Below are 72,089 nucleotides of genomic sequence, written 5' to 3'. Positions count from 1 at the left end.
GCAGTAGAGATACAGAATATAATGTTGGACCCCACACGTTGACTGTACTCCAATCTAATTGTCGAGCTACAGTAGGTATGTGTGTTCACACGAATACTATTTGCGTGACGCACTCCACTGAGTAGAAATACTACCAAGCGGTTATTTACTCTTAGTTAAGTTAAAGATGTACCAATGGAGAATTTGGGAGTCTATGGTTTCTACAATTTTATTCATTTCTTCAGCTAGGTATATACTCCAGTATCCAAATGATGGTGTGTGGCGGAGGGTATTTTGTGTACCACTGCCATTACCCCACCACCCCTTCCCCCCTATCTTTTTCCAATAGTGAATGCTGCATGGCAGAAAAATTGCTATGAAGTCTCCATGTGAGCTCCATTGTGTCTAATTTTAGCTTCGTGGTCTTTTCGCAAGATGTGCGTGGGAGGGAAGCAGTATATTTCATGACGCTACCAGGAACATCAGCTCCTGAGATTTTGAAATCAAACTACATTGCAGTGCACAACACCTCTAATGCAGCGTCTGCTGATGGAGTTGGATGAGCAACTCTGTGACGATTTCGCGTTTATTGAATGTGCAATGAAATGCGGTGTTATCTGTTTTCTAATTTTCTTATCAGTCTCATTTTTTAAGGATTCCACACTGAGGAGCATGACGAGCAATAATCACGTAACGCTTGAAGGAGGCGATATGGTAAGCTAACGCCTTCGTAGATACACTACATTTCCTGTGGATTCATGCACTGAATCCGTTTGGCATGTTCCTTTCGTACAGTTAGTTTCATGTGATTGTTCCACTTTACATCGTACGCAAATTCCTAGACATTTAATGGATGTGACTACTTCTAGACTTTGTTCGGCAATCGCGTAATCATACAATAACAGGTTTCTCCACTTACTTGTGCGTAGTGTGTTACATTTGTTTACATTGTCGGTCAGCAGCAAATCCGTACATCAAATGTCTATCCTCTGTTGGTCTTTCTGAATTTCGCTACAATTTACTAGCACTGTGGTTTCTTCGTGTAGAATAGCATCATCCGCGAACAGCATTATGGAGCTTCCGACGTTAGTAACTACGTCTTTTATACGTATTGTACGAACGGTCTACCCGACGGGAGGCCCTAGTCACACGACATTTGTTTTAACACTAATGGTTTTACAAAACTCACTTTGTGACCACTGAATTACTTTTACGTCTGACGATTTATCTCCGTAAAGAATAGCACGTCCCCATTCTGCTAGGAACTCTTCTATCCATTTATGAAGCTCGTCTGACATTCCGTACACTCGTACTTTATTCATTAGACGTCAGTGCGGGACAGTACTATATATCTCCTGAAAGTCTAAAAATACGGCATCAATCAAGGCATCGACATCTGCTGCCTTCTGAGTCTCGCGGACGAAAAGGGCGTGCTGTGTTCCTCATGATCAATGGTCGTGGAATTTATGGTGATTCCTACGTACGACATTTTCTGTCTCCGCAAAAGCCACAACACACCAACACGTAATACGTTCAGCAATTTTCAACTTACGTCCGCGGTATAGCTTTGTGCGTCTCTTGGACAGTTCTTCTTGAAAACGGGAATGACCAGTGAATTTTCCCAATCAATGACTGCAGACTGCTGAATTAGGGTTAGCGAGTTCTTCCTCATCCTCTAGTCAGAAGCCCATTACGTCCATCGCCTTTCCTCTTGTTCAGCAAGTTTTTATTCATTTGCTATCCTCTCATTTATTTCGGTGTGTGTTATCTGTCGTTTGTGTGGCGATTGAAAGGATGAGCCGCAGTACAATCTTCGTACTTGAAATAATTCCAGAAAAAAGAATTTAGTATTTGGCATTGCATCATCCTCCGATTCTGCGCTATTATTATAACAGTCTGGACGGGTACCTTTTATCCGTTTACTGATTTAACACAAGACCATACACTCATAGGACTTTCTTTCCGATCGGTAACTAGAACTTTAGCTTTGAATTCGTTGAACGTCCCCCACATGGATTTCCTTGCGCTGATTTTGGTATCGTTCAGTTTTTGTTTGTATCTGAGGCTTTCGGTACCTTTAAATTTCCGATGAAGCGCTCCTTGCTTTCTGAGCGGCCTTTTAAATACGGCTGTCGAACCACGACTTATCTCTCTCACTGATCACTACTCTGCACACTACGTGTCTGCCTAAGGTGTTTCGTCTAACAACAGTGGACTTTCTGATTGTATACTCAACGTTTTAAGTCCCATCAATTATAGAGTGATGATGACAACTTAGATAATTTGAAATCTGTTGCTCGACGCACTTACCGGACGGAACTAAATTCCTACGCTTCGTTACACCCATAGTCAAGTCATTCTGTGATGGCCTTATGATACCCGTGCAGCCTTAATCCTGTTGTTCTGTTCGGGTCTATATGACCCGAAATGGGTATAAATTTCATTTCTCATTAATTAAATAGCAAGATTACTTTCTAAAAGTTGGTGAATAGTCTGAAAATGCTTAATCAAATCGTGTGTCAAAATATTTTACGTATTTCGGTCATCAGTCGTATTAGTTGTGGGTTATAATGACCCGACTCAAATATTACTTCTACAATTTTAAATATTTTTTAGTTTTCTGTTACACTGTTCAGTAATTATGAGGCTCATCGTTCCAGCTTACTCTGAACAAACAACAACGCTTTTCCATTTACAACAGTGTGCTAATTTCTTGCTTTTACCTAGACATTGTTTAGCATTTTTCTGCTATTTGAATTTTTATTGTTCCTCATCGGTCTGAATGTGACACCATGGCAATTTGTCCACTGACTGATGTTTATTTCGAAGAATTAGAAAAATTCTCAACGAAAAAAGGAATACTTTCGAAGTCTGACGATCACAGAAGAGGCAATGCATCTGGAAACAAGTGTTCTGATGACAATGATGACAGTCCACATATTGTAGAAAATAATGTGCAGTACTTTCTTTCTACAAATGGAAATATAGGATGGCAGTTGTACTCACCAGTTCAACACCGCTGCCTATCAACTTCGAATATCATCAAGAGTACCTCAGCAAATACCAGGTATGCAACAATCAGCATAAGCGACGAGAAAAGTTCATTTGAAGTAGTATTTTGTACAGTATTCCAAAATGAACTAATAGAGCATGTCAGATATTGAGAGGCACAGAAGCTTAGAAAGTACTGGCAGCAGAAAACATTGCATGATGCAGGCATTTTCCAAAACGAGAGAATTTACTGAGAACGGCCAGGTGCATTAAAAATTCTGAACGGGCAGCTACTGAAAATATACTAGACATGCACGCTGTAAGCTGTATCCAGATAGCAATGACAACAAAACGAACATATTGTCTGAAAAATATAATAAACATTTTTGCAAAAAAACGTTTCACCGACTTGGTCCAAACTGCAGCGAGTGAGAATAAACATTAGAAACTAAATGATAATGTTTTCTAGGATAATCGCGTGCTCTGAAACCCGATGTTCCATATTTGTGGTTTTCTCGACATCTCTGTGGTAATGTGACTGCAATCAGTGAAGTAACAAATATGCCTGAAAAGAAAAATAATGTAATTCTTCCTGTCTGTTGATAGAAGTTTATCCAATGTGAGTATTAAACCAAGAAATTATCTTACATTAAATTCAGTACATTATTATGTAATAAAGTTCTGATGAATCCTATCATCATTATTAGTATTATTTTCAATAACATATTGTTCTATTGTAATGTGCAAAAAATGTATGTCATTAGGAGTTTTTTGCAATATTTTTTATGTCAACTGACATAAACCCGAATAATACCTTTGTATAGAAAGGTAAACAGAACTGCAAAGCTAACTGAGTCGTGAAGTTCGGGCCTATTAACTGGGAGATCTAAACTGTTACCCTCACGAGTCGGTTCTCTGATTAACAGCTGATTAACGGCCTGATATTTTCCACCACTACAGTTCCTCAACGGTGGTCAATAAAGGCAGTCCATTACCGTGTTTTGCAACGCTACACTCTACAGTGGTAGCAAACTATTATCGCTACATGCGAATTAGTGTAATTTGAGATTAACAACGCTTTGAGGCTAACAACGATATTAATGGGAAGGCGAACGAGAATAAAAAAAAGCGGTAATGGTACCCTAGTATTTTACCAATTGCCCATAATTTTTTCTGGTCGTCATGGGAGTGAATTCAAAAGTTAGTATTTTTCGACAATATGGCTCTCTCTGTTGTAATTGAGCCTTTTACTAAGTTCGAACGGTCCTTCTCGCTTGAATACACGAGAGAGACGCCAAACGGTTCTGGCAATTAGAAGTCAGTGTTTGGTAACCTAGCTCAAGTAAGCCCCCAAAACTGCGCGAATGAGCACAGTTAGGTCGGCTACGAAAAATGGAGCCCTCGGTACAGCCGGCCGTTCTTTTCTCAAACTCGAGATGTTAAACAGCCCCCACACCAAGAGCCCTGTCTCACTCGGACCCTACTTCTTCTGCTGTCAAGACGTGTTTCCATCGCTGATACAGTCTTCAGACCACATGGTCGTACCGTTTAGGCGTCATGTCCCCTGCAGGGACAAAGTGGACTGATAAACCATTGCGCAACACAAAGGATCACTTTCTTGAAACACCATTATTGTCTTCTTTTCCGACGAATAAGTTTAAATTTGGTTCAATGGTGCTGACATTCATCCTCCGTAATGGTACAAAAGCGTTGCGTACTGTGACCTCACATTCTGCCTCCCTGACGCTTCAATACAGCAAGGAGTCGACACATGCGAATGAGTTCATGTGATGTGTGAGATGGGTTTATGGTGTCAGTTTGGCATCAAGATTCACCATAATTCTACCCAGAGCCACCGTGGACGTGTCACACGATGGGAAGGTCGTCACATGCCCTCTTACATTTAAATCCTTCTTTTGACCCCTATGCGATGGAGGTGAGAATCCCCACGCCCAGCCTCGAAATCTCGCGGTTTTCTTGTGCGTGTCCGACGAGAGCACTTCACACACACCACCTGAGAACCCACACGAAAGAGCCTCAGGCGGTGGCTTAAACGGCGTCAACGACACCATCCCTTTCCTTGGGAAGTTGATTCACTCACATTTCGCAGCTGACAACGAAGTGCGCGACCGCTACGGTCGCAGGTTCGAATCCTGTCTCGGGCATGGATGTGTGTGCTGTCCTTAGGTTAGTTAGGTTTAAGTAGTTCTATGTTCTATGGGACTGATGACCTCAGATGTTAAGTCCCATAGTGCTCAGAGCCATTTGAACCCTCTTATTTTTATTTATTTATTTATTTTTATTTATTTGTTATTTTTTTTTAATTTTTTTAAATTTTATTTATTTCTTTATTTTTTTGACAACGATGATTTGCAGTGTGATGAGCTACGGAATGGCTCTCTAGACACCTTTTGACACTACTGACACTCTGCTGACGATTCAGCCCTTTTCTACGGGCGTCTTGGGCTAGTATAACCCGACTGAACGTAGTCACACCTTTTTGGAGCACAGTGTAGCCGCCGTTTTTACTCTGGTTTACACGGTGGAACCTCTGAGGACCATACAAAACCATTCGACAAAATCTAAACGTGATAAAAAGCAGCAAGGAGTGCCATGCTTTTTCAGCTCTCCTGCTTAGCACTTCTTGTGGAGCGATCACGGAGGTGTGCGACATTGACCCTCTGAGTCACCCGCTCGGCTTTGTTGAGCGCAACTTTACCAGTATAGACACATAATGCGACGAGGGTCCTGGACGCTATTGCTGTTGCGGTTGCTAATAGGGATTTCAAGGGGCTGCCTCTCTGCAAAGACCTAGGATTTTATTTTAGTTCTACGTAACGATGCTTTGCTGAGTGTTTTTATATGTTTTGACGATGCCATTACGGCTTTAGCACATTAGATCATGGTGTACAACACGTACGCTTTACCTTATTTTACCTGTACATTCCCTAGTTTATATGAGAGTGTAGCGTGATATGAAATGATGTATTGTTTTGAAAGATAGACTGTCGACTATGTGTTTACATTATTTGTTATAATGCAGATTTGAAGATGGTCATTACTAACTGAAACCGTCCATGCCCGAGGCCGGATTCGAACCTGCGACCGTAGCAGCAGTGCGGGTCTGGACTGAAGCGCCTACAACCGCTCGGCCACAGCGGCCGGCTGTTCAACAAAGTCAGGCGGGTGGCACCGATAGTGTTGCCGATTTGAGGGTCTTGCAGAGATCATATGCCGTTTTGTTTACGTACGCCTCCATGATCACGCCAAAGGAGGGTACAAAGCAAGAGGGCTGGAAAAGTCTAAGCACTCTTTGCTGCTTCGGCTCGCGTTCAGTTCCATCAAATGGTTCCACCCCGTACACCATAGCAGGAAACTGTGATCCCACTGCACTGAAAATGGGGGGATCACATGTAGACTGGTGATTAATCAAAGAGAATTCGCCATTCGCACTTAGGTGAACGTGAACCGGCCAGGTCGAGCGTACCGGAAACCACTGCGACGTCACTGATCCGAGGCTTCGCACCGCGTGCCTCAGCGCCAACGCATCGCTAGCAAGCAGCATTAAGCCTGTGGACTCTGGTCAACGCAGCTCCAAGTGTTTCTGGACACCACTGCACTCGCAGGAACGACGATCAGAGTTTAACATCCTTTCGACAGCGTTATGCACAAGCTTGGATTACGAAAGGATTGAGAAGGAAACCGGCGATACCCTTCTCAAAGTAACCACTCCTGGATCGACTGGTGGAATTCACGACAAATATAGACCTCGATACCGGGCGGTGATTTCAACTGTCGTCTTCCAGAATGCGAGTCTACTGTGCTTACCACTGCGCCGCCTCTCTCGATTTCAGCACCCGTACTAAACAGGCAAAATCAGTTTTAACCTGCATTGGTCTATTACTATAATAAATATAAGCTGACGCAGTGTAAGCGCTGCTGCTAAGCCGCTTCTGGCTTCAAAGCTATGTTTAAAAGTTATCTCGGGAGTTATTAATGTAATAAAAATACACCACCATTTAGTACACTACTCGCTTGTTCACTGAAGCACGTAAAAAACTGACTAAAGTGTACTGTGTGCACACAGCGAGTAAGTAGGCTCTTTAGGTTTTTATGTTGGAAACGCCACGTAGTGCTCTGTATGAAAATCGCTGAATGCGCTGTTTGCAGTCTGTGGCTGGTTGGACTCATTGTTGGAATATTCGCTAGTGTAGCATTGGCCAGTTGGATTTGAACAGCGCGTAGCGTTGGACGGTTGGAGGTGAGCTGCCGCCAGTGGTGGATGTGGAGAGAGAGATGGCAGAGTTTTGAGAGGTTGCTATAAGCGGATGATATGGACTTGTGTCCGCCAGAAAAAGGAAATTTGTAAAGATGGATGTCATGAAATATATATATATATATATATATATATATATATATATATATATATAAAATGACTTTTGAACACTATTAAGGTAAATTCACTGTTTGTTAAATGTTTTTTTATTCCAGTCTTAGATCACAATATGAATTCTTTAGACTAGACGATGACCGATTTCAGTCCGAAATGACCATCATCAGATCTATAATATACAAATATATACACCTAGTAAGCAGTGTGTCTTTCAGCATAAAACAGCAAATACGTATCACAATATACTATCATACAACGAGACATTGTAAGACATTTCCAGGGGCAGATGTGGACTCTGACCACAATCTATTGGTTATGAACTGCAGATTAAAATTGAAGAAACTGCAAAAAGGTGGGAATTTAAGGAAATGGGACCTGGATGAACTGACTAAACCAGAGGTTGTACGGCGTTTCAGGGAGAGCATAAGGGAACAATTGACAGCTGTGGGGGAAAGACGTACAGTAGAAGAAGAATGGGTAGCTCTGAGGGATGAAGTAGTGAAGGCAGCAGAGGATAAAGTAGGTAAAAAGACGAGGGCTAGTGGAAATCCTTGGGTAACAGAAGAAATATTGAATTTAATTAATGAAAGGAGAAATTATAAAAATGCAGTAAATGAAGCAGGCAAAAAGGAGCACAAACGTCTCAAAAATGAGACCGACAGGAAGTGCAAAATGGCTAAGCAGGCATGGCTAGAGGACAAATGTAAGGATGTAGAGGTTTATCTCACTAGGGGTAAGATAGATACAGTCTACAGGAATATTAAAGAGACCTTTGGAGAAAAGAGAACCACTTGTATGAATATCAAGAGCTCAAATGTAAATCTAGTTCTAACCAAAACAGGGAAAGCAGAAAGATGGAAGGAGTATATAGAGGGTCTATACAAGGGCGATGTACTTGAGGACAATATTATACAAATGGAAGAGAATGTAGATGAAGATGAAATGGGACATACAATACTGCGTGAAGAGTTTGACAGAGCACTGAAAGACCTGAGCCGAAACAAGGCCCCGGGAGTAGACAACATTCCATTAGAACTACTGACAGCCTTGGGAGAGCCAGTCCTGACAAAACTCTACCACCTGGTGAGGAAAATGTATGAGACAGGGGAAGTACCCTCAGACTTCAAAAAGAATATAATAATTCCAATTCCAAAGAAAGCAGGTATTGACAGATGTGAAAATTGCCGAACTATCAGTTTAATAAGTCACAGCTGCAAAATACTAACGCGAATTCTTTACAGACGAATGGAAAAACCGGTAGAAGCCGACATCGGGGAAGATCAGTTTGGATTCCGTAGAAATATCGGAACACGTGAGGCAATACTGACCTTACGACTTATCTTAGAAGAAAGATTAAGCAAAGGCAAACCTACGTTTCTAACATTTGTAGACTTAGAGAAAGCTTTTGACAATGTTGACTGGAATACTCTCTTCCAAATTCTGAAGGTGGCAGGGGTAAAATACAGGGAGCGAAGGGCTATTTACAATTTGTACAGAAACCAGATGGCAGTTATAAGAGTCGAGGGGTATGAAGGGGAAGCAGTGGTTGGGAAGGGAGTGAGACAGGGCTGTAGCCTCTCCCCAATGTTATTCAATCTGTATATTGGGCAAGCAGTAAAGGAAACAAAAGAAAAATTCGGAGTAGGTATTAAAATCCATGGAGAAGAAATAAAAACTTTGAGATTCGCCGATGACATTGTAATTCTGTCAGAGACAGCAAAGGACTTGGAAGAGCAGTTGAACGGAATGGACATTGTCTTGAAAGGAGGATATAAGATTAACATCAACAAAAGCAAAACGAGGATAATGGAATATAGTCGAATTAAGTCGGGTGATGCTGAGGGAATTAGATTAGGAAATGAGACACTTAAAGTAGTAAAGGAGTTTTGCTATTTAGTGACCAAAATAACTGATGATGGTCGAAGTAGAGAGGATATAAAATGTAGACTGGCAATGGCAAGGAAAGCGTTTCTGAAGAAGAGAAGCTTTCGAAATGTGGTGCTACAGACGAATGCTGAAGATTAGATGGGTAGATCACATAACTAATGAGGAGGTGTTGAATAGAATTGGGGAGAAGAGGAGTTTGTGGCACAACTTGATGAGAAGAAGGGACCGGTTGGTGGGACATTTTCTGAGGCATGAAGGGATAACAAATTTAGCATTGGATGGCAGCGTGGAAGGTAAAAATAGTAGAGGGAGACCAAGAGATGAATACACTAAGCAGATTCAGAAGGATGTAGGTTGAAGTAGGTACTGGGAGATGAAGAAACTTGCACAGGGTAGGGTAGCATCGAGAGCTGCATCAAACCAGTCTCAGGACTGGGGACCACAACAACAACAACCATGAAATGTACAGAAAATACGGTAAAACGTACCTTTTCTACACCATGTCCTCAAGTGATAAGGCCATAATTGCATCGTCAAAACATATAAATGTAATCAGCTTAGCATCGTCATATAGATCTAAAATAGGTGTACAATAGGCCGAATCGTCCACACAGTCATTATTGCAACTGGCTATTGAAGTACAGTAGCTACCAGAAATCTGTTTGCCTACATCCTCTCTGGATGTCGCTACTGTCGGCTTAGATGGTGTCATCATTTACGCAAAAAACATAATATGATAAAACACATTATGTAAAATACATGTAGCAGACTTTTAAAATTGATACCTATAATAGAAACTAAATTGTGATACATTAAAAGACGTATACAGTTTCCCATATAAAATTATGAAAACGAAATATATGAATTGAATAGGACCGATCCTTTTTATGGTGAATTTACGGTCAACAATTAATATGTATTACGTTGCCTGTAGCAACCTGTAAATTGCCTATGAAAAATAAAATGTCTATATGATAGCTGAAAAAAGGGTCGGCAGCCATGATGTTATGGTTCAAATGACTCTGAGCACTATGGGACTTAACATCTGTGGTCATCAGTCCCCTAGAACTTAGAACTACTCAAACCGAACTAAGGACATCACACACATCCATACCCGAGGCAGGATTCGAACCTGCGACCGTAGCGGTCACGCGGTTCTAGACTGAAGCGCCTAGAACCGCACGGCACCAGGATGTTATTTAGGCGTGCATCGATCTTAAGAACTTAACCACTAGGGGGCTTTACATAGAACGTGGTATATCTCCCACAGGGAACTTTTAAACAACAGCCGGCCGAAGTGTCCGTGCTGTTAAAGGCGCTGCAGTCTCGAACCGCAAGACCACAGGTTCGCATCCTGCCTCGGGCATGGATGTTTGTGTTGTCCTTAGGTTAGTTAGGTTTAACTAGTTCTAAGTTCTAGGGGACTAATGACCTCAGCAGTTGAGTCCCATAGTGCTCAGAGCCATTTGAACCATTTTTAAACAACATATTAACAGTCAATAAGTAAAATTATATAGTCTGGTTATACATTCAATGAGTAGGTAGGACATAATCAGTTACAGGACCGTTGTATGATAGTATATTGTGATACGTATTGTTGTATTGCGTTGAAAGACACACTGTTAACTAGGTGTATATATTTTTTATATTATAGATCTGAGGATGGTCATTACGGACTGAAACCGGTCATCGTCTAAAGAATTCATATTGTGATCAGTGACTGGAATAAAAAAACATTTGACACTATTGGATCACAGTTTGTATACGACCATGTCGCAGTTGGTACCCTCAGTAGTTAGAATCTTTTATTTAGCTGGCAGTATTGGCGCTCGCTGTATTGCAGTAGTTCGAGTAACGAAGATTTTTGTGAAGTAAGTGATTCATGAAAGGTATAGGTTATTGTTAGTTAGGGCCATTCTTTTATAGGGATTATTGAAAGTCAGATTGCGTTGCGCTAAAAAAATATTGTGTGTCAGTTTAGTGATGATCAGGATAAGTAAAGAGAGAACTGTCTGAGTACGTTCAGTATTACTCAGCTGTTTCTGTATCAAATAACGTAAGAGTTTTTCCATCACTGTCATTCCCAATTTTTCTAAGGGGACAAGCGGTACTGCTGTTGCTGCTTATGGCGGTTGCTCTAGTGACTATTGCAGACTACAGGTATAAAGACTTGGCGAACTTCATTCCGTGTACTTAGTTGGGCAGAACGGTCCCTCGCAGACAGGCGCCACAATATACTCAGATTTCACCATTTGAGAGATTACGTATAGCTGGGCTCAAAGGACCCCATTGGAATAGTCGGGCGGATCGATCGACATTTGAGTAGGAGCGAAGCCACTGTTTGACGATGCAGGAATGAGTGAACCATGAGCGAACACCGCGTCAGGAAAGGAGAGACAATAGAACATTAGGACCGAGCAACCATCAGAGAGGCACACAGATCTCCAGGTTCATCATTATCATCGATCCGACGTGCAAGTGGGGCTTTGATGATAACAAGGACCATTAATAGGTGGCTCACAGAAAGGGGACTGGGCTCTCGAGGCCCCTTGCAGTGCCTGCTACTGACCTCTGCACACCAACAAGCTGGATCGCAGTGGTGTCACGCACATTCGACCTGGAACCCCGCTGACTAGAGTGCTATTGTCTTCAGTGAAGAGTTTCGCTTCGAACTGGCCTCAATGTACAGGGTGTAAATTTTAAATTGACAAACCAGAATAACTCGAAAAATAAGCTTCACACGAAAAAATGTGTAGAATCCTAAGTTGATTATTTTCGAGAGGGACATCTGCTGGTGCTATAATTAGCCCGCCACCCCAGCCCCCTGGGTGTGGGGCGGGAGGTAACTTTAAAATTTCAAATGGGAACCCCCATCTTTATTGCAGAATCAGATTACACATAAAAAACTACCTACATTTTGTCTTAAACTTTTGTTTTTATTCTTGGTAGCTGGAGCTCTAATTCAAGAATATCAATGTCCTCATTTTTGGATGGAAAATGGCTATGGATAAACAAGAAATACTTATTTACTAGCGGTTCTTGGCACTACAGTCTGGAACTGCGCGACCGCTACGGTCGCAGGTTCGAATCCTGCCTCGGGCATGGATGTGTGTGATGTCCTTAGGTTAGTTAGACCAGTACGTAGTTTTTTATGTAGAATCTGATTCTGCAATAAAGATGGGGGTTCCCATTTGAAATTTTAAAGTTACCTCCCGCCCCACACCCAGGGGGCTAACTTTAGCACCAGAAGATGTCCCCCTCGAAAATAACCAACTTTGGATTCTACACATTTTTTCGTGTGAAGCTTATTTTTCGAGTTATTGTGGTTTGTCAACTTAAAATTTGCACCCTGTATAGCGAAGTGGTATCTGGAGACGCCCCAGACAGTGGTGGGATATCAACATAACTGTCGCCCGCTATCCGGACAGTCAACCAAGACTGATTATCTGGCGCGCCATTTCTTCTCATAGGAGGGCCCTTTTGGTTGTCACCTGCGGCATACATACAGCATAGCGGTATGTCCACGATATTCTACACCCCGTTATCTTGCCCATTGGGATATGCTACTCTGGGCTTACATTTCAGCAAGATAATGCCCGCCAACACACGGCGAGAGTTTCTACTGATTGTCTTCGTGCATGCCCTTAGCCAGCAAGGTCACCTATCTGTCCTAAGCTGAAAATATTTGAAGAATTACATGCACGGTCCTTCAACCTAATCGGGGTTTTGAATGTCTGGAACTTCTGCAAGGCTACTGGCACAAAGTCACCGTTCTTGTAAAAGAGCTTTGCCAGCAGCGCGCGATCCTTCATCTACATCTATATTTATATTCCGCAAGCCACCCAACGGTTTGTGGCGGAGAGCACTTTACGTGTCACTGTCATTACCTCCCTTTCCTGCTCCAGTCGAGTATGGTTCGCGGGAAGAACGACTGCCGGAAAGCCTCCGTGCGCACTCGGATCTCTCTAATTTTACATTCGTGATATCCTCGGGAGGTATAAGTAGGGGGAAGCAATATATTCGATACCTCATCCAGAAGCGCACCCTCTCGAAACCTGGACAGCAAGCTACACCGCGATGCAGAGCGCCTCTCTTGCAGAGTCTGCCACTTGAGTTTGCTAAACATCTCCGTAACGCCATCACGGTTACCAATTAACCCTGTGACGAAACGCGCCGCTCTTCTTTGGATCTTCTCTATCTCCTCCGTCAACCCGATCTGGTACGGATCCCACATCGATGAGCAATACTAAAGTATAGGTCGAACGAGTGTTTTGTAAGCCACCTCCTTTGTTGATGGACTAAATTTTCTAAGGACTCTCCCAATGAATCTCAACCTGGCATCCACCTTACCAACAATTAATTTTATATGATCATTCCACTTCAAATCATTCCGTACGCATACTCCCAGAAGTAACTGTTACCAGTGTTTGTTCTGCTATCATATAATCATACAATAAAGGATATTTCTTTCTATTTATTCGCAATACATTACATTTGTCTATGTTAAGGGTCAGTTGCCACTCCCTGCACCAAGTGCCTATCCGCTGCAGATCTTCCTGCACTTTGCTGCAATTTTCTAATGCTTCAACTTCTCTGTATACTACAGCATGATCCGCAAAAAGCCACATGGAACTTCCGACACTATCTATTAGGTCATTTATATATCTTGTGAAAAGCAATGGTCCCATAACAATCCCCTGTGGCATGCCAGAAGTTACTTTAACATCTGTAGACGTCTCTCCATTGAGAACAACATTCTGTGTTCTATTTGCTGAAAACTCTTCAATCCAGCCACATAGCTGGTCTGATATTCCGTAGGCTCTTACTTTGTTTATCAGGCGACAGTGCGGAACTGTATCGAATGCCTTCTGGAAGTCAAGGAAAAAGGCATCTACGTGGGAAACAGTATCTAATATTTTCTGGGTCTCATGAACAAATAAAGCGAGTTGGGTCTCACACGATCGCTATTTCTGGAATCCATGTTGATTCCTACAGAGTAGACTCTGGGTTTCCAGAAATGACATTATACGTTAGCAAAAAACATGTTCTAAATTTTTGCAACAGATCGACGTCAGAGATATAGGTCTATAGTTTTGCGCATCTGCTCGACGACCCTTCTTGAACACTGGGACTACCTGTGCTCTTTTCCAATCATTTGGAACCTTCGTGGAGACAGTGATGGTTGGGCGTCTCGTACGCAAACTAAGGAGCAGCCGTGCGCATAGTCGGATGCTTACAGCTCCATCTATTGATCAGATTTTCGTTAAACTTTTCTTCTAATTCTTTGTTCCATGTTGTATCCACCTGCGTCACTAATAAGCTGTCATTCTGACCAGTGCTTCTCTTCTCTTTCTGCTGCATTTTGAAACTGGAACTTTATGTATACCCTGAATTGCTGTCAATTTATAAGAGCACCTTTCCTAAAAATTGAGGCGTCTGTTGGACATCTGGTATTCTTGGAACCGTTCACGTCCGTTGTAACGATACCTCTGCTGACGTGATGACCTAAGATTAGCAGCGTTTTTCCATCCGGTAGACAACGTCTCGGTGTACTCTGAAACGTCACAGTTGGCTGACAGGATGAGTGACAGCCTCAATATTTCACGAGATGCCGAATCGAAGTCCGCCAGTTACAGGCGGACATGTCTCTCGCCGCCGGCTGGTCATCACCGGATGGACTGCGGTTCCCAGCGCCTGCATCTTGCATGACGTTTGGTGGTGACCCAAGCACCAGGCCACAGCGCTCCGCCTCCAACAGCCGGAGAGGCAGCCTCTTGTATCCTACGCAAATGACAAGGATTGCGTTTCATAGCAGTGCACGTCTAATAACGTTACAACTATGATTTCCTCACATTCGGAATCCTACTTCCTTCGTTGCTTATTTAACCAATGACGAATGAATTTTCTTCTACTTGTTAGGAATAAATTTTATTATGAAACAACAACTACATTATGTGACAAAAAAGAAGTGTGTCAGTTTTTGTGAAAGATTTATTGCGAAATCGGGATAGACATAGAGGTCTTAAAACACTATTAAACGAGAATCCTGAAAATCAGCCAAACTGAAAGCCCCGTCAAAATACGGTTGGAAAGAAACAACTCGGAACGATTAAGATCTCTGGCATACTCTGACATTTTGGTGGCAAACACTGGAAGATATGAAATAATATTGGAAAAATATCTGTAGGTAGCACAGTTTTAGAAAAAGTGACGGATTTGTTGACGGCTATGAGAATTCTAAAAGAACTAAGAAACAGATCCATGAAGTATTTGACCTGGAATAAAGTATTATATGGCAATGAATCACGAAATTCTAAAAGAACTAAGAAACAGATCCATGAAGTATTTGACCTGGAATATAGTATTATATGGCAATGAATCACGGACAGTAAAGACGAAGGAGGGAAAATGCTTGGATAGTTTGGAAATGTGGTTATGGAAAAGTGCTGAAAGTGAAACAACTGCTAAAAGTGAGAGTAAGAAAGGGATGAAAACTATTGGAAGTTGGATAATATGAGTGAGGGAGAGATCTTGGCTAGTTCACACTCTGCGAAGAAATTACCTAGTACGAAGGGTCATCGCAAGGAATACTGCAAGGAGCACAGAAGAAGAAGGCCTGAAATGTAGGATGACATCATAAATGTCCGATCCTGGTAACTTTAAGGAAGAGGTACAGGACAGACGAAAGTGGAGACCGTGCAGTGAGTATCTGTGGTAAGACATATATCCCAAAGAAGAAGGTTATGTAAACTGTTGGTTATACTTCCGAGAGCTATATTTCAATGTACTGGGTGTCCCAGAATTCCCTGATTACAAACATTCATAAAGCACAAAACCATGACACATAGACAAATACATTTTATCTTGAACTGCATGGAACATGTTCAACTTCTGGTGTATATACTTCTAGCTTACTGTTAAAAATTTGTTTGTTACAGGGCCCAGTGACTTAACACCAGCGATAACCGACACCATTTGCAAACAACATGTACTCAGAAGAGGATAAAGTCCAATGTGACCTCCGCTATCACGAGACAAAGTCACCAAAAACAGCCCAGTGAAAATTCCAGCCGGCATGCTATAGACAACCACCAGATCTTAAAAGCATCAAGATGTGACATGCGAAGCTTGAGGAAACATGGATCGTCTGTGATCTCCCTAGAACAGGCAGGCCTGGACGTAGTGAGCAGATAGTTAGTGAGTAGTCGCAAGAAGTCAGTCCGCAGAGTCTCTCGTGAGTTGCAGATTTCGAAGACATCAGTGGACTTTATCCCACATAAACAACTTCTTCATACGCACAAATTAACTTCTACGTAAACAACTTCTTCATACGCACAAATTAACTTCTACGTAAACAACTTCTTCATACGCACAAATTAACTTCTACGTAAACAACTTCTTTTCCGTACGTAAAACGTCCAGATCGTGCAGGCCCTCCAACCAACGGATTACAGTTATCGTCATGACTTTGCTGTTGCCATGCTGGCTGAGACTAAGGAAGCTGATGAATATCTGAAACGCGTGCTTTTGTCACATGAGACCACATTTTATTTGAATGGTGTTGTCAACAGACACTGTGCTAGGTTCTGGGGGTCCGAGAATCCCCACAGTGTGTTTGAGACCGCCAGAGACAGCGTTAAGTTGACCGTATGGTACGATCTCGTGCACAATATAATCTTGGGACATTTCTTCTTCAGCGAAACAACAATCCCAGCCAATAACTATGTGATATTTTGCAGTTACTTGTTGTGCCACAGGCTGAGGACATTCTAGACATAATTTTCCAACAAGGTTTTGTGCCACCTCATTGGGGTTAGATGTTCGTGCCTATTTAGATAAAACATTTTCGGGCGTGGTAGTCTCATCAACTGGCCTCCACGATCACCAGATGTAACACCATTGGATTTTTGCCTTTGGGGTAATGACAAGCACCAGGTTTAGCGAACACCAGTGGACGACATCGCATGGTGCAGAATTACTGACGTCAAAACAACCGTCCCTCACGAAACGTTGGTCAGCATATGGATGGAATTCGAATATCGCCTGGGCATCCTTGTGGAACACATTGTACAACAGCATTAATACGACAAGCCCATACAATTACAAATAAAATACTAAGGTAGAGTTCATTTTGGGCAGTAACATAAATTATAATTGCACTGCCTGGCAAAAAGAGTGAAGCACTCAGATGGGGAGTGTAAAACGAAATGAAACTTATTGGTTTGATAAGGTCTGTGCTGTTGTTGTAGTGATTCCAAACGCAAGTCAAATTTACAAGGAACTTGGCAGAGTGAGCCTAGTAGACAGTATGATGGTGAACCTCGTGGGACTTGGATGCATACACTGACCCGGTTCTGAAGCGCTTCTCTTGAGAGAAGCTGGGCCATGATCCTGGATATCCTAGATAATGCCAGAGGGACAAAGTTGGCGCCGGATCTGATCTGATAAATGTTCTATTGGGGACAGATCCGGGGATCTTGCTGGCCGCAGTGAAAGTGGCTAATTAGTATTTATTGCATGGTAATGTATAGTTATATTTACCGGTATTTTCTTTGTGTGGTAGTGTGAAGTTGAACTCTTGATTAAAGAAACAGATAAGTTCGTATTTAAGTTCGTAATTAATCTCGTAATTGTTGAAAAGTTATCAGCAATGTAGAAGTTTATCAGAAATGCAACATTAAGCTGTGTGCTGCAACGCTCACGAGGAGAGTATGGTTTGTTTTGTTAAATTTAAGAAAACTGTCCTGTTAGTAATATTGCAAGCAATCCGACCGCGAAAAAAATATGAAATATAAACAGGTACCAACAACGTCCTGTCCGAAAAGTATGTTACTTTAATGAATAAATGCTGTGCTGCTACTACGCTAGGTAAAAGTTCAAGCTACTAGCAACACTATGTGCAATGCGTGCTTTAAACTATAAGACATCCACAAGACTTCTGTGCAATAAATCTCTTTACTGGAATGATCATTGTCCGTTAAGATTTTGTTACTGAGAAACTCGGGAAAGCAAAATTATATATGTGAAACATGAAACAAAGCGACGAATGTTGATTGACGGAAAAAAAGCAAAGCAACATTATTAACAAAGGTTTACACCACTAAGACAAAATATTTTAAAATACTAAAAATTCAATTTACGTTAATAGTGGAGAAACATGAACAAATTCGCTCAACTTTCTTGCAAACAAATATGCTATCCATCTTGAAGAAAAATCAGTAGATCACACACTGTTACAGTAGCATAACAATCTGCAATTGTAAATCCCTGACCAAATTAATTACTACACTTGGATACCTCGCAAATGCGCTATTATAGTACATTTTGAAGTCTTCACAATGAATTTGCAAAATCTCTCTCCATAAATGAGAAATAATGTAAGAAAATTATTGCTGGGACACAGCACCGCCTAAACACATCTCACTCCATCACATGATGCATTTCGGCACTTCCTCTCTCTCTCTCTCTCTCTCTCTCTCTCTCTCTCTCTCTGTTTCCCTCTCCCCACCAAGACTGCGATACACTCAGAAGCAAAGGTTCTACTAGCAGTGTCTCGCAGCCAGTCATCTCTGTATGTTGAACTTCAGCTACCTGATCGTGATAGCCATGATGCTCGTATTTCTCATATTGCCAAACTGCAACATGGCTGCTAGGAAATTTAAGTAGAACACGAAAAGAATATACTCGTACTATTCGATTCTGCTCCCATGTTACGTCACATGCTCCCCTATTACGTCACATGTTGACATGAAGTTCAAACCAAGAAATCAGTCTGCAGAACTTTATCACTTACAAACTGATGGAAATTTGTTTGCCAAAATACAACATGGTGGACGATGCAAAGCACATGAATCTGCAGACACGATGCAGTTCTGTACTCAAAGACAACACTCCTAAATCCACGTTGTGCAGAGATCACTGCTCACAGTGCACCTCTTTCGCAGAGATGTTGCCCGCTGTTACTCAGATGCTATTGAAGCTTTAATTCTCCGGGTGACATCCAAAATATTACCAAGATTACAGCTCTCTGTTTAAAACAAAACCCTTAGAACGAGTGTACTTGAACATCATGGTGACAGCAGAGACACGTACAATGTGTGGACAAGCAGTGTCCTTGGAAACTGGTACCACTATACTGTCGCACGATACGCAACACACGACGATGCAGCACGGCCGAGACGTACAGTCCTCCTGTCACATTCCCCTCAATCACCATCAGTCTATCAGCCTTGACCTCAACTCGTACCCTATGGCTCCCAGACCATGACACCAGGAATAACACCACTGTGTCTCTCCAAAACACTGGAAGAGTGTGACCTCGCACCAGGTCGCCGCCATACCCGACGACGCTGGACAACTGGGGTGATGCTGAACTGCGATTCATTGCTGAACAAAATGCAAAGATATTCATCAGTAGTCCATGTTTCTCGATCACCGTGCCACACCACAAACATTCAATTGTCTTGTAGCGCTAACGACCGCGTAGGAATGAACGATAATTCCACACTTCTGGTGCTCTTTGTTTCCGACCAATGGGGCAGGATAACATAGTGCTGTTTTCAGATAGCAGACACAGATGAGAAGGGGTGGCTATGTGCTTGGTGCACAATAAGGCGATTCTTCCCTGTGGTGGCCAAATATGGCCAACCGGAACCTAGCCGACGAATATGTCTGCCCTCTTGCAGTCATGCGTAACACGGAGCCACTGTCACATCCGGGTGACCAATAAATCTGGATATTGCACGAGTCGACCGGGCAGTCAAATGGAGACCCACAATGAGGTCCCTTTCAAACTCTACCTGGTGCTGCTTGTAACGTAGTCCCGCAGAAGAATGCGTTTTATTCGTGTCCTTCACAATCACCACTCAACATCTGACGCTCTTCGCACCCCTTATATACACTACAGTCTTGGAAACAGCACTAGCACGCACTGCTGGCGTAAGGTTGCCTGGAGTAGAAGGACCAGGCAAAATAAGGACTGAAATACTTTTGAATTAAGATTTTAATTAACACTCCTCAGCCACAATAACTTTACAGATTAGGTCACTAGCGCCATGACATATGAAGACAAAACTATGTAATTGGACAAAACTATTTAAGAACAATTACTGATAAGTAATCCAAATAGGTTATCAAATATTTCAGGGAGGTCAATTACAAGAGGTTTCAGTGTCAACTCAAGTGCTTGCTCTCAATTCAAGGTCATTCATGGGAACATGAAGTGTGAAAATTTAAATTTAAAATAAACGTCATTCTGTTTTTAAAGTATACAAACTTTGTGGGTACTGCTTACAATTATTCAAATATTTACAGCCAATTTCAATCAAAGAAGCAAGATAATATTTCATCAATTGAAGTTACATAACAATTTCTTCCAAGTTTCTAAGAAAATAGTCTTTAATATGAGCAGGCTGAAACAACTATAGAATGTGTTTGACTAAAACACAACAAATGATTCAGGTTTTCCGAAAAAGGAGTTCAGTAAAACAAAATAAAAAAGAATTAAAGGTCTTTGATATGAAACCACCACACATTGGCAATGTGATCCGGAAAAAGGGACACAAAATTGCTTAAGGCAGGCCCGATATATTGCTCACCCTAAGCCACCAGTGGGAACACGTCTCAAGGCGCAAACATGCAATTATAGCCCAATGAAGAGAGAAGTAATCTTTAAATAAAACGTATGTCATCAGATTACACGCTGGCAGAGTAGATACAACATTTGTGAAAAGTAGCTAAAACATAAAATAACTGGCAAAGGCAACTGCCCCCAATTATACCTGATTGTAACTTAGTTCAACGGCCAAAAGACATTCAGCTTCAAATCACGCCACGAGGCGGTAAATACTTAACCGACGTGTAGTACAGAAAACATAGATGGAGGTCAGACGCGAATGGTTGGCTAATGCACCTCACCTTAGCAAAACAAGTTTCGCTTGGAAGTATACAAGCAACGAGATTTTCTCTGGTAAGTCGCATAAGCTTGCTGGCTCCAAATAACTAAATAAAGCGACATGTCGATTTAATGCACAACAAACCAGGCAAAAGAGAGAAAATGCCTAGAACGTCCTGAATAATGACACATTACACGTTAAAGCAATTTATAAAACCACAATAATGTAAAACACACCGTCATAGCAAAATTATGACGGTTACCAAATTGTAGCTATTATGATTTGATACGAGTGACATGCTCCTAAAATCGCCTGACCAGACACACGAACAGAGAACAATAACAGAAGGCTGAACCGGATCCGAGATAGAAGCAGCAGGGCACAAACACCCATAGCAAGAGAACCAGCCCTACCAGCCCTAACTATCACGCCCACAGAGGAGAGTGGGATCAGTCTTTACAAATGCCGCATAGTATCGGCACCGAACTGAAAGTAGCTCATCGAGCATACAAAGCCGCTGTGCGATGCCAAACAGTGGAAAAACTGGGAGCCGCCGGAAGATTTAGATAGCGGCGACCCAGTGCTTACCTACAGACCTCGTGGGCCAAAGGAAATATTATGTCCACTCCAGTTTCTAGCTCTGGCAAACTAACTTGGAAGTCACACGGGCGGGAGAATGAACAGCCGGCCCATTACCCCTCAGACTGCGCCGTCCGTGCTGCTTCACACACTCCCACCCCGGAAACAATGGTCTCAGCGGCTCTCACCGCAAACGTGCCATCCCTCCATCACGCCGGAGATCGTGTTCAAGGAGCCCTGGCGCGAGCTATCGATCGTCTAACGGTTCAAACACTAAACATTAATACCGCTATTGCACTCTGAGGAACAGTTAGACCTCGGAATTCAGCCTGTCACAGAAATTGCACCTCCAGTGATTTACGTACCCCCTTATTGTGTGTTGGCAACGGCCTTGCCGCAGTGGATACACCGGTTGCCATCAGATCACCGAAGTTAAGCGCTTTCGAGTGTGGCCAGAACTTGGTGAGCATCCAGGCCGCCATGCGCTGTTGCCGTTTTTGGGGGTGCACTCAGCCTCGTGATGCCAACTGAGGAGCTACTCGACCGAATAGTAGCGGCTCCGGTCAAAGAAAACCATAATCAACACCGGGAGAGCGGTATGCTGACCACACGCCCCTCCTATCCGCATCCTCAGCTGAGGGTGACATGGCGGCCGGATGGTCCCGATGGGCAACTTGTGGCCTGAAGACGGAGGGCTTTTATATTGTGTGTCACGCAGACGTCCGACGACATCTTCTGGTAGTTTCACTTTGTTTCTCATGGAGTGTGCTGCGTAATAAAAATGAAGCAAAGCATTAATGTGAACTATGACAAATACTGCTGTTGATTCTGAACTATAATTTTGATCGTCTTTCTGAACTTAAAGAACGCACGTTCTTATGGTGTTATGAATAAAATCTTCTCAAGCTTTCATCCGCGTCTAGAGGGTACCATGTAGCCAGTGTGGTTAGCGACATGTGAATACCTCATTTACTGGGGTCGTTCCATTTCTGTTGAGTCTGTGAAGCTAAGACCTGTGTGATGGATGCCTGCAACCACTCGATGAACGGCCAGACTGAATCTGCATTAGCACATTGAACCTGTTATTTACGTTTCTAAATCAGTGCATGTTTCAGACGGAAAAGCTGGGCTGAAATGATTTTCATGAAGTTTTTTATCACTCAGAATCTTACGATTGAAAATCAAATACCAAGTACTTAACAATGCTCAATGGATTCGCCAGTAAAAATTGCTGCAGCTAATATTCCACGTTTCGTGAACAGGTTTCATACCAGAAGATTCGCCGGGTGATACGCCATTAGTACGCTAAATTTGCACGTGGTTTGGTGGTATATAATTAAATGCAGTGTAGTATCAGTAATCACGTCAAAATTCTTTGATATAGATGTCTATTTACGAGCAACGCAGTTCTCTCACCATCTGATTCTTAAGGAGAGTGTCCACTAGAAAGTATCTTCTGCAAGTAACGTCTCCAAACATTTCCTGCGGTGTATACATTACAACAAAAGCTTGAGCTAGTTTACTTACGCAATTCGCTTGGGAAAGTTACGTTCAGGAACGTACTAGAAATACTTCCAGAAGTATTTCCATATGAGTAGTGTCGTGAGATACGCAAGAGCCAGAGGGAAAAATTTTTGTAGAGGCGCTCTCGTTCACAAATACTGTGTGAATAAAGTCTGGGAATTCACGTGTCATTGACTCTGCTTCTTTTTCACCCCCCCCCCCTCCTACTCCTTTCATAGGCAGGTGGTTTTTACCCCCCACAGGGAGTGCCACCTGACGTTAAGCCATATGTTTTGTAGAAATCGGTCCAGTGGCTTTGGAGGAGATGTAGAACACACACATACGCATAATATTTATGGATTACTATTCTTCATCTTTTACGTTTGGGCATTGTATAAAATATAAGTCAACTTTTTATTAACAAATACGCTAAGTTTACACACTTTACACAATCATTTTCGATTTATATTCTGTTACTGTATTACTCCGACTGCTAACACTTCACTCTTTGTTTTTATTCACTCGCTTCACTACTTTTTCGGTTCCTCCCTTCATCACTGATAAGAAACTAACGTTCGAACCCACTACGGCTCCTGCTTTATATACCCCTACCAATGAGTAGCCCATCCAGTGGCCGTGGTCTCGCGGTTCTAGGCGTGCAGTCCGGAACCGCGCGACTGCTACGGTCGCAGGTTCGACTCCTGCCTCGGGCATGGATGTGAGTGATGTCCTTAGGTTAGTCAGGTTTAAGTAGATCTGAGTTCTAGGGGACTGATGACCTCAGATGTTAAGTCCCATAGTGCTCAGAGCCATTTTTGAGGCACCCAGTGGCGAATTTAAGAACAAGCCAAAAAGCTTTGAATGGCTCACACTGTTCAAGAACATTCCACAACATTCGAGAGTGTTGTGGACTATTCCACAGTGTTCTGGGATGTTCCCGAACATTCTGTAACCTCCTCGAATCTTACAGACCATCCCTGAACGTCCCGGATCATTGTGGAATGCTCTCTAATCCTGTCGAATGTTCTGGAATGTTTCTAGAGAGTTAAACTTCGAAGTCCTCATATCTTCAAAAGCGCGCCTTTCAAGTAAAAACCGGAACCTTCTTCATGAATGCCGGCCGGGGTGGCCGAGTGGTTCTAGGCGCTTCAGTCTGGAACCGCGTGACCGCAACGGTCGCAGGTTCGAATCCTGCCTTGGGCATGGATGTGAGTGATGTCCTTAGGTTAGTCAGGTTTAAGTAGATCTGAGTTCTAAGGGACTGATGACCTCAGATGTTAAGTCCCATACTGCTCAGAGCCATTTGAACCATTTTTTTTTTCTTCATGAATGGGGGATAGAGGACTACCACATCATATAAGTCCTCTGACCTTACCGGGACTCGTTCCTGAGTTTTAGCGGCAAGCACATTGTACGCGTAGTTTTATAACACATATTGATGTCAGGTTTTCGACAACTGGAATATGAAAGTAGAATATACAAAAGGTATAAAACTGCAGACCAACATATCACTTCAAATTGGACAATTTTATCTACAGGACATAGACTCCTAATTAAACCTATTCCGTTAAAACAGTGTTCAAATTTGGTATGTATATCTTATTTCGAAAATCTGTTTGTCCGCTCAACAACTGGTATATGAAGGTAAATGAAATGATCGTATGCCATTGTTGGCCGGGATGTCCCATTCCGTTTAGGCCGCCAAGCGCAAATCGTATTTCATTCGGCGCCACATTGGGCGACTTGCGGCCGATGATGATGATGCAGTGATGATGAGGACAACACAAACCCAGTCCACGAGCGGAGAAAATCTCCGACCCGGCCGGGAATCGAATCCGGGCCCAGTGCATGGGAGGCAAACACGTTACAACCCAGCTAAGCAGGCGGACTATATGAAGGAATAACATTCGAAAGGTAAGAAATTATTTTGCAATATCATACCTATTGTATCTTCTACCTTCATAAACTAGTTGCCGAAAAATTTCAATTTAAATATAAGAATGTTTATTAACACTACATGACAGTTAAGGCAAACGGTATCAAGAATTTTCACTGCATAAGATCTGACAGCAGTAACATACACGACAACTTGTATTCTATGTGATACGAACGACATCTTCCCTACTAAAGATACAGATGTCATTTTGTAGAAATCTATGTACATACAGTTTGTTCAACTGTATCAGTTGCCACTGATAACGGGCTATAAACACGAAAACCGGTTTCAGCACATGAACACTTCTAGAGCTTCTCTCGGTATACAGAAAGTGTCCCTTAAAGCAAGAGATTGTTAGTGCTTAATGCCGTATCGACGAAGAGGCGATTCTAAGCGAAGCTCGACGGAGGACTGCAGAAGAAGAGGAAAGGACACCCACCGAGTTTTTCTCAAAGGAATCATACCGAGATTCGCCTCAGTCAGTTTAATTAAATTACAGAAACCTTGTACCTGGGTGGTCGAAAGACACTCTGAACCTTGATCCTCCTGAATGCGGGAGCAGTATGCAAGTTCAAAAAAATGGTTCAAATGGCTCTGAGCACTATGGGACTTAACATCTATCGTCATCAGTCCCCTAGAACTTAGAACTACTTAAACCTACCTAACGACATCACACACATCCATGCCCGAGGCAGGATTCGAACCTGCGACCGTAGCAGTCGCGCGGCTCCGGACTGAGCGCCTAGAACCGCTAGACCACCGCGGCCTGCAGTATGCAAGTCAGGCACATAAGGACGCCACATGAAGGAAGTAGATCCATCATTTCCGTACGACAATTTGTCGTAGTGTTTAGTTGGAGGACTCACCGTAATGCTACTTCCTTTATAACCGTGATGGATTTAGTGTAATGAAACTTACTTCTCTAGGGGGTAATTTCAGTGTTCACAGAACGCTCGTAACAGAGATTCTAGGCTTGGATATTAGTGGGTTTTGTGTTGTTAGTTCTGCAGCTGCTCCCAGTCGTTCTAATAGCTCGTTTTGTGTACGTTCCCCATGCAAATGTCGCCAGTTCCCTGAAGCTACATAGGAAGCTAAGAAGTATGAAGTATGTTCGGAATCGCAAGAAAAAATATACATATGACGATGCCAGACTGATACTTTTAGCGATGTTTTTATACTCGTATATAGTCACCAAAGTTGCATTATCAATGACAGTGATATCAGTAATGGGGGAACTGATGCACGTAGTTGTACAATAATCGTTCACGCAGATTATACGCCAAATCACCAAACTGGAAGCTCATAAAATTATTAACGATTCCTTAATAACAATACTCAGGCATGAAATTGAAGATTGCAGAGACCTATTTTATGATGGTGAGAAAACAAAGGGGTTCTATGCGCTTCAGTCCGTAACCGCGCTGTTGTTACGGTCGCAGGTTCGAATCTGGCCTCGGGCATGGATGTGTGTGATGTTCTTAGGTTAGATAGGTTTACGTCTAGGGGACTGATGACCTCATACGTTAAGTCCCTTAGTGCTTAAGCCATTTTTGAGAAAACAAAACATACAGTCATGTATTAAAGTATGGAACTCTGAAGAGGCATGTATATGTGACTCCAAACATCTCATTCTATCTGCTTGCTAATGATAATAAGGGTGAAATACTTGTAATAGGTTCTAACTTTTTGGCAGCAAATTAAACAGGACAGACGCACGTGTGTACATAGGGTGAATGTGGACGAAGGAGACGAGGTACCATTCTACTCTCTCGTCTGTCATTACAAGTTCCATGTACTAGTAACAACGAAGTGCCTCGGCCGGCCGGAGTGGCCGAGCGGATAAAGGCGCTACAGTCTGGAACCGCACGACCGCTACGGTCGCAGGTTCGAATCCTGCCTCGGGCATGGATGTGTGTGATGTCCTTAGGTTAGTTAAGTTTAAGTAGTTCTAAGTTCTAGGGGACTTATGACCGCAGCAGTTGAGTCCTATAGTGCTCAGAGCCATTTGAACCATTTTTGAAGTGCCTCGACCAGCAAAGAATTCGTCGATAGTGGCTGAGAAATGAGGAAAACGTTTCCACACAAACCTTTCCATTACGATAGTACTGACCAGTCGCATCTCAGTACCTTGAGGGATGACATTTGGCAAACGTAATTTCCAGACACAGCTGGTACGTTGGGCCATTACTTTTAGATACTCTCTCTTGATTATGATCGCCTTATAGCCGCTTCACACAAGCCACCGAGAAGGGCATCTCTGCATCGCACCGAGCCTTCAGGTGGCGTTCTGCAGCGTGGCCCTACTGCCTAGGAAGCGGCTCCAGCCGGCCGAAGTGGCCGTGCGGTTAAAGGCGCTGCAGTCTGGAACCGCAAGACCGCTACGGTCGCAGGTTCGAATCCTGCCTCGGGCGTGGATGTTTGTGATGTCCTTAGGTTAGTTAGGTTTAACTAGTTCTAAGTTCTAGGGGACTAATGACCTCAGCAGTTGAGTCCCATAGTGCTCAGAGCCATTTGAACCATTTTGAAGCGGCTCCTTTGTGACGTTCTGTGTCGCTTTGATCTGCCACTGCTGCATCGACGACGTGTTTCAATTCCGTCATGGAGTCTGATGAGAAACCCGCTTCTATTGTACTTCTCTTAGTAAGAAAATCATAAAAGGTAGCCGGCCGGTGTGGCCGTGCGGTTAAAGGTGCTTCAGTCTGGAACCGCGTGACCGCTACGGTCGCAGGTTTGAATCCTGCCTCGGGCATGGATGTGTGTGATGTCCTTAGGTTAGTTAGGTTTAAGTAGCTCTAAGTTCTAGGGGACTTATGACCACAGATGTTGAGTCACATAGTGCTCAGAGCCATTTGAACCAACCAGAAAAGGTAATTTAATAGTAAAAACTACTTCTCGAAGAAAATCAGAAAATGTAATTTAAAAGTAAATATTAGTTCTCGAACGAAAATTCAATTGGTAAACAAATACCTGCCATCAACGCAGCGTACTGTGGGTCGTTTAATTGCAACAAAAATATTTTCTCGATATTGTTGCTTACCAGCACTGATTCCAACTACAGACTCATGTTCATCATCGTTCGAGCAAACAGAAGATCGTCAGACTGATATGCGATTAAGAACTGATTGCTTCATATGGAGTTAAATGACAAATAAACCAACTTTCTCCAAAGCAGGCAGTTATACACTGAAGAGCCAAAGAAACTGGTACACCTGTCTAACATCGTGTAGGGCCCCCGCGAGCACGCAGAAGTGCCTCAATACTATGTCGCATGGACACGACTAATGTCTGAAGTAGTGCTGGGGGAAACTGACACCATGAATCCTGCACTGCTGTCCACAAATCCGTAAGAGTACGAGGGCATGGAGACCTCTTATGAACAGCACGTTGCAAGGCATCCAAGATATGCTCAATAATGTTCATGTCTGGGGAGTTTGGTGGCCAGCGGAAACGTTTAAACTCAGAAGAGTGTTCCTGGAACCAATCTGTAGCAATTCTGGGCGTGTGAAGTGTCGCATTGCCCTGTTGAAATTTCCCGTCCTTCTGAATGCACAGTGGACATGAATGGATGCAGGCGATCAGACAGGATGATTATGTGCGTGTCACCTGTCAGAGTCGTATCTAGACGTATGAGGGGTCCCATATCTCTCCAGCTGCGCGCGTCTCACACCATTACATAGCGTTCACAAGCATGAATAGTACCCTGCTGACTTGCAGGGTCCATGGATTCATGAGGTTGTCTCCATACCCGTACACGTCTATCCGCTCGATAGAATCTGAAACGAGACTCGACCGACCAGCCAACTTGTTTCCTGTCATCAACAGTCCAATGTGGGTGTTGATGGGCCCAGCCGAGGCGTAAAGCTTTATGTCGTGCAGTCATCAAGAGTACACGATTGGGCCTCCGGCTCCGAAAGCCCATATCGATGATGTTTCGTTGAATGATTCGCATGCTGACACTTGTTGATGGCCCGGCACTGAAATCTGCAGCAATTTGCGAAAGGGTTGCATTTCTGTCACACTCCAAGATTCTCTTCAGTCGTCATTGGTCCCGTTCTTGCAGAATCATTTTCCTGCTGCGGCGATGTTGGATACTTGATGTTTTACCAGATTCCCCATGGTACACTCCTGAAATGGTCGTACGGGAAAATCCCCACTTCATCGCTACTTCGGAGATGCTGTGTCCCATCGCTCGTGCGCCGATTATAACACCACGTTCAAACTCACTTATCTTGATAACCTGCCATTGTAACAGCAGTAACGGATCTAACAACTGCGCCAAGCGCTTGTTGTCTTATATAGGTATTGCCGATCGTAGAGCCTTATTCTACCTGTTTACATATCTTGAAACACGTATGTAACATAGCAGCGATGGCGAGGCATTGTAGCATCTGTGACCAGAGAGTATGCGCTTGACCGCGCGAGTGTTGCGAGCGGTTCTCAGTCTGTCAGTCAGTCGTTGCGAGTCTGTAGCTCTGTCTAGTTGAGAGCAGTACTCTGTCAGTAGTCGTCGCGTGCAGTACGCTAATAGTCGTCATGGAGAGCGGTCGGTCAGTAGTAGCAGCCCAGTGAGGTTGTGTGATGTAGGCGGTCGGCAACACTGGTCAAGAGGGTGAATAAGGTATACTGTTAATTAATATAATCATTAGATAATGAAAAATTTTATTTATTGCAATTATTCTCCAACAAGTTCCCCAATAATAATTTTTATTTCAAAAGCATTTTTTCAAAAATTTAATTTTTTATTGAACTAAAGATCTCGTTGCACTTCCCATTTCATTCCACTTCTTTTGAAGAAAAATTTCACTAGAATCACAAAAAAAGAGAATATTATTATTTGCAATGCAGTTCCTCCAAGCGGTGCGCAACAACAAGAGCAGAAAAGTGACATCCATTTATTCTGAGGTAAGACTTTAACTCTGATTGTTTTACACAGGGCCAAAGACCGATGTTTCGGTTTAATTGAATTTCCTTATCACTGAATAGACTTTAATTTTTTTTGAAGGATTTACATTCGAGTCAGATTGCGTATTTCACATTTTTGTTGCCATTGTCAGTACATTTCATTGTGGGCAGGTTACGCTTACAGCAATGTCCATTAGCATCCCTAATTAAATATTGTCATTTATTTCATTTATTTCCTTTAAAATTACGGTGGGGAGGTTACACTTGGCGACACCCAGTCCAGGATCGAATTTCGTTGAGAGTCTTTTGAGGAACAGTCAGATATCTGCTCTTATTTGTTTAGATATAATTAGGATTTGGCGCTACGCTTTTACTAATTTTGTGACTTTCTTTCTACAGGTCAACGGCAATTCTTTGCTCTGTTGTATTTGTGTGTTGTTTTTGCATTGTGCTTATTGTTTTGTGAATATTGTGACTACTGTAAAAATGCCGCGAAAGACTGTGAATAGTGTATCGCGAGGTATTACGAACGAGACTACCGATTCAAACAACTTTACCGATAGGACATGTGACACGCAGTGTAATGATGACAATCCTGCGTTCACTAACAATCAGTGCATTCCAACCACTAATGATGACTTTCACCTTAATGATGAACAAACGAACTCAATTGTCTCGTCTGTTAATTTGACGACAATTGATGACGCAGAACGCTCTATTGTAATGAGCGCTGCCCAGCTTAACACACCCGATTTGGAAAACTCAAGTAACGCACAGATAAATTTGTCCAATGAAAATGAACAGGATACTCAAAGTACGACGGATCTATTTCATTCCGAAATAATGAGTGACAGTGTACATCCGACTGATAATCCTTTTTGTAAGTTGCAAAATGACCAAATGGTCACACAAAGCGCGACAACTGCAGGTACACCATTAAACAGTACTGAGAATAGAAATGATAATTTTGGTTCGGATCAAATTATGACACTATTGCTGCAACGAATTAACCAAATGATGGAAAAACAAGACAACAGTAGTAAGGATTTCAAACAACAATTTAGTGAACAGAATGAAAAATTTAATAAAATTGATGAAAATTTCAAACAACTTAGGGAAGATAACAAACACTTAAATGAAAAATTAGACGACAATTCCAGACAACTTAGCGAACAAATTAGAGCCGTTGCCGCGCAGTGCCATGACACTAAGGAACAGTTGCGCGTGGAAATTGAAGCTTGTTCACAAAAAAATAGCGAAGAAATTAAGTATGTTGCGCAAGAATTAAGAGAAATGCAAACAGCCGCAACAGAAACACTTAGAGTGGAAATTAGTACAGTCGCTAAACAATGTTCTGAAAAAGCTACACAATTACGGGACGAGTTTAAAGCAATAACGGTAGAACTTTCGCGCACAATGGACGCAAAGATAGACGCGAAATTCGAACAGCAAAACACTCAGATTAACGAGCGCTTTAATCAGCACATACAGAACAGTGATACGCGTTTCCGCAGATTTATTCAAGATCAAAACAAAGTAAAACGACAAGTCATGGAAACAATCACTGCACAAAGACAAGAGGACAAACGTAAAATGTTTGCGAAAGCGAAGACGTATGTAGATAATAATATTACTACAGTGTCCGGCAAAATTAATACCATAGAACAATTGAACGCGGAATTAAGGGATGAAATTTCTGATCTTAAATCAAAAACAGATACACACACAGTAAATATTCAAACAGTGACAGACAGATTCGAACAATTAGAATTAACACAGGATTGCGATGTGATCAAAGCTGATGTTAAAAAACTGAGCGAAACTACGCGTAAGTTGCAAAAACAGATTAATGCGTCCGATTCTAAAACCGATGAACAGACAAAAATACTGACTGAAAAATATGATGAATTAGCCAGTCGTATTGATGCTATTGAAATTACTAATGACAATAAATCAGACGATACTGCACCGGTTTCATTTAACCAAACACCTGAATTTCAAAATTTACAGCAGACAATTAATGAGATCGATTCATCTAACAACACGTTACGTAGGAAGTTGTCAAATTTACAACAAGAAGTAACAGAGATGAAAAGCATTTCAGTTAATAATAACATACAACAGACGCCACTTTATGAACATGTGTCAGACTCACGCAGCGCGTATAATTTGGGTAATCTACAGAGAGTACGGGACTTAGATTCTGATCAACCACAGTTCAATAGATACTCTTACGATCCTGAACCTGTTGCATCACACAGAGATGATAATTTCGATTACAAACATTTTCTGTCAGTAAGAAAGTTCAAAATATTTAAAAACGATAGAACGCAGATTCACCCACTGGATTGGATTCAACAGTTTAGCTTTGCTCTTCCACCGACTTGGCCTGTAACACATAAACTTGAATTTATTTGCAGTTTTTTGGAAGGCGAACCGGCAACTCGTATGAGACCGATCGCGAGACAGTGTTACTCAGTAGAGGAATTTCAGAATGCTTTTCTGTCAGCGTACTGGTCGAAGACGACACAGCGCGGAATTAAAGATCAACTAATTAGTTTGCCAAACTATGAAAACTCAAATTTTCCCAGTGTAACGCAATTTTTTGAGCACATGGTACAACAAAACCAGTACCTAAGTGAACCGTACAGTGAATCCGCACTGATACAATTATGCATTTCCAAATTACCACGGTCATTACGAGTGTCACTCCTAACAGGTCAGCAAAAAGAAAATATTTCAGCGTTCAGAGATCTTTTACAGCTCTTGGAAGTACAGCAATCTGATTATTCTTTTGTAAACAAAAACTTTTCTTATAATAACCAAGGTCAACAAAAGTACAGCAATTATGATCAGACACGTAATTTCAATAGGAAAGATAACAGACGCTTTAGGAACGGCAACTACCAAAATTCTAATAACAGCCAAAATTTTAATTATCAATATCGTCAAAATTTTCAGCAACAGGAAACACATTTTGGTAACAATGGAGGTTTTTCACAACAACAACATCAAAACCAGCCGGTTAGCACACATAACCAACAATGTAATGCACAAGGTCAACCAGGCTTTAATGTTCCGCCGCGTGCGCGTATAGTCCAAGATCCAACAAATAGTAACGTACGGCATCAAGGAAACAACTACGTACAAAGAAGACAGTATTTCAATTCCTATCGTAATGCACCGTATAGGAATGACTATTATGACAGACGTAAAAATAATGAGGACAATTTTCAGCGAACATCTAACAACAGTCGGTCATACCAACAGCAAAATCATACGCAAGAACATATTCTCATGAAAGAACCCGACAGTAGGTACCATCCAGAGCGTAACACGTCTGGAAGAAGTAATAGGACAGTTCAAATAGTCGAAATGCCACAGAATCCTCCTAATAATAATAACACGTCAGATAGAATCTGACTAGATACTGTACAGATCGCATCTTCCAATAATACAAGCACTACTTCAGACACGCAAAATGTTGTTCACGAAAATGTAATTACTTTTGACGACATCAGAGACACTCTTTTACAGGAAAGACCAGTTATTCAGAAAACCATTTCACATCCTGTTATCGAAATTAAAATTGGTTCATCGAAATTCTCAGCAGTAATTGATTCCGGATCACCAATATCAGTAATAAATGAGGAGACTTTCAACGAGTGCAACAAAGAGAATACCTATCCGACATTACCTTTAGGCAAAACAAAAGTGAAAGGAGCAGTACCGAGTAAAGGAGTAGACGTTAAATTACAGACGCATTTATCATTTTGTATCGCAGGTCACACTTTTCACTCTAATTTTTGGATTGTTCCTTTATTGACAACAGACGTTATTTTAGGTACAAATTTTCTGGTACAACACGACGCAGTTATCGATTTTCAAAATTCTTATTTAATGTTAAAGGATGAAAATGTACAATTGGCTTTAGAATTTCAGCACTCTTTACCTGCGGAAGAACAAACAATTAACCGCACAGAGGTCATTTCCGCAACACGTAACATAGACTGTAATCCCACATTGTTCACGGATACGTACGTACACAACTATAATACTCCAGACGAAGCTGACTACGACGTAATGCAATTGATTTCTGATAAGGTTAAAAAGAGCAGTGCAACTACAGACGATGAACGAACGCAATTACACAAAATTCTTTTACAGCAAGCTCCAGTTTTTGACAACATTTCTGGTACTATGTCTGGCTTTATGTATGAATTTCAAGTGAAACAGCACGACACATTTAAAGCAAAGCATTATCCCATTCCATATATCCACAGAGAACAAGTTAAAAAAGAATTGCAGGATATGCTTGATCAAGGAATTATAGAACCAGCAGTTAGTCCGTACATAAATCCGTTACATATTGTTAAGAAAAAAGATGGCTCACTTCGCCTTGTACTTGATTCACGTCACATTAATGACATTATTATTAATGAAACAGATCGACCACAGACACTAGAGGAACTTTTACAGAAATTTCATGGTACTGCTATTTATTCTACATTAGATTTGAAATCGGGATTTTGGCAAATTCAACTTCATCCAAATTGCAGAAAATATACAGCTTTTCTCTGTTTCGGCGACTGTTATCAATTTTGCAAATTACCATTCGGCTTAACTATTTCTTCTGCAGCTTTTATTCGCGGTTTGAACACAATACTTCCGACAGAACTTAAAGACAGGATTACGACGTACGTAGACGATATTCTTATCGCAGAAGCTAACTGGTCTGAACACAATCTGATTCTTGAACAACTGTTACAAACTTTCCATGCACAAGGACTTACAGTTAATCTCAGTAAATCGCACTTTGGCAAAACTTCCATAAAATTTCTTGGACACGTAATTTCAGCAGAAGGCATTGCACCTGATCCAGAGAAACTTCAAGCTCTACGTGACATTACTGTTCCTACGACGAAGAAACAATTACGCAGTTTTTTGGGCTTAATTAACTTTTTTCGTAAATTTATTCAACACACTGCTTTAGACACACCCAGATTATGCCAATTAACAGGTAAAAACACTATTTGGTCTTGGGATAAGCAAGCTCATTCTGAATTCATGAACCTGAAACACGCTCTGTTGAATGCACCACTTTTATCGCACCCAGATCTTACCAGAAATTTTTCCATTGCCACTGACAGTTCCAACACCGCTTTAGGCGTACATATTTTCCAGGAAATTGAAGAAGATGGGTCAATAACAATTAAAAACATCGCATTTGCAAGTCGCATTCTGTCACCTGCTGAACGAAATTATTCCGTTACAGAATTGGAAACATTATGTGTTGTATGGGCTTTTACGAGATTTAGGCACTTTCTTTATGGCAGACATACCACCGTTTACACAGACCACAGAGCGATACAATTTTTACTTTCGGCCAAATTCACTCACGATAGATTAAGTAGATGGAAACTGTATTTACAGGAATTTAATTTTACGATTGTTCACATTCCCGGCACACAAAATGTTATAGCAGACGCACTATCGCGTTCTCTCGGCAACAATCAGCAAGACGTAGCAACCAACTTCTGCAAAGCAAATTTCAGTGTCATGTACATTCAACAAGTAGCATTTGAAAATTTTATTTCGTCGTCATTACAGGACATAGCAAAAGAGCAAAATAAAGACAACGTGTGGAAAGAAATTAAACACCTTTGGCAAGATAGGAATAATGTTACGATTAGAAACCATTACACTGTACGCAATGACATTTTGTTTCGCCGCTCTCATCCTGACAGCAACAGCTGGTTATTATGCATTCCTGACGAACTGGTTAACAAATTAATCTGGTACACTCATTTAAGTTACGCACATTACGGAGCAAGAAAATGTTTTCTTATACTGAGACAGAACTGTTATTTTACCAACATGGAGAAACGTATACGACGAGTTTTAGCGTCTTGTAAAATTTGCCAGAAAGCTAAATCAGACACCACTTCACATATTCCTCCGTTATATCCCATTATACCTGTTAAATTAAGACACATGGCCGCAGTAGATATTTTTGGTCCGATTCCCAGAACTAACAGAGGTTTTTGCTACATATTTGTCGCTGTTGAGCTTACTTCAAAATTTGTTACTTTCACTCCATTACGCAAAGCTACTGCTAAAACGGTTTCGAAAGCATTTGTAAAACATTTTCTATTTCATGTAGGGCATGTAATGAAAGTAATTTCTGACAATGGATCTCAGTTTCGTAGTAGCGTATGGACACGCATGTTACGAGCCAGAAACATTTCTCCGATCTATATATCCAAGTACCACGCTTCTTCGAACCCCTGTGAACGATTAATGAAAGAAATTGGTAAACTGTGCCGAATATACTGCCACAAAAGACATATTGATTGGGACACACACATATTCTCATTCCAAGATGTAATTAATTCCATTCCAAATGAATCCACTATGCTATCTCCGTCTGTTATACTGAAAAATGCTGAACCACCTAACAAAATTAAAGAATTAATAACATTTCCTACATCTCGTCGATTACGACACCACGAAATAATTGACATTGCGCTGAACAACATCAAACGTGCCGCAGAGCGCCGGAGAAGACAGCAAAAACAGGTTTGTACACGCCGTGACTTTCACGTTGGACAGAAGATACTAGTACGTACACACTATTTATCCAGTAAATTAAAAGGTAAGTGCAGTAAATTTGAACTTCTATACGCAGGTCCATATCGGATTCGCAGCATCCCTCACCCCAATGTTGTACACGTCGAAACTTTGAGAACCAGAAAATCGAAAGGCAATCACCATATCTCAAACATTAAACCGTTTATTGAGTGAGACCACTGTATGATTCAACACATTATGATGCCATTTACTAATGCAATTATTTCACCTTACTAATTACTGATGATTATCGTATTTTTTTCTTGGCAAGTGCCCGGCAAGGTAAGGTTAGCAGGTCGCTTTTCTTGTCGTTACACATCAGACCGTGCATATTTTTCCAGATGAACTTACGTATTTTATGAATAATTATGCAATTCTATGTAATGACGTATTAATTTTATCAAATTCTCTCTCCATTAAAGTCTTTAATTCTCGCCTCTATTAACTACACTACATACAAGCTGAACACAACGAACGTCACATTTGTCTTTTTATGTACGATTGTATTCCAGTTTTGTTAGTATGCACTGTGAAATAGTTAGGATATAACACACACCAGTTGACTTTGACATTTTTTGCTTTATGACATCTCAAGATCGTGACTGTTTTACATTTTTTGCTGCTGCATCGTATTATTCTGTGTACATTTTTGCATCTGAACACTGTCAATGTCTTTGACATATTACGTTTTCTGTCATGTTATGCTGTATGCTTAAGTATGTTACCATAAACCAGTCATTATTTAGTGGGTATAGGATTTAAATGCAAGACATTAATCTTTGTTCATCAATTTCAGAAAGAAATGATGCGTGTAAGAGATAAATTCAACAGAAATGAGAATTTCACCTACGGAATAAACGAAAGGAGATGCAATAACTTTATGAGGAAAAGTAAATGGATCAGGATTGGCAGGCATTAACAAGAATATACTATACTCATCATAGAATAGCAGTCTTAACTAATTTTTTCTTTCAGAATACAAGGTAATTGATGCAGGCTGTCAGAGAGAACTACACATCTTAGTTTTTAGTGATGAAATATGCTAAACATAAGGAATTGTTGTATAATGAGTAATGAAGTGATTTTTGCAGATGATAATGAATGCTGACGAATAATGATGAAGGATTATGGATAATGAAGTTTTTCTTTACAGGTGATGATAATAGTGAAGTTATGATAATGTGGATAATGAAGTTTTTTCTTTACAGATGAGGATAATGTTGAAGTTATGTATTTATGCTACGTAGTTATTTAAGTATTTGTTGCAGTTTGCTTTGACAGCAGGTGTTACATTGCATAGTAGGATGACAGAAAGTTTTGGAAAGGACAGCTATGGAACACATTTTTATACACATTTCACTACTTGTTAATTTGAAGTTCACTACTTTTCAGCATAGTGTGCGTTTCTTCTTTCAGGTCAATAATCCATTTTGTATATTTTTTCAGGAGAAGTTTTTCATGATACTTACTAAACCTGTTACTTATTATACCTGTTCTTGTACTTGCATTTTGATATGAATGTGATCACATATACTGCCTTGTTGCATAACCTTGCTACAGCTGACTCATGACGAATGACGTTACCTATCCTCATTTGCAGCAATAGGTCAAAAGCAAATAGTGTTATGCCTCAGCAGTTAATTATCGATCTCAACGCAATGCATTGCTAACAAAAAAAATGTATTACCAGTCCCAAATAGTGATACCAGTTTGAGAAAATTCTGAATAATACTGATTAGCTCTGAATAGTATGTCACTTGAGTAATGACTTCTTAATGAGACAAAAAAAAGTATATATTTAAAATAATGCTTTGTCACTAGTTAATAACTGCCACTGTTTATTGTAATGAGACTACTTATAATGCCTATGATTACTAATGCTATGACTAATTAACTGATTTTAATAATGACTTTGTAATGATCTGAATACTACTGAAGGAGAAACACTGTTTATTGTAATGAGACTACTTATAATGCCTGTGATTATTAATGCTATGACTGTAATTAACTGATTTTTAATAATGACTTCGTAATAATCTGAATAATACTGAATGATGATTCTATTCAATACTTGCTGGCCACTGAGCGCCAATAATTAATGTCACTTGAAGAATTGTTATTAATTATGCCATTAATTAGTCCTTTTTTTTCCATGTTGAATTTTCATGTTTTGGTTAATGGCCAATAAGTGCCAATAATTTGTATCACTCAATGTATTATGTTAATGCTAGGCCAATAATTGACTCTCCTTTTCAACTAAGACTTCTGATGAACATTATTCTGTCATACTAAATATACTTTGTAACTGGCCAAGGACCGCCACTGTTTATTGTAATACGATTACCCATGATGCCAGTTAGTGATTCTTAATAGATTGGAATGACACATAATTAATTAACTATGGTACTGTTTAATAATGCTTTGTAATTAGGAGAAGACTAATAATTCTTACTATTGGAATGACAAATGATTAATTAACGACAAATGATTAATTAACTGTAATTAGACAAACGATTAATTAACAAGTGATTAATTAACTGTAATTAGGAAAAGGCTAATGATTATTATTGGAATGACAAATGATTAATTAACCATGCTACATTTTGTAACTAGGAAAAGAAGGCTACTGATTCCATGTAAAACAATTAATGAACATTTTTCTGTAATACTACATACTTGGTACAGAAATGTTCAATAACTGGGCTATGAATGCCACAAACTAATTAAGTCTCTAATTGTCAATATTATGTGACTTGATGTCCTTCACCTCATAAGCCGACTACCCTGAATTATTGCAATGTCCATTTGTCCTGTTTATCCTAGTGATCATGGAGCACTATATTTGGTTTTGCACTAATTCTACGTGGGTGTGCCTTGTAAGAGTGTGGTGTTGACACGACATGCTGTCCACCACCGTGAGCGATGAAGACATTATTATGGTCCCACTGTTTGGCGTACCTAATGTACTGCCAAAATGAAAACATGAAATATTACTACGACAATTCAGTGTCTTGGCTACGCTGATAAATTCTGATGGGAAAAGAACTTCAAGTTGTGTCACTTGGTGTTGTACTACTGTGGAAAGATATGGACTTTCAGAACAGCTGTGTGCAATCTAAAGTGCTACAACCATGATGCAATCCTTCCCTTTCCTATCCTGATTCTTGTCACATAAAGAAAAAAAAAAAATTTTTTTTTGGTAACATCATTTATGTTCATAGGTTATACATTTTTCGATTTGTTGAACTCCAGTGCGAGTACACTTATGGCACTGGTCGACATGATTTTTTTGCCATTATGTTTATTTGTTGTGAAAATGCTAAAGACATTTCTTCAGTGCGTGTGCACTTTGGACATGATTTTTTGCCATTATGTTTATCTATTGCGAAAATGCTAAAGACATTTTTTGATTTGTTCTGAAGTACAGTATATGTACACTCCTGTCTTTTATATTGTATATACATTTTTTTTTATTCTAATGATATGTTCTGAACTTCAGTGCATGTGCACTTATGTTAGGTGTTAATATGTTTTCTATTGAACTTCAGTGCCTGTACACTTATCTCATTTTTCAATATGTTTTCTACTATTCTGTATATTCAATACTTCAATGCGTATGCACTTATGTCATTTGTTACTAATTGTATATACATTTCATCATTTACTGATATGTTCTCAACTGCAGTGCATGTGCACTCATGTCACTTGTCAACATAATATATTTTGCCAGTCTGTTTATTTGTTCTGAATATGCCAATGAATTTTTTCAGTGCCTCTGCACTTTGTTTTCTGTCAAATAATTTGTATATACATTTTTCTGCTTTGTTACTATGTTTTGTACTCACATTTTGTCTTTGTCTGATATATCTTGTACTTAGTGCGTGTGCACAACATTTACTTTATGTACTACATCTAATTATTCTGTAAATTGTAGAAGTTTATTAGTTAATTAAAAATTTTGCCGCGATTGGCAAGTCCAAATGACTCACCATCGCTGCCAAATTTTTGCCCCCCCCAGTGGAGGGTTATGAAACACGTATGTAACATAGCAGCGATGGCGAGGCATTGTAGCATCTGTGACCAGAGAGTATGCGCTTGACCGCGCGAGTGTTGCGAGCGGTTCTCAGTCTGTCAGTCAGTCGTTGCGAGTCTGTAGCTCTGTCTAGTTGAGAGCAGTACTCTGTCAGTAGTCGTCGCGTGCAGTACGCTAATAGTCGTCATGGAGAGCGGTCGGTCAGTAGTAGCAGCCCAGTGAGGTTGTGTGATGTAGGCGGTCGGCAACACTGGTCAAGATGGTGAATAAGGTATACTGTTAATTAATATAATCATTAGATAATGAAAAATTTTATTTATTGTAATTATTCTCCAACAAGTTCCCCAATAATAATTTTTATTTCAAAAGCATTTTTTCAAAAATTTAATTTTTTATTGAACTAAAGATCTCGTTGCACTTCCCATTTCATTCCACTTCTTTTGAAGAAAAATTTCACTAGAATCACAAAAAAAGAGAATATTATTATTTGCAATGGAGTTCCTCCAAGCGGTGCGCAACAACAAGAGCAGAAATGTGACATCCATTTATTCTGAGGTAAGACTTTAACTCTGATTGTTTTACACAGGGCCAAAGACCGATGTTTCGGTTTAATTGAATTTCCTTATCACTGAATGGACTTTAATTTTTTTTGAAGGATTTACATTCGAGTCAGATTGCGTATTTCACATTTTTGTTGCCATTGTCAGTACATTTCATTGTGGGCAGGTTACGCTTACAGCAATGTCCATTAGCATCCCTAATTAAATATTGTCATTTATTTCATTTATTTCCTTTAAAATTACGGTGGGGAGGTTACAATCTCTGTATTCGAACACGCAAGCCTATTCCTGTTGCCTTGGTGCTTCAGTGTACTGTACGTTACGTATACAATATGAGTCACGTGGTATGAATATGTTACCGGCGCCATAAATATGATGAATAGTGACAGCAGTCGAGACGCTGCATAGGCCTCACACAGAAACATGTGTGTGAACTACATTAGAACAAAGGAATTCAAGAGCAAAAACTTCCAAAACGGAAAGCAAGACTCATAACATGTGGCATTTGTGTAGAACAAAGAGGAGGTACGTACGTCTGGAAGTCGCTGTTTCAGACGTACGTCTCACCGCGACACAGAGACAAATTTAAATACAGTAAACAGATACGTCAGTGACCGGACGGACAGTTCGTAATTATGTGAAGAAAGAAATGTGGCACGATGGAGGACTGAACACGAATCTACCGCTTTACGCTACAACACCATGACCACAACGGCTGTTAAGATTCGCTCAATGTTGCACATCTTGATCTTGGACCGATCACTATTTCCATTTTGCCTCTTTTTTCACAGTTCAGTACACCTTCTTTCTGTTTTCATGATTTATCTGTGTTCAGTTGTTGGCGGGTCGTCCACTGGGCCACCATACTACTAAATCGGAGGGGGTGTGATGGGGAGTTTTCCTTGAAAGTGTGGCTACGTGCTGGTCATTTACACACTAGTTTATAGTACAATGCTTTGAATTTAATGCAGAGGATTACATTGTCCATTAACCATGTTACTAGTCAAACGTTCCTAAATCTAATAACAAAGTTAATATACCTTTGTGTTGTATATTATTTGTACACACAGTCTGGCTAAAATTATCAGGACAGTGTTTGTATGTGGAATTCACCACTATATGGCACGATAGGCGGTCCCACCGTATTAAAAGAGGTGGATAATAGTGACAGAGGAATGTGTAGGTCAGAAGGGATAAGTGACTTCGAACGTGGAGTAGTCTTTGGGCGTCACTTGAATAACAAATCCATCATGAACATTTCAGTCTTTCTAAAAGTTGCCCAAGTGGCGTGACTGTGAAGTGGAAAGGCAAAGAAATGGAAACGCAGAGAAACTTTACCACTAAATGAAGACCAGGCAGCCCTTATGTACTGACGGTCAGGGACGTCGAGTATTGTGAAGGGTTGCTGTAAGACGTCGCATTCAGTCAAAGAAATGATTTAGTTATGAGTAACAAAATGGTACAATAGTCAGTCTAGCACAGTGACTGTGTGTAAAAAGTATAGGGTGCAGTGGTCGATCAACTCGTCACAATCTAATCAGTGCTAAGGCCGGTATTATACTAACATATTTCTTTGAGAAAGAAATGTGATCAAATATTCGTCAAATATCTTTCACAAAGATCTTTGATGTGACGCTAAAAAGGTGTATTACACTGTCATCACATTCAAGATGGCGGTCAACAATAACTGGTTATTATGCGCTGCATTTGCTTGTACCTCAGTTGCATTGGGTAATGCCTTTGGAAGAGAACCGGCGGAAGAAAAAGAAAACATACTTGCGTGAAGCCGTAGGTTTTGTGTCGATATAGTAAAAGCATTCAGCAAAATTTGTTACGAGAGCTGCAAGTGGAGGACGGCAAGTCATATATCTTACTCACGAATGGAAGACAGTGCTTGTCAACATTTTCTCAGTAAAGTCGCTCCCAATACAACAGAGCAGAATACTCACTTGACTAATGCTATATGTGCAGAAGACAGGTTCACCATAACACTGCGATTTCTTTTTGGACGAGAGAGGTACTTTAACTTACTATTCGGCACTCGAATAAATGGTTCAAATGGCTCTGAGCGCTATGGGACTTAATATCTATGGTCATCAGTCCCCTAGAACTTAGAACTACTTAAACCTAACTAACCTAAGGACATCACACAACACCCATTCATCACGAGGCAGAGAAAATCCCTGACCCCGCCGGGAATCGAACCCGGGAACTCGGGCGTGGGAAACGAGAACGCTACCGCACGACCACGAGCTGACACTCGAACACCACAGTGAATATTAACCAAAATAATTCTAGAAGGAGGAATGTCTGAAGATAAATAACGTTTAGTGCACCATATGTGCATTAAGAACTATCTTCATTTTTGAATAATTTAATTAACAGAATTAGTGTTCCATCTATTACAAAATTAATGAAAAATACGAAACAGATGAAACACTTTTTAACTTGTGGCAACCAGAGTTAAAAAATAGACAAACTAGAATGGAGAGCTACGAAAACACTTTTTTTTATTTTACTGTGTGTCGTCTTCTATTCCCGCTTGCTGAGAAGCTGCAATGGTGTTACCTGATGTAGAGGAGAATGCATGTAACTGAGATTGTCGATTTGAAGTCACCTGTAGCACATCCCCAACAGCACACGATTTATAGCATACATTGCGCCCTTTCCTCACTCACCTCTGTCGAAGCAAGGTTATTAAAAAGAGTCGAAGGAACCCGCCAACTAAACTTTGCAGCCATGTTTACACCCACACTACAGACGTCAAACGGCCGTAGCGATGCCAGCGCTCCAAGCGGTTACATTTCACACTGCAGTGAGCAGAAGACGAACTACTTCTATGATCAAAGGCCCTTGATTGGATCATATTTGTTTGACGAAAGGCAATGTTCCCTATTACACTATTGTACTTCTTTGAAATAAGTATTTGGCATATCATCTTTGACAAAGAAATAGCGTAATACAGGAGTAAGCGACGCTTGAGGTGACATAAAGAACGACTCCACCGGATACTGGACAACTAGAAACAAGTGATTCGAAGCCATATGCTTTGGCAATCCGATGAAAGGATACTGGTTTGGCCAAAGACGATTTCGATAGACTTACATCGTCTTTCTTCCAACGATTTTTATTGAAGTTCTCTGAGTGTTTCTGTTGCAGTTTCATAATGGCTCTACCATCATGTTCGGTGCGTGTTGTCTTTACTGCATGAGGTTTTAGTTTCTTTCTTTCATTTCTGAGCAAATTGTTTAGCAATTTGTTTCTCTGGTTGAAATACTTTTATGTGTAACTTAAGTTTGACTTTCATGGCATGAGCATAAATGTAAATGTTACTGTAATGATTACTAAAGTTGTTCTTAATCTGCAATTAGGTCTGTACATGCACTCATCTGTGTACTCAGATGATGCAGTTAGAATATTCACCTCTATAAACAGATTTTCACAATGAGCTCGTTTATTGTTTTTCATTAGTATCTCCAAGACCGTTTCTCTAGTTTTAATAACGTGACCACTGTATCTGCTCTTGATGCCCAAAAGATGATACAATATGTAATAGCTGTATCTACATAGGAGCACTATTTATGACGGTCTTTCTTTTACAGAGTAATAACTTAATTCTAACTGCTGACTTCATTCTTTTTCTAGTATCACAGAGTTCTTACAACTGGATGGTGACAGAAATCATTACATCATCTTTTCAAGTAATAGACCTAATGGCTTGGTACGATCTCGTACCAACAATTGTATGGTCGACACAGAGCTCTCCTTACCCTCTGTATGTGATTTATTTTTTGTTATGGCAGTCAGAAACACCTATTTTTCTAACAAGCAGTTTTTACTTTTGGCCGCATTCTTGGAGATTAACTGTCATAAGTTATATCTTAACATCTTTTGCTTTGGTTCCATTGCTATTACTGACCGGAAATCTGTATTTAGAGTTTTCTCAGAAAATAACTGACTGTTAAGCTTTTCTTATTATGATTTGGCTTAGTCCATACTTAGCTTCCGCTCAGATAATAGGCCGTGTTACAGCTTTGTAAGCCGTTCTTTCGTTTCCTTTTAGACCTACGGTGTTTCACAAACTTGACTGATCATTATTAGTGCTCTGTTAAAATTCTGTACTTTGGATGGTATATCAGATATTGGATTGTGACGCTTACCCAGGAGCAGGTATAGACCCAAATCACAATTTAGTAATGTTGAAGACGAGGCTGAAATTTAAATGACTAGTCAGTAACGATCAACGCGCAAAGAAGTAAGATATGGAAGTAAAAAGGAATAAAAGTCAAGGCTATAGATACAGCCATAAAGAATAGCTCAGCAGGTAGATCAGTTGAAGAGAAAGGGACATCCCTAAAACGGGCAGTCACAGAAGTTAGAGAGAAAGACATAGATACAAAGACGGTAAGTGCGAAGAAACCATGGGTAACATAAGAAATACTTCACTTGATCGATGGAAGAGGGAAGTAAAAAATACTCGAGGAAGTACGGAAATGCAAGTCATTTAGGAACCACGCAAATAAGAAGTGTAGGGAAGCTAAATCGAAATGGCTACATGAAAAACCGAAGAAATCGAAAAAGGAATGACTGTCGGAAGGACTGACTCAGCATACATAAAAGCCAAAACACCCTTAGGTTGAATTGAAACAAACTTGGTAACATGACTGTGCAATGGGAATTCCACTCTTAAAGACAGTAGAGAGCAGATATGGAAACAGTACACTGAAGGCCTCTATGAGGGGGAAGAGTTGTCTGATGTCGTGGTAGAAGAAGAAACAGGAGTCGATATAGAAGAGACAGGGGATCGAGAAATAAGACAGAATGTAAAAGAGCATTGGAAAACTTAAGATAAAATAAGCATCTACATCTACATCTACATATATACTCCGCTAGCCACCAAGCGGTGTATGGTGGAGGGCACAATTCACGCCAAAGTCATATCCCCCTCCCCCCCCCCCCCCCCAACTCGCGGATCGCACGAGGAAAAAAAGGACTGTCTGAAGCCTCAGTACGAGCTCTTATTTCCCTTATCTATGAATGATGATCATTACGCGATCTGAAAGTTGGTGGTAATAATATATACTCTGCATCCTCCGTGAAGACTGGATTTCGGAATTTAGAGAGCAGCCCCTTCTGTTTGGCGTGTCGTCTTTCTACAAGTGTGTCCCACTTCAAACTTTCTATAAGATTTGCAACGCTCTCGCGATAGATAGATGTACCAGTCACGAATCTTGCCGCTCTTCTTTGGACCTTCTCAATTTCTTGAATCAGACCCAACTGGTAAGGGTCCCATACAGACGAACAATACTCTAAGACTGGACGAACTAACGTATTGTAAGCTATTTCCTTTGTTGAAGGACTGCATCGCTTCAGGATTCTACCAATAAACCGCGATCTACAGTTCGCCTTGCACGTCACTTGTGTAATCTGATCACTCCATTTGCGATCATTTCGAATAGTCACACCCAGATACTTGATTGATGTTACCGCTTCCAAAGACTGATCATTTATTTTGACTCATACATTAATGGAGATTTTCGCCTTGTTATACGCAGTAGGTTACAGTTACTAATATTGAGAGCCAACTGCCAGTCATTACACCACGCATTTATTGTCTACAAATCCTCATTGATTTGTTCACAACATTCGTGTGATACTACTTTCCTGTAGACTACAGCATCATCGGCAAACAGTCTAAGGCCGCTGTCAATACCATCAACCAGATCGTTTATGTAAATCGTAGAAAGCAGAGGACCTATTACGCTGCCCTGGGGCACACCTGAAGTTACTCTTGTTTCTGTTGAAGTTACCCCGTTCAGGACGACACACTGCTCCCTGTCTGTTAGAAAACTTTCTATCCAACCGCATATGTCACTGGATAGACCGTAAGTGCGCACTTTTTGTAGCAAGCGACAGTGCGGAACTGAGTCGAACGCCTTTCGAAAGTCGAGAAATATGGCATCAACCTAGGAGCCGGTATCTAGAGCCTGTTGTATATCATGCACAAAGAGGGCCAGCTGTGTCTCGCACGACCGCTGTTTCCTAAAGCCAAGCTGGTTTCTGCAGATGAGCTTCTCAGGGTCTAGAAAGGTCAGTATGTCTGAACACAAAATATTTTCCATGATTCTACAACAAATCGATGTCAGTGAAATTGGCCGGTAATTATGTGCATCCGATTTTCTACCCTTTTTATAGATTGCTATGACCTGGGCCTTCTTCCAGTCCCGTGGAACTTTCCGCCGTTCAAATGAGCTCTGATAGATGACGGATAAGAATGGTGTTATATTTGTAGCATAGTCAACATAAAATCTTACGGGGATACCGTCTGGGCCAGATGCCTTTCTGGCGTCTAAGGATCTTAACTGTTTTACAATCCCAGATACACTAAATACTACGTCAACCATCCTTTCGTTTATTCGATAATTGAAAGGGGGAATGGTGCTGCAGTCCTCAGCAGAGAGGGTAGATAACGTTCCATCAGAACTTGTCAAACCATTGGGGGAAGTGGCAACAAAACGACTATTTACGTCGGTGTGTAGAATGTATGAGTCTGACGATATACGAGGTCTGTTCAAAAATTCCGGAAAATTGGTAATTTGGCGCCGGCGGTGTGTTGGTGTGTGTTTAATGTACAACTGTCGGAAGTTTCACTGTTGTATGACTGTTAGCTAATGTTCAGTGCTGCACTGAATAGAACGTTATGTCGCACAGTCGACCAATTTCGAGATGGGAGAGTTAGACGAGGGACGCGTCTGCATTAATTTTGCGCGAAACTCAAGAAAACCTTTACAGAGACTCACCAAATGATGCCGGAAGCCTACAGTGACGGGTTTTTAAGCCCTGTTAGGAATGGTTCACATAGTTTAAAAATGGCGGACAGAAGTTAAAGATGATCCTGGTTCAGGACGCCCTTCGACGTCTACCGACGACGCTCACGTCAGGAACGTCAAAGAAATTGTGCATGCCAAACGAAGATGGACTTTCCAGAGATTGCAGAAGAACATAATATTTCTGTTGGACCAAGTCATGAAATCCTGACACAGCATCTTGGAATGCATAACGTTGCAGCCAAGTTCGTCCAACGGCTCGAGTCATGCGTGACTATTGCATACAAAACCCAATCACTGTGCTGCCCCATCCTCCGTGCTTTCCAGATACAGGAAGAGGCGTACCAAGACAACTTCCGGTAGTGGAAACGGCGTTGGGAGCGGTGTATCTGTTGTGGAGGAGAGTATTCCGAAGGAGCCCATGCTCAATAGGAAAAAGGTAAGCGTAGAAAAATTTTGTAGACAAAGTTCCGGACTTTTCTGAACAGACCTCGTACATCATCCACACAATTCTCAAGATTGCAGAAGCTGACAAGTGCGAGAATTATCGCACAATCAGCTTACGAGCTGGAAGAATGTGAAAGAAATGATGTGTTAGCTGATGGTCAGTTTGGCTTTAGGAGAGGTAAAGCCACAGAAACAGTTGTTGACACTGCCTTTTTTTTTTTTTGGTCATCAGTCTACTGACTGGTTTGATGCGACCCGCCACGAATTCCTTTCCTGTGCTAACCTCTCCATCTCAGAGTAGCACTTGCAACCTACGTCCTCAATTATTTGCTTGACGTATTCCAATCTCTGTCTTCCTCTACAGTTTTTGCCCTCTACAGCTCCCTCTAGTACCATGGAAGTCATTCCCTCATGTCTTAGCAGATGTCCTATCATCCTGTCTCTGCTCCTTATCAGTGTTTTCCACATATTCCTTTCCTCTCCGATTCTGCGTAGAACCTCCTCATTCCTTACCTTATCAGTCCACCTAATTTTCAACATTCGTGTATAGCACCACATCTCAAATTCTTCGATTCTCTTCTGTTCCGGTTTTCCCATACTCCATGTTTCACTACCATACGATGCTGTACTCCAGACGTACATCCTCAGAAATTTCTTCCTCAAATTAAGGCAGGTATTTGATATTAGTAGACTTCCCTTGGCCAGAAATGCCTTTTTTGACATAGCGAGTCTGCTTTTGATGTCCTCCTTGCTCCGTCCATCATTGGTAATTTTACTGCCTACGTAGCATAATTCCTTAACTTCACTGACTTCGTGACCATCAATCCTGATGTTAAGTTTCTCGCTGTTCTCATTTCTACTACTTCTCATTACCTTAGTCTTTCTCCGATTTACTCTCAAACCATACTGTGTACACATTAGACTGTTCATTCCGTTCAGCAGATCATTTAATTCTTCTTCACTTTCTCTCAGGATAGCAATGTCATCAGCGAATCGTATCAGTGATATCCTTTCACCTTGTATTTTAATTCCACTCCTGAACCTGTCTTTTATTTCCATCATTGTTTCCTCGATGTACAGATTGAAGAGTAGGGGCGAAAGGCTACAGCCTTGTCTTACGCCCTTCTTAATACGAGCACTTCGTTCTTGATCGCCCACTCTTATTATTCCCTCTTGGTTGTTGTACATATTGTATATGACCCGTCTCTCCCTACAGCTTACCCCTACTTTTTTCAGAATCTCGAACAGCTTGCACCATTTTATATTGTCGAACGCTTTTTCCAGGTCGACAAATCCTATGAAAGTGTCTTGATTTTTCTTTAGCCTTGCTTCCATTATTAGCCGTAACATCAGAATTGCCTCTCTCGTCCCTTTACTTTTCCGAAAGCCAAACTGATCGTCACCTAGCGCATTCTCAATTTTCTTTTCCATTCTTCTGTATATTATTCTTGTAAGCAGCTTCGATGCATGAGCTGTTAAGCTGATTGTGCGACAATTCTCGCACTTGTCAGCTCTTGCCGTCTTCGGAATTGTGTGGATGATGCTTTTCCGAAAGTCAGATGGTATATCGCCAGACTCATATATTCTACACACCAACGTGAATAGTCGTTTTGTTGCCACTTGCCCCAATGATTTTAGAAATTCTGATGGAATGTTATCTATCCGTTCTGCCTTATTTGACCGTAAGTCCTCCAAAGCTCTTTTAAATTCCTATTCTAATACTGGATCCCCTATCTCTTCTAAATCGACTCCTGTTTCTTCTTCTATCACATCAGACAAATCTTCACCCTCATAGAGGCTTTCAATGTATTGTTTCCACCTATCTGCTCTCTCCTCTGCATTTAACAGCGGAATTCCCGTTGCACTCTTAATGTTACCACCGTTGCTTTTAATGTCACCAAAGGTTGTTTTGACTTTCCTGTATGCTGAGTCTGTCCTCCCGACAATCATATCTTTTTCGATGTCTTCACATTTTTCCTGCAGCCATTTCGTCTTAGCTTCCCTGCACTTCCTATTTATTTCATTCCTCAGCGACTTGTATTTCTGTATTCCTGATATTCCCGGAACATGTTTGTACTTCCTCCTTTCATCAATCAAAAGAAGTATTTCTTCTGTTACCCATGGTTTCTTCGCAGCTACCTTCTTTGTACCTATGTTTTCCTTCCCAACTTTTGTGATAGCCCTTTTTAGAGATGTCCATTCCTCTTCAACTGTACTGCCTACTGCGCGATTCCTTATTGCTGTATCTATAGCGTTTGAGAACTTCAAACGTATCCCGTCATTCCTTAGTACTTCCGTATCCCACTTCTTCGCGTATTGATTCTTCCTGACTAATGTCTTGAACTTCAGCCTACTCTTCATCACTACTATATTGTGATCTGAGTCTGTATCTGCTCCTGGGTACGCCTTACAATCCAGTATCTGATTTCGGAATCTCTGTCTGACCATGATGTAATCTAATTGAAATCTTTCCGGATCTCCCGGCCTTTTCCAAGTATACCTCCTCCTCTTGTGATTCTTGCACAGGGTATTCGCTATTACTAGCTGAAACATGTTACAGAACTCAATTAGTCTTTCTCCTCTTTCATCCCTTCTCCCAAGCTCATATTCTCCTGTAACCTTTTCTTCTACTCCTTCCCCTACAACTGCATTCCAGTCGCCCATGACTATTAGATTTTCGTCCCCCTTCACATACTGCATTACCCTTTCAATATCCTCATACACTTTCTCTATCTGTTCATCTTCAGCTTGCGACGTCGGCACGTATATCTGAACTATCATTGTCGGTGTTGGTCTGCTGTCGATTCTGATTAGAACAACCCGGTCACTGAACTGTTCACAGTAACACACCCTCTGCCCCACCTTCCTATTCATAACGAATCCTACACCTGTTATACCATTTTCTGCTGCTGTTGATATTACCCAATACTCATCTGACCAGAAATCCTTGTCTTCCTTCCACTTCACTTCAATGACCCCTACTATATCTAGATTGAGCCTTTGCATTTCCCTTTTCAGATTTTCTAGTTTCTCTACCACGTTCAAGCCCCGACTCGTAGAACGTTATCCTTTCGTAGAATATTCAATCTTTTTCTCATGGTAACCTCCCCCTTGGCAGTCCCCTCCCGGAGATCCGAATGGGGGACTATTCCGGAATCTTTTGCCAATGGAGAGATCATGACACTTCTTCAATTAGAGGCCACCTGTCCTGTGGATACATGTAACGTGTCTTTAATGCAGTGGTTTCCATTGCCTTCTGCATCCTCATGTTGTTGATCATTGCTGACTCTTCCGCCTTTAGGGGCAATTTCCCACCCCTAGGACAAGGGAGTCCCCTGAACCTCTATCCGCTCCTCCGCCCTCTTTGACAAGGCGGTTGGCAGAATGAGGGTGACTTCTTATGCCGGAAGTCTTCAGCCGCCAATGCTGATTATTTATCAAAATTTAGGTATTGACGGGGATCGATCCCGGGACCGAAGACGTTTTGATTATGAATCAAAGACGCTATCCCTAGACCACGGGTTTTTTTTAATCTCTTTTTGTTCGCTTTTGTTCGTTGCATCTGCTCGGGGCGGACGTCGAAAGACATCCGTTTAAGTTCATTGTTGATCGATTAGCTCAGTTTTTTAATTACAGAGGGCTGCTAACCCTCTGACCGAACACGCTGAGCTACCGTGCCGGCGTTGGGTTCGACAACACAACGTTGCTATCCTTAGTTAAAGTGAAGAAGTGTTATTGGACCTGCTGAATGGAGCGAACAGTTTAATGACAACACAGTATGGAATGAACAGTCTAATGTGTAAGCAATAGGGATTGAGAGTAAATCGAAGTCAGATGAAAGAAATGAGAAGTAGAAGAAATAAGACAGCGAGGAAACATCATAATTGATCATTGTGAAGTTGGTGAGGTTAAGGAAATGTGTTACCTGGGCAGTAAAATAATCAATGACGGACAAAGCAAGGAGGGCACCAAAGGCGGACTAGCGCTGGCAAAAAGGGCATTCCAAGCCAAGAAAAACCTACCAGTATCAAACGTAGGCTTTAATTTGAGAAAAAAAAATTTTCTGAGACTATACGTTTGAAGCACAGCATTGTATGGCAGTGAAACATGGACTTTGGGGAAACTGAAACAGAAGAGAATCGAAGCATTTGAGATTTGGTGCTACATCTGATAAGACATCAGGGAATATCTTTCATGGAACTAGAGAGAGCTGTAGAGGAAATAAAACTGCAGAGAGTGGAATACATCCAGCAAATAACTGAAGATGTACGTTGCAAACGCTTCTCTGAAATGTCAGTGTTGGCACAGGAGCGAAATTTGTCGCGAGCCGCATCCAGCCAGTCAAAAGAATGACGACTCAAAAAAAGTAGTATATCTAGACCAATTAGGCAAGAGAATATGCAGCGTAAGTATTTAAAGTAATTGCATTAGTCTCTTATTAAATGCTCTATACAAATTTTGCTTCTGATAAACCTTTATTCCCGTCTTGACTGTACATTGCTGTTTTACCGAATTAAAGTTCCAGCTGTAACACGTAGAATGAATTTTTAGTATTGTAATTCGTCTTCTGCAGTTAGCTTAGTATCCAGGGTGAATGTTGCGAGTAATTTTAAACTCAATTTTTAATGCGTGATGATATATACACGACAGGTGACTAGGATTCTGATCAGTATGAGATTATATTGGATGCAAAAAATAAGTCCCACGAGAGATGAGACACACATATTTCCGAAGATGCGGAAAATTTAGGTACTCACGCACAACAGAAATATTATTTAAAGGAAAGCCATATCAATAAGCCCTCTCTTCGAACTACGGAGGGAGAGGTGCGTGGAAAAATTTTGTTACAACAGACATCCACGTAATATCTACAGTGAAGAGGATGTAGAGGATAAGAATCTAGTAAATATAACTGAACTATATGAAATTTAGTCTCATTTTTCGCGAATTATTAGTATATTCGTTTTAGTGAATTGGGATGTTTAGTGAACGGGAATTAACGAGCTAGTTTTCGAATGAAAAAGATTGTGAGACAAAATGAAAACCAATTACGAAGTAGAAATTATTCGAATGGAACTGAAATGGATATATTTGTTGTACATGTACATACAAACCTTTGATTACAATTTCAGAAAAATGGATGATTTATTCAAGAGATAGCGCTTCACAAACTGGACAAATCAATAACGTGTTGGATCCCCTCTGGCCCTCATGTAAGCAATTCTTCGGCTTGGCATCGATTGACAGAGTTATTGGATGTTCTCCTGAAGCACAATGTGCCAGCATCTGTCCAACTGGCGCGTTAGATCATCAAAATCCCGATCCGAGTGGGGAGACCTGCCCCTAACCCTCCAGTCTGGGAGAGATCTGGCGACCTTGTTGGCCAAGATAAGGGTTCACAAGCAGTAGAAATTCTTTCCGTGTGCGAGCGGGCATTACTTTGCTGAAACGTAAGCCCAGGATAGATTGCTATTACCTGCAACAAAATGGGTCTAGAATGTCGTCGACATACCAGTAGGCTGAAGGATGCCGCGGCTGACAACCAAAGGGGTCCTACTGTGAAATGAAATGGTATCCCATACCATTAACCCTGGTTGTCAGACCGTATGGTGGGTAACAATGAGGTTGGTATCCCACCACTATTCAGGGCGTTTTTATACGTCTTCGCTGACCATAATTTGCTGATTATTGGGGCTCAGTTCGAAGCGGGACTCATCACTGAAGACAATTCCACTCTAGTAATGAGATTGTAGGTGGAAGGCGTGTCTGAAGACACCCCAGAGAGCGATGAGATACCAACCTGACTGTCGCCTGCAACAAAACGCTGCGCAGTATATCGTCGACATACCACTATGCTGCAAGGGTATCGCAGATGACAACGAAAGAGGTCGTGCTATGAAACGAAGTGGCACCCCGCACAACGACTCCTGACTCCTGGTTGTCAGGCCCTATAGCAGATGACATTCATGTTTGTATTTCACCGCTGTCCAGTGCGTCTCCAGAAAAGACTTCCACCTGGAATCTTATTGACTGGATTGGAACTGTCTTCAGTGATGAGTCCTGCCTCGAACTGAGCACTGATAACCAACGAAGACGTAACGAGGCGCCCTAGACAGTGGTGTTATACCCACCTCACTGTTGGCCGCCGTAATGCCTAAGAAGCAGGAGTAATGGTATGGAGAACCATTTAATTTCATAGTAAGACCTCTTTGGTTGTCCGCCGCGGCATCCTTACGGCACAGCCGTACGTTGACGATATTCTGTGCCCCGTTTTGTTACCGGTGATGGCAAGCCTTGCTGGGCTTACATTTCAAAAAGATGATACCTATTCACGGACGGTAAGAGTTTACACTGTCTTTGTGCTAAACCCTACCTTGGCTAGCAAGGTCGCCAGACCACTCCCCAATTGAGAACGTCTGGAGCATTATGGGCAGCACCCTCCAATCAGATTGGGATTTTCATGGTACAATACGTCAGTTGGACAGAATTTGGCGCAATATCTCTCGGGGGAACATTCAACAGCTCTACACTTAATGACATATGTCATGAGTGTACATCATAACAACCGATTCCCGTCCCATCAAGATGATTCCTTCGTGGTGCGTCGTTCCTTTCTTCTTTTTTAGAGATTGGATAATTAGAGTGTTTATCCCTACAAGGGTTAATTCAGCTATTAACGACCCATTGTGTGTTCCCGCTGCTCAGATTACTATTGGGCTTAATTACAGGCTCGAGTGGTTTCCTCGGCATTTTGCCTCAGTGCTGCCTGAATGTCAGCCGAGACAAGCGTTATGTACATTTTTTTGAATAGTCTGTATTATATAAAGTTTCTTCATTTTAAGCCGCATTTAAGTTGGATAATTGTTTTAGCCTGCTTATTCTTCTGTCTCTGGAAGCCCTGGGAGGGCTCACTCTGTGATAAGTTACCAGGACAATATGCGTGCCGTAGTTGGTCAGTTTCTAAAGAATCTAAACTAGAGTTTGGCCAAAACGTGGCTGAAGAAAGGAGAACTTCCACGCAAACTCAGTACTGTTGCTAACAGCTCTGAGGCAGAAAATAAAGTAATTTAACGTTAGGAAATGGGGTGCTGCTGACTGCTCAGGGAGCAAGGGGCGGGGGAGAGTATCGGGAGAGGGGAGAGGGACTTGGACGGTAGACGAAGGGTGGCAGTTGGCAAGTTGCAGGCTTGGGCAGGCGATTAGCTATCCGGTCAATACAAAGATAAAATACTCAATCATTTCATCTGTGTTAGGTTTTGTGGGATATAGTGATACATTCTAGCTCAGGGAGGAATGTGGCTGCAGAAGAGGGTTGAAAACTGGATATTGCCAAGTGGACGTCGGTCAGTGACGTTAAAATAGATACAAGTTAGTTTGCAGAACTATTTCCATTTGTGTGCTTCTTTCGTAGTCAGTTCTTTTGATTCTATTGCATTTATATGAATTACAGTGGTCAAGCTTGTCTCTCAATACTTGCCCTGTATTTCTCAGAAGACCCGCGTAGCTTCTAAACTGGTGAGAATCGTAAGAAATTAGTAGGTGCAATTCTTTTTTTTTTTTAATTTTATTACTTCAAACGTGGCAGACGACCATGGCAGACAATCAAGGGATAGAACCATAGTTAGATCGGTGTGGCGAACTGTTTCTCAAGGGAAGGGGGTATTGTTTAGAAATGATAAGAGGCGCAAAGGAAACAGCGTTACTGTTAATTTCTAGAATTTACTGAAAACAAAAAGTTGGTTAATTCATGGCTTTCGTTTAATTATTACCAAAATACTTTCAAAGTTAATAGATAAAATTGGTGATAGAGAGAATTGTGGTTTCGAAACACGAAAACTACAATCACATTCACGTTCATTATGTCAGCACATTGTAGACACATTAACAGGCAAATGCATTAATTTACTGAACATCTAAAAATACCAACGTACCTATGAAAAACAATATTGGTTCCCTTTTGGAATTTATTTGTGGACTCAAACGCTGCTCAACTCTTCACCAGCTCTCTTCACGTAAACTGGAAAGCATAGAGAGTACAATTAGAACTGACATGTAGTGATATATGCGCCGATAAATATGCAGTATTCTATCAGTATCGTGAAGAGCCACAATGAACTTCTGGTTAACAGACTCTTAGCACCACAGTGGTGTCTGGCCGACGGTTCAGAATATCTATCGACTGCAGCGCCTTCAGGGAGTCTTTTTATCTGATTCTGGCACTGCTTCTTGAATTGTAGACTACTGTCAAGAGCCACCAGGAGGTATTTAGGGCTAGAACTATGAATTTCATCAGTTCTCAGCCATGAAACGTTTAATCTGTGGTTGGTATGTTTGTTGCGAAGGTGACGAGGACCTGTTTTGCTTGGATATGATTTCAAGCGTCTGACTTCGTAATACTCTCTCAGGTCGTCAAGAGCAGCTGAAAGTTGTCACTCGACGTCTTCAATGACCTTGGCTCCGTCAAGATGGCCAGATCGTACACATAAATAAAAGAGCTGCAAGTCTTGTTACCTGTTCAGTACACTTAAACATGGTAGGCTGTAACGTGTGTGGTGTCACCGCCAGACACCACACTTGCTAGGTGGTAGCCTTTAAATCGGCCGCGATCCGTTAGTATACGTCGGACCCGCGTGTCGCCACTATCAGTGATCGCAGACCGAGCGCCGCCACACGGCAGGTCTAGAGAGACTTCCTAGCACTGGCCCCAGTTGTACAACCGACTTTGCTAGCGATGGTTCACTGATAAAATACGCTCTCATTTGCCGAGACGATAGTTAGCATAGCCTTCAGCTACGTCATTTGCTGCGACCTAGCAAGGCGCCAGTACCAGTTACTATTGATACTGTAAATAATGTACCGTCAAGAGCGACGTTCACCATTTATGGATTAAAGTTAAGTATTCCACCAGCTACGTCCGTTTTTTCTAAAGTCTAATTTCCCTGTCCTGTTCCAGACCTCACGCCAGCCTGCGTGAGCTAAAACGCGTGCCTTTCGGCTTCATCTTGTAACCCGGTGTTGGCTCTCCTGCCAACCCACAACAACGTGATTTTTACGTAATCGTGCGGTTAGCTAATTTGGACTATGTGTCATCGTCAAACACTTGTAAATGACAATGAAATGTAGTCAAAATCAGCTAATCGCACGATTAAATAAAAATTCACGTTACAGCCCACCTCGGACCAAGTTTTTATTTATTAAGGCTCCGAAGGCTGTGGATGTCCACAAATACAAAATCTCTTAGTGATTAAAATTCTTCTGGATATTATGCCGCGTCATTGCTAAAAACTAAGAACAATAATAAACTAAAACCGACGTTTCGGCCGAATTGCAAAGGCTTTCCTCAGGGCACGACTGGTATTGCATGGGGATAGGTGCTTCTATTTATTACTGACTATCGATGTCTAACGCCATTGCTGTAAAATGAAATGACAGGTTCCACCAAGGATGTAGTCAACAATCTTAACACTGCAGGTGTTTACGAACTACGGTGTGAGTGCGGAGCTGCCTACATAGGAGAAACAGGGAGACGTGTCAGCTTACGAGTAGCAGAACACGAACACTATGTACGATTACAACAACATAATAAATCGGCGATAGCGGAACACCACCGTGACTGTGGACAACCTATTAGGTTCCAGAAAGACCGAGTGCTGGAGAAAGAATCGTGGATGTGAGAACGCGAAATACGGGAGGCGATCGAAATTATTAAGCAGCCTGACAACATCAACAGACTGGCTGCCGGCTGCCGGCCAGCCCAGTCCAACGGGCCGTGAACGGTCGCGGGGCAGAAGCGACACGGGACACGGACGTATCTGTACAATCAGCTGTAGAGCAACTGTCACCCCACATCCTCGCACATCAGGAGGAAAACTTGCCGACCAGAAGCCGAACGCTGATTGGCGGACAGCTACCAATCGTTGACGACATGGACATCCACGAATAGCCTCTTTCTTTCCATCTTCCCTTACGTCTTGACTATCCAATCATATTAGAGGGCCAATTAAAAGTTTTACAACAGTGACGTCAGACATCGATAATCTGTAATAAATAGAAGCACCTATCCCCATGCAAAACCAGTCGTGCCCTGAGGAAGGCCGTTGCAATTCGGCCGAAACGTCGGTTTTAGTTCATTATTGTTGTTAGTTTTTAGCAATGACGCTGCATAATACCCAGAAGAATTTTAATTACTATGACACCGGCCGCGGAAGCCTACGTTCTTATAACAAAATCTCTTGTTACATAGTTGGTCGCTGGCATACAAGTTAAATAGTGCGGAAGCGAGATCGCTACCTTTTTATTCAGTCAACATGTTCTGTTATTTTCAAACCTAACAAAGGATCTTCTGTTGCTAAGCAGCTGTGCTGCGATCTTCATAAAACCTTAATTTTCTGCAGTGTTGTCGAACTGCAGTGTCATTATCGCTGCGATGTCGACGTATGTGCACCGAAACGATTTGTGACGCTGCGAGCTGGCTGTGAGTGCTCTGCGCCTGTTATTCGCTCGTGTGGCCGGTATTACAATTTGTCAAAGATTTGATCAAAGATGTGATCAAATACTCAGTCAAATATATTTGACAAAGATCTTTGACGTAGTGCTATTAGGGGTATTACACTGTCATCATATTTTTCGTCAAAGTTCAAGATGGCTCACAACAACAGCTTATTAACCACAGCAGTTGCAAGTACCACAATTGTACTGTGTACACATGCGGAAGAGAAGTGGGGAAAAAAAAGGAAACATACCTGGGTGAAGCCGTGGGTTTTAAGACGACGCGATAAAGCATTCAACAAAATTTGTTACGTGAGCTTGTAGTGGAGGACGTTAAGTCATACATCAATTACTTAAGAATGGATGAGCATACAATTCTGTATGTGCTCAGTGAAATGTATCCTCATACTACAAAGCACAATATTCACTTAAGAACTGCTACATCTGCAGAAGACAGGCTCACTGTAATACTCCGATTCCTTGCTACAGGAAAGGGTTAGGTTAGGTTACGTTGTATTCACGGTGCCTCACGTTGTAAAGGGCCTCATTAGCTTCATACATCTCTATTAATTTTGTAGTTGTTGGCACACACCAATTGTATTGATTGGCGACTCCATGGAGTGTTCTGTGCACCACGACCAGATAATCGATATGATTGGAAGGAGAAACAGCATTGGTCGTATTTTTTTGTTTTATTATCCGCAAAATCGATTTTCGGTCACTTACTGACCATCCTCTGTGCTGTAATATACAATTAAATTTGGTAGGCACTGGTGTCAAGAAGCTTTGAGCGATCACATGGATAACAAAACAAAAAAAAAAAAAAAAAAATACGACCAATGCTGTTTCTCCTTCCAATTATACACAACAATTGTATTTACCGGCAATGTTTCTAAAAACACACAGACGACAGAACGCTGCAGCGATGCTAGCGCTCCATGTGGTAACACGTCACATTGCAGTGAACAGAAGACAAGCGACTTGTTTGATCAAATCTACAGCGAGGCCCTAGATTTGATCAAATATTGGACGACATTTGACAAAGTTCCCTATTACACCATCAAATATCTTTGACAAAGAAATTTGATAGTGTAATACCGGCCTATCCATCGCGTCTAAAGTGACCTGACAACGTAGCCGCGAACCGATGTGGACTCTGACCCTCCTCTGCCTGCAGATGAGGAATTAGGGAAACTGAGCGAGCGGCTGCGCCCCACCTCCGTCAGCATCCTGCGGCCGGCCGGAGGCGCCAAACTGAGCTGATGGCCGGCGGTGCCGGAACGCGAAGCGGCGCTCCTGGCGTGCCGACGGAGCGGCCCGCGGAATGCGAACGGGGCGCCCCTGGCGGCGGCGCGCCGAACCGGATCAGACGGGCCGACGCGACGGCCGCGGTCGCGGCCGAGCCGGGTTGGGTAGGGAGGGGCACGGCATGGCGGGGCGAGCCGCGGCGACGCGACGCCCGAATTGCTGCGCGTCCGCAGCGCGCGTTCCGCGAATACTTGTAGCGACTCCCCGGTGCAAGTCGGCGCTGCAGTGAAGACGCATTCTTCCGCCCAGCGCGCTTCTGGAGGCGGCTGCGGACAAAGTTTCCGATTGGCTCGCACAGACATTCAGTGGTTACAACAGTTGGCACAATAGTGGGCACAATTCCATCGTGTGCCTAGCATCGCGTAACAGGGCACCACGTAGCAAAAGTAAGGGTAGTAACCACACCTGATATAAGGTTAATCCCCAGGAGACATCACGCTAATTGCGTGTTGTTTTTTATCTTTTGCTGTTATTTTATACCGCACGCCCCTTATGGGCAGGGAGTGGGCCGTCGGTGGTACAACATCCCGTTCTCCAGCCAAGAGCATTCATAAAGGTACAACAAAGATGGTGGAAAAAAATATCAAGGAGAGACAACTAAAAATATATACCATTTAAAAAACACAACTGCGATGATGTGAAATTCTCCCATGAAAAAGCACTGGAGGACTGCACTTTCTCTTAAGACCTAGTGGACCTGCAGTGGGTGAGAAGCGTTATGGAAGGAGAGGATATGTTTCAGAGAGGTTGAGAGGTGTTGATAACGAGATTGGGGTCTCGTACGCGGGGAAACTATGGAGCTTATAGGTAAGAGGTGTAGTGGATAGTAGGAATACAGACGGTGGGACGAATAGAGGTGAAAAGGAATAATGGTGTGTGGGGAAGGTGGTGGTACTAAAGGAAAGGGATAATGGATGGGTGGAAAGGAAAAAGGAGAGAGGAATTCTGATGTAACTGTCAATGTCAATGAAATTCACCAGCAGCTGTGTAACTTAAGATGTTATTTTATTTTGAAGGCTACCAGTTTCAGCATTTCATTATGCCATCTTCAGGCCCCATATGCACCTCTCCAAACGAATGAAAATGTGATATGGGGCCATAAATCACTGGATGTCATGAATTCAATCTTTACGCTATTGCTTCATTCGAAGACTTGATGGCAACTCAATTCTGATGACGTTGGAGTTGAGTAGGTAGGGAAGGGTTAAAGTTGGTACGTGGGATACATAGCAAGGCAGATCTCATTGTATGGGAGAGGGAGTTGATTGAAATTGCGTTGAGATAGGATGTGGAGCGTGTATAGCTTTAGGGATAGAGGGATGTGTTTGCGAAGGCTCGGCAGCATACCAGGGTTAGTGAGCACAGGCGAGACAAAGGGGTCATTGGAATCTTGTTTGTGGACAGTATAGGTGATACGTAAGTGTTCGATGTGAGTGAAGACGGCAGGGAAGTTGAAGAGATGGTTTAGGATCCATCTGGGGCATGGAAAACGGATGAGGAAAGCGAGACAGAGCGCTTGGCGTTCGAGGATCTGGAGGGAATCACGGAACTTAGCTGGGACGGATATCAACGAAACATTCGAACAGCGGAGGATGCGTCGGATCAGGGTTTTGTAGGTGAGGGATGTGATAACCAACTTCACAAAGTTAGTGGTTTTGTAACTGTGTGTAACGCCGCCTCTAGCTTAAATAGTAGCCTCTACTCGGCGACAAAGACAGTAGATAAGTTTCTCTAGACATTTCGCAGCCAACTGAAGGGACGCTTTGATGATTAAATAGCCCAGATCCAACAAATTACGTGGATGTTCATTGATATGAGAGGTGTTCAATAAACAATGTAACACGTTTCTTCTCGGACACTTCTGGATTAAAAAATGCAGGATTTGTTGTGGGACTTCGTGGAATATTCCAGCTTCAGCACCTATAGTTTTATGAAGCTTCGATAGGCAGCGGCTCTATGCGTGCTCTTAAGACTGGCATCTGCAACGGGTGTGTGTTCCTAGCAGATAGCTGTTAGTACACGGCAGAGAACAAAAGCACAGTGAGTCGTTGGACTAGGCGTCTGCTACCGTCGCTAAAAGATTCGCGCAAACCTGCCCGATCTCGCGACTCCTGCAATGTTGAAACGTGCGGACACTCTCATTCGAGGTGATCGATGGATGAAAGCAAACACCTCGCTGAACAACAGGCTGTCCCTGTTGGTAGCAGTGACAAATTCGTCCGGCGGTTGAGGTAATCAAAGGTGGTCCCTGCTGGGTTCTTCGCTACCTGACAAAAGACCAAAAGAACAACGAAGGACCATCTGTATGGAATTGTTTGCGCGTTACGAGCCTCTGCACCAGAGTGGGATTCATAAAACTTCAATGGAATGTTCTTCTTCCCGGATCTCGCAACATCCGACTTCCATCTGCTTGATCCAATGAAAGATGGTGGGATGGTTATTGATGCAGCAAGACGTTGGTTTCCGACACTGACCAGTGGAGTGGTACCATGCGGACATACAAGCCCTACCTGTAAGATGGCGTAAGGCGGTTGCATTGAACGGAGATACTCGTCCCACTGACGGTGATGAAAATCCACATAAAAACTCAGCATCTTCCCGATTATTCTGTGTACCTGTTCTGTCCTTCCGTTGTAGCCAAAAGAGTGGAGAATGATACGGTGTGTTGGAATCCTGAGTAAAACCGACGTGCTTTCAGAAAGAAAGTGTCTTGCATTACTTATTAAACACCCCTCGTACAATTCACAGGCTGTTCAGGATAATTGCACATATTTTCTATGTGATTTATATCGTTTGACTTAGTGTGTTAGCCGAGGTACGATAAAATCCCCTCGCATTCCTCAAACGGGGATCACACGCGTGAAACCAAATGAACATGGCTGTTGTGATCTTGAAAGACGGGAGTGTGCGCAGCATATCTAAGGAGCTTGTATGAAAGAAAGAATATGACATAAAAATTCTGGCTCATGTTCACGTTAATGTGAGTGAGTGGGTGCGTCATGATAAGAAAATCTTCCGTATCTCTGGTGACAGCTAGAAACTCCATAAGCGTATGGATTAACCGCCTCGGGCCATCGGTAAAAATGGCGCTTTGTATCTTTTCGAAAGAGGAAAAATCATGATTTTTCGGACCATACTATGCGGTTCCAGTCACCGGCTGTCCCGTTTCTTTGTTATTTGGCCTCATTAAAGACATACAGCTTCATGAGCAACTGAAAGCTACAGACTTTTTACGAGGTACGTTTTTCCATGCAGTTCCCTTCGCAATGATTGCTTGAAACCTTGTTTAAAAGCATCTTGAAAGGTGGCTACACCGAGTCACAGCGCCAGAGATAGCGCCAAAGATTATTATTCCGCCGCCTCCACTGGCAGTAGTAGTTCAGAGGATGTCGAGAGCAGTCGATGTTCTGTTGGGCGAGAGAGTAGGCGATCTGAGTGTTGACTGAAATGTTGTACTGTTCGGTTGGTGTAATGTATAGATGGAAGAAGATGCAATTGTCAGAATATATTTGAGAAAGGAGATGGGCTTTTGATTTATGATGATGGTGTAATCGAATATTTTCGTCAATATATAATGAAGTAAAAAGGTATTACAGTTTTCTTTCATAACAATCCCTCTAGCTCACAGGTACATCTGGCTCGTGTTCATTTATTAGACTTGTAATTCTGGTTTCTATGTGCAATCTGCGAACGGCTGAAAGCAAGGGGAAACTACAGCCGTAATTTTTCCCGAGGATATGCAGCTTTACTGTATGATTAAATGATGATGGCGTCCTCTTGGGTAAAATATTTCGGAGGTAAAATAGTCCCCCATTCGGATCTCCGGGCGGGGACTACTCAAGAGGACGTCGTTATCAGGAGAAAGAAACCTGACATTCTACGGATCGGAGCGTGGAATGTCAGATCCCTTAATCGGGCAGGTAGGTTAGAAAATTTAAAAAGGGAAATGGATAGGTTAAAGTTAGATATAGTGGGAATTAGTGAAGTTCGGTGGCAGGAGGAACAAGACTTTTGGTCAGGTGATTACAGGGTTATAAATACAAAATCAAATAAGGGTAATGCAGGAGTAGGTTTAATAATGAATAAAAAAAATAGGAGTGCGGGTTAGCTACTACAAACAGCATAGTGAACGCATTATTGTGGCCAAGATAAACACAAAGCTCATGCCTACTACAGTAGTACAAGTTTATATGCCAACTAGCTCTGCAGATAATGAAGAAATTGATGAAATGTATGACGAGATAAAAGAAATTATTCAGGTAGTGAAGGGAGAGGAAAATTTAATAGTCATGGGTGACTGGAATTCGTCAGTAGGAAAAGGGGGAGAAGGAAACATAGTAGGTGAATATGGATTGGGGGGAAGAAATGAAAGAGGAAGCCGCCTTGTAGAATTTTGCACAGATCATAACTTGGTTCAAGAATCATGAAAGAAGGTTGTATACCTGGAAGAATCCTGGAGACACTAAAAGGTTCACATAGATTACATAATGGTAAGACAGAGATTTAGGAACCAGGTTTTAAATTGTAAGACATTTCCAGGGGCAGATGTGGATTCTGACCACAATCTATTGGTTATGAACTGCAGATTGAAACTGAAGAAACTGCAAAAAGGCGGGAATTTAAGGAGATGGGACTTGGATAAATTGAAAGATCCAGAGGTTGTAGAGAGTTTCAGGGAGAGCATAAGGGAACAATTGACAGGAATGGGGGGAAGAAATACAGTAGAAGAAGAATGGGTAGCTCTGAGGGATGAAGTAGTGAAGGCAGCAGAGGATCAAGTAGGTAAAAAGACGAGGGCTAATAGATATCGATGGGTAACAGAAGAAATATTGAATTTAATTGATGAAAGGAGAAAATATAAAAATGCAGTAAATGAAGCAGGCAAAAAAGAATACAAACGTCTCAAAAATGAGATTGACAGGATGTGCAAAATGGCTAAGCAGGGATGGCTAGAGTACAAATGTAAGGATGTAGAGGCTTGTCTCACTAGGGGTAAGATAGATACTGCCTACAGGAAAATTAAAGAGGCCTTTGGAGAGAAGAGAACCACTTGTATGAATATCAAGAGCTCAGATGGCAACCCAGTTCTAAGCAAAGATAGGAAGGCAGAAAGGTGGAAGGAGTTTATAGAGGGTTTATACAAGGGCGATGTACTTGAGGACAATATTATGGAAATGGAAGAGGATGTAGATGAAGATGAAATGGGAGATAAGATACTGCGTGAAGAGTTTGACACAGCACTGAAAGACCTGAGTCGAAACAAGGCCCCGGGAGTAGACAACATTCCATTAGAACTACTGATGGCCTTGGGAGAGCCAGTCATAACAAAACTCTACCACCTGGTGAGCAAGATGTATGAGACAGGCGAAATACCCACAGACTACAAGAAGAATATAATAATTCCAATCCCAAAGAAAGCAGGTGTTGACAGATGTGAAAATTACCGAACTATCAGTTTAATAAGTCACAGCTGCAAAATACTAACGCGAATTCTTTACAGACGAATGGAAAAACTGGTAGAAGCGGACCTCAGGGAGGATCGGTTTGGATTCCGTAGAAATGTTGGAACACGTGAGGCAATACTAACCTTACGACTTAACTTAGAAGAAAGATTAAGAAAAGGCAAACCTACGTTTCTAGCATTTGCAGACTCAGAGAAAGCTTTTGACAACGTTAACTGGAATACTCTCTTTCAAATTCTAAAGGTGGCAGGAGTAAAATACAGGGAGCGAAAGGCTATTTACAATTAGTACAGAAACCAGATGGCAGTTATAAGAGTCGAGTGGCATGAAAGGGAAGCAGTGGTTGGGAAAGGAGTGAGACAGGGTTGTAGCCTCTCCCCGATGTTATTCAATCTGTATATTGAGCAAGCAGTAAAGGAAACAAAAGAAAAATTGGGAGTAGGTATTGAAATTCATGGAGAAGAAGTAAAAACTTTGAGATTCGCCGATGACATTGTAATTCTGTCAGAGACAGCAAAGGACTTGGAAGAGCAGTTGAACGGAATGGACAGTGTCTTGAAAGGAGGATATAAGATGAACATCAACAAAAGCAAAACGAGGATAGTGGAATGTATTCAAATTAAATCGGGTGATGCTGAGGGGATTAGATTAGGAAATGAGACACTTAAAGTAGTAAAGAAGTTTTGCTATTTAGGGAGTAAAATGACTGATGATGGTCGAAGTAGAGAGGATATAAAATGTAGACTGGCAATGGTAAGGAAATCGTTTCTGAAGAAGAGAAATTTGTTGACATCGAGTATAGATTTAAGTGTCAGGAAGTCGTTTCTGAAAGTATTTGTATGGAGCGTAGCCATGTATGGAAGTGAAACATGGACGATAACCAGTTTGGACAAGCGGAGAATAGAAGCTTTCGAAATGTGGTGCTACAGAAGAATGCTGAAGATAAGGTGGGTACATCACGTAACTAATGAGGAGGTATTGAATAGGATTGGGGAGAAGAGAAGTTTGTGGCACAACTTGATTAGAAGAAGGGATCGGTTGGTAGGACATGTTTTGAGACATCAAGGGATCACAAATTTAGCATTGGACGGCAGCGTGGGGGGTAAAAATCGTAGAGGGAGACCAAGAGATCAATACACTAAGCAGATTCAGAAGGATGTAGGTTGCAGTAGGTACTGGGAGATGAAGAAGCTTGCACAGGATAGAGTAGCATGGAGAGCTGCATCAAACCAGTCTCAGGACTGAAGACCACAACAAGAACAAACAACATGTGCAATAATAATATTCCTGGTTTTCCAATTAGTTCATTGTAAATGGTTTTTAAAATATTTTGTCGTATTGAGAAAGAACCGAGACAGATACGTGTACGTTGGGTCACACTACCACACACAGAACAGTTACACTTGTGCTTTGTTGTTTCGTAGCTTTTATAGTTGCAGGGGACTTAATAATTCAATTGTGTTAATGGAAATTCCTTATCATTCTTTATTTTTATTTTATGCAGTCAGATTGCGTGCTAATAATAGTCAGGGCCAACCGATTACGAAACTTCGTAACCGGTCACACAGCTAGTAAAATTATTGTATTTATTCATTAATATTAGTCTTTTCCTTTTAATTAAGCCCCCATGCAATCTGCATTCACTGGCAGAAGCAATTCTTGTCGCGTTTGGAAGCGATTATCATTGAAAAAGCGTAACACTCATCTCCGGCCACTTTCGGTTAGGATATTCTTACGATCACTATTCTTACATCGTATTACGTAGTTGCGGCTGGTGCACTATTCCTTGTACACAAGCTGTACAATTCATACTGAACACCATGAAAAGGGATGTGTAGATTCATTGTGTGACTATGGAGAGGTCTAAAAACGATAGCTCATTCTGCCATCTTTCATATCTCCACATCGACCAACGTTACTAAGGTGCTTACATATGTGGCGGCTTCTTTTATGAAACTGCAGTTTTGAATTTTTGTTTTATACGTAATTCAAGATTGCATAAAATCCTGAGTGCTCCTGCCACGCTTAAGAGTAAGTTCGTTTTATCATTTTGTTCGTGTGACGCTTCACAATAAGGGGCGTAGAATAAAAATCCCTGGATAATTCAAGTAACCAGTATATCAATCGTAAGTGGAACACATGATTTGGCATTGGACTGTATTAAAATTGTTCCACCGCTCCGAGGGCAACTAACAAGCTATTGAACAGGCAATGTTAAAACAAAGAGTAAATATTTTGACTTTAGACAGCGATTTAACAACAGCTCACCATGCAAAGCTATTGAAAATAAGCAACCAATGATTGATATACATTCATTCTGTAAATTAAGCCATTGTTCACTAAATTAAAAACATAACAAATTCTCCCAATACACAGGATAATTAAGCTCTTGCTACTTGAGAGAGCCTCCGTGGAAAACGACTGACGTTTGGACAATGAAACTACGTGGGAACATTTGTAAAGACACGTGGAAGAGAAATGATGAATAAATCACTGAAAGAAACACATTTTCATTTGAGCATGTGAGGGTAACATCTGTTAATAGCGTGCCACGATTACGTTCCAGGTTACAAACGTTGCTCTATTTGACGGTCATCTCGACGACCTCACGTGGACGTGTCGCTATGGTGTGTAATTTTAACTCTATTAGTGCTACGGATGTTGTACTTTTACGTTTTATTAATTTGACAACCCATCTGAGAGCATTCTGTTTTATAAATGACAAACCATGTGGAGTTTTTTAGTGTATTAACACTTTGTTCTCAAAATATCGCTGACACATATAAGTGAACATAAACGCAAAGTGTAAAGCCACTGTGAAATGACAGCACGATTTTATCGAAACTAGTAATTGGAATAAAGGTGTTAAAATCAAGCGGTCTTGGCCTTCACAAAAAAAAAGTCGTTCAGTCGAGAATCATCACTATACAACTACTATTACGGTCTCGTATTTGTCTCGTCTTTTTTTAAATTCCAGTGCGGGTTGTGAACGCCGTACCTCCACCACTTAGAGATCAGCTTCCACAGTAGGCTACTAATTCCTTGAAACGCGAAGCCGGGTAGCGGCTCGGACGATCTTTGCAGTGAACACGTAACAAATGTTTTCAAAGTTATTGATAAAAGGATTATTCCTACTTTCGGACTTTCTCCTATTACTGAGCAACAGTTTGAGAACCATTATCAGAGAGTTTACATTTGGACCCGCCAGGGTAGCCGAGAGCTCCAAGCCGCGGCGCAGCTGTGTGACTGGGATTTCTTACTGCGAGCTTGCCCTCTACATCTTACCGTTGTTGAACAAGATTATTTGCTGGCACGGTAGCTCAGCGTGTTCGGTCAGAGAGCCGGTTGGCCTCTGTAATAAAAAAAAAAACTGAGTGGAAAGATCAACCACCGAACTTGAACAGGATGTCTTGCGACGTCCGCAATGACCAAACACAACGATCAATAACGAACAAAAGAAAAAAGAGCGCTAACCCTCTGCTTCCTGGACTCGGGTAGGCGCGCCTGTCCCGGATCGAATCCGCCCGGCGGATTGACGACGAGGACCGGTTTGCCGGCCAGCGTGGATGTCGTTTTTAGGTGGTTTTCCACATCCCGCTAGGTGAATACCAGGCTGGTCCCCACGTTCCGCCTCAGTTACATGCGTTGCAGACATTTGAAACACGTTCGCACTATTTCCCGATTTACACTAGATGCAGACAGCTGGGGTACATTGTTTCCATCCCTGGGGGTACGGGGTGGCGGCAGGAAGGGCATCTGACCACCCCTAAAACTAACCTTGCCAAATCCGTTGTAACCACGCCGACCCTGCGATCGCTGCGGGACTATGGCGTAAGCGAAGGCAAGACAGAAGAAAGGAATCAGAGGGTTTACATTTCAAAATAATACTTTTGCGGGAATTAAAAATTCTTGTAATACGACTGTTACACATGCAACCACTGGCACAAACACAACACTTTACTGCCATATTGTTGAGGGTGTGGACAAAAATATGGGAACAACAGACATAACACACTGCCATGGCTAATATGGTGTAGGAAAACCGTTGGCATTCAAAACAGCTCCCAGTCGTCTCAGAATTGATAAATACAGGACCTGTTTGGTTTTCATGAGAATCTTGTACTATTATTCTTCCTACAAAATAGTGGCAAGTTCATTTAACAATGACGGAGGGGGATAATGATAAAGCACGCTTTACTCCAAAGTAGACTACAGCAGCACAGTTATATTCACATCTGGTACTGCGGTGGGCAGGTGATATGCGACAGTTTAGCCTCGACCTCACAGAACCAGTTCCCGACGACGTCAGCTGTGTGATCGGGGGCCCTGTCGTCTCAGAACACAGCATCACCACTGGGGAACAAACCTCGTACCATGGGATGGACCTGACTTGCTAAAACCGTCAGTAACCATTAGCACTGATATGACCTTGCAGAATAATCATGGACCGCTTAGAATACCACGACATGGCTGCCCAAATCATCACCGTACCGCCACCATGAGATGTGAACTTTGCCAGTAGTTGGAAACGGTGTGAAGCAAGACTCTTTTTTCCAGATGAAATATTTTTCATTACTCCATAGTGCAGGTTGTAACGAATATGCAAGAAATTTGCAGAAGCAGCGGATAAGTCCAAGTCCAACCTGCATAACAGTCTGTGTGTGATGTAGGAGTGTCAGTTTCACTGTCATTTAAGCCCACAACAGATCGTCATATGAAAAACTTAAAAATAACATTTGGATAAGCTATCTGACTACGTATTTGAATATTAAAAACTACGGGAACAAATGTACCTGTGACAATGAATACCTAAGCAATCTGACTGCGTGTTTGAACAAGAATTTTCAGGTGATACAGAATCAGACTTGTGCAACCGAATTTACTGGACTAGAGTACATGACATGTTGTGGTGTGTCAGTGTCTCTGTGTTGGCATTAAGTTTTGCACTCAACTCTTCAGATGGCTTCCTTTTTCCATGTGGTTTACAGCAACGCGAAGCAGGAGCGGCTAAAGCTCATTGTTACTAAGAAAGAATTTAATAAAAAGGAATTTGCTTGGGCCCTGTTAACTGGCTCAAATGGCTCTGAGCACTATGCGACTTAACTTCTGAGGTCATCATTCGCCAAGAACTTAGAACTAATTAAACCTAACTAACCTAAGGACATCACACACATCCATGCCTGAGGCAGGATTCGAACCTGCTACGGTAGCGGTCGCTCGGCTCCAGACTGTAGCGCCTAGAACCGCACGGCCACTCCGGTCGGACCCTGTTAACTACTAAATAACTTTTGAGAAGGAATTTCATTAATTAAGTCTATTTAAAACTTCACAATCATAATGAACAATTATTAATAATGACAATGACAAATGATGTATATGTCAATAATGGCTGAGTGCCATATTAACAAACCATAACAATTTAAAAATTCCATTAATATTTAGTAACCACAGCATATTATTTAGATGTGGAGAGTAATTATTATTATTTGGAGGATAAGTAGGCTTCTGTCACTGACAAGTGAAACATGGGATTATTGCAAACTCGGACTAACAATCACGAACCTAACCCTGCAATTGCTTTAGCGCTATGTTTGCGAATTTTATCTAGAATTCCTTCTTCAAGTGTTGTTGAGCCATCTAAACCTCTCCTGGCTACATAAATTAAATCAGGCCTTGAATGTGGTTGGATCCTGCCAACACCGACGTGAGGGCAGCGTGACAAGTCTTCTGTCTCCAGCTCTCGACCGACGCTACTACTTCCACTCTCACAGCAGAGTTGCCGTAGCATAATATGCAAAGTCGCTAACCGCAGTTAAAAAATCCGCTAGATACGTAAAATAACGGTCACTAAAAATCCGCTAGATGTCGCTAAACTTTCTTAAGGGCAAAGATATGTCGGTGGCCGGGGGGAATTATTATATTTATTTTCAGCTCTTGGGTATTGCCAGACAATAATGAAATACAACGCCTACAACATATTTTTAATGGTCCTATTTTGCTTTTATTCCAGCGGTATTTTGGAAACTTGGTATGAAACACTACAAATCACATTAATTTATTGATAAATGGTACTGAAAGTTTATTATTTTCAACAACAAAATTAGTCTAACGTATGCACAGTTTGAAAAATCTTAAAAAAATTAAATTCGTAAACGAAGCCATTAAATGTTCGACTCAGTTGAAATTATTCGTGTCTCAAGCTTCCGATCTGAAAAGACAAAATTCTGTAGTTGTAACTATGTACATAAGATTATTAATAAAATAAAATAC

Source organism: Schistocerca piceifrons, chromosome 6 (genome assembly GCF_021461385.2).
Source record: "Schistocerca piceifrons isolate TAMUIC-IGC-003096 chromosome 6, iqSchPice1.1, whole genome shotgun sequence".
NCBI classification, from domain to species: domain Eukaryota; kingdom Metazoa; phylum Arthropoda; class Insecta; order Orthoptera; family Acrididae; genus Schistocerca; species Schistocerca piceifrons.
Note: the sequence above shows the minus strand (reverse complement) of the source record.